Source organism: Musa acuminata, chromosome BXJ1-8, assembly GCF_036884655.1.
Source record: "Musa acuminata AAA Group cultivar baxijiao chromosome BXJ1-8, Cavendish_Baxijiao_AAA, whole genome shotgun sequence".
Classification (NCBI taxonomy): domain Eukaryota; kingdom Viridiplantae; phylum Streptophyta; class Magnoliopsida; order Zingiberales; family Musaceae; genus Musa; species Musa acuminata.
In genome coordinates, this window is record NC_088334.1 from 24,060,082 (window position 1) to 24,132,170 (window position 72,089).

The 72,089-nt window shown below is 40.3% G+C and overlaps 2 protein-coding genes across 2 annotated transcripts; both read left to right on the forward strand.

Annotated features, from left to right (window-relative positions):
- The first annotated feature begins 12,376 nt into the window (after nucleotides 1-12,376).
- LOC135587686 (glycosyltransferase BC10-like) lies at nucleotides 12,377-44,718 on the forward strand. Its single transcript, XM_065079351.1, has 2 exons — nucleotides 12,377-13,026; nucleotides 43,278-44,718. The coding sequence occupies exons 1-2, from the start codon at nucleotides 12,487-12,489 to the stop codon at nucleotides 43,944-43,946; spliced, it is 1,209 nt and encodes a 402-aa protein (XP_064935423.1). The 5' UTR covers nucleotides 12,377-12,486; the 3' UTR covers nucleotides 43,947-44,718.
- Nucleotides 44,719-44,795: 77 nt separating this feature from the next.
- On the forward strand, nucleotides 44,796-47,154 carry LOC135587685 (probable leucine-rich repeat receptor-like protein kinase At1g68400). Its single transcript, XM_065079350.1, has 2 exons — nucleotides 44,796-46,293; nucleotides 46,400-47,154. The coding sequence occupies exons 1-2, from the start codon at nucleotides 44,892-44,894 to the stop codon at nucleotides 47,047-47,049; spliced, it is 2,052 nt and encodes a 683-aa protein (XP_064935422.1). The 5' UTR covers nucleotides 44,796-44,891; the 3' UTR covers nucleotides 47,050-47,154.
- The last annotated feature ends 24,935 nt before the right edge of the window (nucleotides 47,155-72,089 follow it).

The window sequence follows — 72,089 nt, forward strand, 5'->3', positions numbered from 1 at the left end:
TGCATGGAGATGCATCAAGATGTCGACGGAACCGACGAGGACGAGATGGACGATCACAGGGCATGGAGATGCACCGTTGCACACATAGATCTTGATGTGAGTGATTAGGGCTACTGGCTCGGGCCTAATCATATTAGGTTGTGGTCCATGATCATCTGGTGTGATTGCTTTTACACATACTAGATATGTATATATATTTGCATGCGATGTAGATATATATTAAATATATATATGTGTGACATGTCATATTAGGAGACCAAATCATAGAAACATCTCTCGATAATATTAAGTCGGTAAACGTGAGGCAATTAGATTGACCCACGTGGCCTTCCATCGTTATGAGTAGGAACCGAATCCCGGTGTAGGTTGAGTTGGTCTAGTCTCTCGAGACTCACCTATATCGCGATTCGCTATCTTGCTTACGACATAGAGATGTCACCGGTGACCTGAGGGCATGGTATGCTTGGTCGAGTCCCTCGAGGGTATATCATCAAATCAGACTCATCTTGTAACGAAGGTGTTGACTTAACCGAGCATCATGGTTGGTCGAGTCCCTCGAGGCCATGGTGATTCGGAGGCCGAACAGGACGGGAATCACAAGGAGTTGTGATCGGCAAGAGTTGCCTACCTTTTAGGCTTAGTGTGATTGATCGAGTCCCTCGAGGTTACACTAAGACGCTGATTGGATCCTGATCCCAATTAGAAGTCTGCCGGAGACTTCCGTTTCATGTGCTGAGGGTGTCGCGTGACTCGATAGTAAAATAGTGGGAGCATATTAAGATAGAAGTCCATATCTTGATAGTTTATTTCTTGCAAAATCTGCATGTTATACATTTCTGCTACATCTTTATTTTCAGAAAATGTCGCTTTCAAATCCCTTACGTGGCATACTTGATGTCAACCGCCTCACTGGTCCAAATTATACGGATTGGCTCTGTAACTTGAGAATTGTTCTCACAGCGGAGAAAATCGTGTACGTCCTTGATACAGTGATGCCTACGCCCGAAGAAGGGGCAAGCGAGGATGAGATCACTCGCTACGTGAAGTACATTGATGACTCCACTCTTGCTCAGTGCTATATGTTGGGCTCTATGACTCCAGAGTTACAGAGACAACATGAAAAGATGGATGCCAGATCCATTCTTCTACATGTCCGCAAATTGTTTGAGGAACAGGGAAGGACTCAACGATATGAGATATCCAAGAGCCTTTTCTGCGCTAGGATGACTGAGGGGACACCGGTTCAGAACCATGTCCTAAAGATGATTGAGTGGATAGAGAAACTCACAGGTCTAGGAATGGTCCTAGAGGATAACTTGTGTGTGGACATTGTGCTTCAGTCCCTACCAGATTCCTTTTCACAGTTCATAATGAATTTTAATATGAACAAGCTTGAGGTGACTCTCCCAGAGCTCCTCATTATGTTGAGGGAGGCAGAGAGTACTATTAAGAAAGAGAAGCCAGTTCTCTACACTGGTGAGACCAGAAAGAAAAGGAAAGCAGAAAGGTCCCTTAAGAAGGGAAAGGGCAAGGGCAAACAAGGTAAAGCAAAGGTTGCTAAGAAAGACCCAACAAAGGACAAAGGCCAGTGCTTCCACTGTGGTAAAGATGGGCACTGGAAGAGAAACTGCAAAGAGTACCTTGCAGAAAGGGCGAAACAAAAGCTTGATGAAGCTTCAGGTACATTCATGATCAGTCTCCATTTGTCAGACTTTTATGATAACACATGGGTATTGGATATCGGTAGTGCTTATCATATATGCAATTCGTTGTAGGTTCTGGCAAGGCCTAGGAGACTAGAGAGAGGCAAGATGGACCTCAAGATGGGTAATGGAGCAAAAGTTGCTGTATTAGCTATTGGCGAGGTCGCCCTACATCTGCCTAGTGGAGCTTTTATTGCATTAGATGCATGTTATTTTGTTCCTTCTATTATCAAAAACATTATCTCCATTTCATGTTTAACAGTTAGTGGATATAAATTTGTTTTTTAGAACAATGGTTGTTCGATATTATTAGATGATAAGATCATCACGAAAGGAACATTGCATAATGGTTTATTTATGTTAGACACCACTCCGCATATCATGAATGTAAATGTGTCCAAGAGGAAACGAGAGGAGGTGAACAATGCATACCTATGGCATTGTAGGCTAGGTCACATCCATGAAAGAAGGATTCAAAAGTTACTAAATAATGGATAACTAGATCCATTCGACTACGTGTCATATGCAACTTGTGAACCTTGCATTCGTGGAAAATTGACCAACTCTCCATTTAGTGGAACTGGAGAGAGAGCCACTGAGTTGTTGGAACTCATACATAGTGATGTATGTGGACCCATATCAACTCATGCCATTGGAGGTTACTCCTACTTCATTACATTTACTGATGATTTCTCAAGGTATGGATATGTGTACTTAATGAAGTACAAGTCCGAGGCCTTTGAGAAATTCGGAGAGTATAAGAATGAGGTGGAGAACCAGACTGGAAAGAGTATCAAAACTCTTCGATCAGATCGAGGAGGTGAGTACTTAAGTACAGAGTTTACTCAGTTCCTCAAGGACCATGGGATATTATCCCAATGGACACCTCCTTACACACCTCAGCTCAATGGTGTCTCTGAAAGGAGAAATCGTACTTTATTAGATATGGTACGGTCCATGATAAGTTTCGCTGACCTACCCATCTAATTCTGGGGATATGCCCTAGAAACCGCGGCTTACCTTCTGAACAGAGTTCCAACTAAGTCGGTAGTATCTACACCATATGAGATATGGAAAGAGAAGAAGCCTGATCTTAAGGTTGTTAAGATTTGGGGCTGCCCAGCCCACGTTAAAAGACACAACCCCGATAAGTTAGAATCAAGGACAGAGCGATGCATATTTGTGAGATACCCCAAGGAAACTTGTGGGTATTACTTCTATCATCTCGAGGACCAAAAGGTCTTTGTAGCTAAGAGATCAGTGTTCCTTGAGAAGGAACATATTCTTGGCGGAGACAGTGGGAGAATGATAGAGTTGAGCGAAGTTAGAGAACCAAGCTCAAGCACCACTCTACAGCCCGAGTCTGTTCAGGTACCTAATACACAAGTTTCAACTTTACGTAGGTCTGATAGAGTATCCCATCCTCTTGAGAGATATGTGGGACATATTAGAGGAGAAGATGCTGAGGATATTGATCCTCAGACCTACGAGGAGGCTATTATGAGTATAGACTCCGGGAAGTGGCAAGAAGCCATGAATTCTGAGATGGATTCTATGTACTCCAATAAGGTTTGGAACCTAGTTGATGCGCTCGAAGGTATTGTACCCATCGGTTGCAAATGGATCTTTAAGAAAAAGATCGGAGTAGATGGAAAGGTAGAGACCTATAAAGCAAGGCTAGTGGCTAAAGGGTATCGTCAAAGGCAAGGTGTTGACTACGACGAAACCTTCTCACCCGTAGCAATGCTAAAATCCATCAGAATTCTATTGGCTATTGCAGTACACTATGATTATGAGATCTGGCAGATGGATGTGAAAATCGCATTCCTCAATGGGAACCTCGAGGAGGAAGTGTATATGATGCAACCTGAGGGATTCATGTCCAAGAACTGCCCAGATAAGGTGTGTAGGTTGCTTAGATCCATTTATGGACTAAAGCAAGCTTCCCGAAGTTGGAACATAAGATTTGATGAGTCAATCAGATCTTATGACTTCGTTAAGAACGAAGATGAGCCTTGTGTGTACAGGAAGGTAAGTGGGAGCCCTATCACCTTTTTTGGTGTTATATGTGGATGATATCCTCATCATTGGGAATGACGTAGGAATGCTATCCACTGTAAAGACTTGGTTATCTAAACACTTCTTCATAAAGGACTTAGGGGAAGCATCCTATATCTTGGGGATTAGAATCTATAGAGATAGATCCAAGAGGATGCTTGGCTTGTCCTAGTCCAGGTACATAGAAACCATTGTCAAAAGGTTTGACATGGAAAACTACCAGAAGAAAGAGCAAACATGAATATAATACCTTATGCCTCAGCAATAGGGTCTATCATGTATGCCATGCTATGTACTAGGCCTGATATAGCGCATGCTCTGAGTGTCACGAGCAGGTATCAGGCGGATCCAGGCTTGAAGCACTGGAAAGCAGTAAAGTGCATCCTTAAGTACTTGAGAAGGACTAAGGATCTTTTACTAGTATATGGAGGTAATAGCCTTAAGGTTGAAGGCTTCACTGACTCAAGTTTTCAGTCTGATGTCGATGATAGCAAGTCAAATTCAGGGTATATGTACACCTTGAATGGAGGAGCAATGTGCTGGAAGAGTTCCAAACAAAATACCACTGCTGACTCGACCATAGAGGCGGAGTACATTACTGCATTAGATGCAGCAAAGGAGGGAGTTTGGGTGAAGAAGTTCATCAGAGATTTGGGAGTCGATACAGATAGCGACAAGTCGACTTCCTTATATTGCGACAACTATGGGGTGATTACTCAAATAAGGGAACCCGGGTCTCATCAGAAGTGTTCTGAGGAGGTTCCAGCTTATAAGAGAGATCGTAACCCGAGGAGATGTAGTAGTGGAAAGAGTTCCATCCGAAGATAACATTGCAGATCCACTGACAAAGCCGTTGTCTCAGATTGTCTTTGAGCATCACAGGAGTCTGATGGGGATCAGACACATAGGTGATTGGTTTTAGGTCAAGTGGGAGATTGCTAGTCATAGGTGCCCAGCAAGCTAATCACGTGAGTGATGGCACGTGTGACTTGACACAGAATCTTTTTACTTATTATATTTTGGTGTATATCACTTTATAACTATTGCATAAATGTATATATATATTGTGATGTCCTTGGATTTGTGCAATGGGAATCGGATCGTGATGAGATCACGATAATGAGATCGATTCACCTTTAAACACATATCCTAAATAATCCCGGTCATAGGTTACTCGAGAAGGACATCGTGATAACCGGATAGACTGGTGTGCTGTATACCCTTCCATATGATGGATGCAGCTGGTCTCATAGCTGCTCGTGTAGGGACACTAGGGATATAGTACAGGTGCTCATTGGAGAATGAGTTCATTGATTGATCCGCTTACGGAATGCTGGATGGTTGATGATGCCTTATTGTCAGACAGCAATTCCGTAGTCCTAGTGGTGTATCTGGTCCTTAGACTTGAGACACCAAGGATGTTCTGTATGAGTGCTCCACTCTTTGATACCAGACTTATAGGTTTGGCTGTCCCCAGATCTAGTACAGTTGGTCATTGGGAGTGGTAGTCGACCTTACGAGGGCTATTGAGTGTCAATAGAGGATCATCCACTCTCGGCGTCATGAGAGGAATATCCTATGTGTTCTTGCTCAGACAAATCCCTGGCTAGGGTCATTCGGGTTGAGAGAGAAAGAATTCTCCGGGAGAATCCGATTAGAGCGAGACTCAAGTAGAAACCATATGGGTCTGACAGCACCATGCTCGATATACGGTCTCTGGGATATTAGATGGATGAGGGACTATAGGTACATGGTAACTGAGGACAGATAGGTCCAATGGATTGGATTCCCCTGTATCGTCTGGGGACTACGGCGTAGTGGCCTAGTACGTCCGTAGTCGATGAGTCGAGTGAATTATTACAGAGATAATAATTCACTGAGTTAGAAGGAGTTCTGACAGGTATGACTCACGGCCAGCTCGATATTGGGCCTAGAGGGTCACACACATATGGTAGGCATTGCGATGAGTAGAGGTTCGGATATGAGATATCCGACGGAGCCCTTGTCTTATTGGATGCAGATCCAATACCCACTAGGGAAGGACCCATTAGGGTTTGACACGGGATCTCTATAAATAGGAGGGATTCACAGCCTCATAGGCTAGAGTCTTTGCTTGCCTTTCCTATTCTCCTCTCCCTCTCCACCTTAGAGTAGGCCTGGAGATTTGAGGAGCGTCATCGCAACCCTGCTGTGTGGATCACCACTAGAGAGGAGGACGCTTGACCTCCTTCACCCTCTCCTAAGGATCTGCAAGGAAATAAGGATATACGATCTCCCTAGGTAACACAATCTTTATACGCAGTTTTGTGTTTTGCGGATTTTTGCGCACCAATCTTCGCACAACGACGAACATCTTTTTGGGAATCGGGGATTTTGTTTTCTTGTTCTTTCGCTGCGTATATGATGTCGCCCCCCAATGATTTCCCAACAAGTGTGTCAGGCGGTGGTACCACTAGACTAGTCAGTGGTACCGCTCGTACCAGGAAGACCCAAAAATTTAAATTTTTGGCTCCATTTTTTAAACCATTTTGGACCTATAAATACTCCACTTAGGCAATAAGAAAAGAGCAAGAATTCTTGAGGAAAATACTAAGTAATCTTAGCCAAAACTTTGAGTTCTCTCCTCCTAGTGCTTAGAGTTAGTCCTAAGAGAGGTGTGTGAGGGAATACTTGTAAAAGAGTGACTTATAAGGGTTATCTCCTAAACCTATGAAAATAAGAAAGTATTGTGAAGAGGTGATTAGTCTTCGCCTATTGAAGGAAGACCTTTAGTGGACATCGATGACCTCAATGGAGGAGGAATCGAAAGTGGATATAAGTCACTACGACCGAACCATTATAAATTCTGGTGTATTGTTTCCTTACTGCTTATTATCTTTACTATATTTTACTTTACTTCATTGCAAACTATCCAATCCCTTTTTCTCTATTCACTTGCAAACTTATATGAGTCAAATAAATAGTTTTCGTTGAAATCGATTTTTATCGCACGAAGATTTTCAAACCGACGTAATTTTTTCGCAGCACTAATTCACACAACCTGCCCCACCCACCCTCCCCTCTTGATCCTAACACTACCCTTTTACACCCCTCTTCTTCTTTTCATAGGTTTAGGAGACAACCTTTTATAAGCACTCACTCCTCCCTAAACTTAATTCTAAACTTAGAGCTAGAGGAGGGCATCTCTCAAGTGATTTCTGTAACGTTTTCCCACTTTTAAGTTCTTTATGCTTGTATATTTTAACCAGGGATGAGAGAGATATTTATAGGCCTCAAGTGGATTCAAACTTGGAGACTAAAAGTGTCTCATCCTCGGTTTTCAAGGTACTGGCAGTACCACTACCTGTGATGAGTGGTACCATCGCCTACAGCACTGATAATGGGTGGTACCACCACCCAGCCTGGTCGTACTACCGCCTAACACCCTGCCACTAGATGGTACCACTACCTAATAGTCTCTCGGAGACTGTGTTTGGGCGGTACCATTGCTTGACACAATCTCGGAGACTGTGCCACCAAAGATTCCACCTGTTTGGGTCATTGTTTGGGCCTTTCACTTGGCCCAATACAGCCCAAACTTGGGCCTAATTGGCCCCTAATTGAGTTGGCCTAATTACATTCTAAATTGACTCAATTAAACTCTAAACTAACTCGATCTAGACATAATCGATTACAAGCGAGTCCTATGTTGTCCGACATATCATTGGTTCTTCTAGCGCTTCATCCAAATCTTCGGCGCATCGTCCTCTCTTGCGGCCTATTGCCCAATCGGCCAGTTGACCTCCACAACTCCGATTTCCTTGGCATAATTTCTGCTCTTCTTAGCCTAATGTGTGAACCCATGGCTCGAAGCCTTCTACCAACACGATGACCGATCCTTCGGCCCGACGTCTAATCTTCTGACATGTTTACTCCAGCCCAACGTCTGATTCCTCTTGCTTTAATCGATTTGCCTTTTCTGATCGAAGCTAGTCCTACGTCACTTAAATGCACATTAGATGACAAATACATCAATTGATTTCATCATCAAAATACGAGATTCAACAACCGCAACTAGACCAGACATCATGTTTAGCGTAGGACTTTGTACTAGATTTCAATCTAATCCTAAGCTATCTCATCTTAAAGTAGTTAAAAAATTCTTAGATATCTAAAAGGAACCCCTAATTTAGGATTATGGTATCCAAAATCCGAAAACTTTGAATTAATTGCTTATGTTGATGCAGATTTTACTAGATGTAGAGAAGATAGAAAAAGCACATCCGAAACATGTTAATTCCTAGGTCATGCACTTGTTTCTTGGTCTTCCAAGAAACAAAACTCAACTGCATTATCTACAACCGAAATAGAGTATATAGTAGCTGGTGCATATTATGCACAAGTTGTATGAATGAAAAATACATTAGAAGATTATAAGATTCACCTTAAGAATATTTCGATAAAATATGATAACACAAGTGCAATATGTTTAACAAAAAATCTTATTCAATACTCTAGAACTAAACATATTGATATTAGGCATCATTTCATAAGAGATCATGTTAATAACCATGACATATCTTTAAATTTTATTGATACGAAATATCAATTAGCTGATATCTTTACAAAACCTTTAAATAAAGAATAATTTGATTTTATGATAAGAGAGTTAGGGATGTTAAATTATTCGAATGTATGAGTTTGTTATATATCTTTTCTGGAATTTCTTGATTTTTTAAAGCTTTAATGAAATCTGAAATATCAATTTACTTGGTATCAAATTTAATTTTATACCCTTGCTCCATCACTTAATGATTTTTGATACACTTAGTTCCTTCACTCATGAAATTCATTGACAAATACATCTTTCACATATTTCACTCTTGTGAATTTTTAATGAGAAATAAATTTGATTTATGAAGTTTTATTCATGGATTTTTTATCCTTCATATGATGCTCCTTTCCCTTGAATTCTTCTTTACTCTTCTCATGAAAAAAGAATTTTATGAATTTTTAATATGTGATTATCACTTGCAAGAATGGGGATTTAATTTTGTATGGATATCCTTTTCACGAATTCCTTCTCCTTGTTGAACTAAAAGCTTGATTCAATGAAACTCATTTATTTTCATTTGACTTGGTTCAAATCCTTTCATGAATTTGGTTCTTGATGAATTCCTTACCCTTTTTCCTCTTCTTCTTATTTTTATGACAAAGGAAGAAAGAAACTTGCACATCTCAAGAAGATCCAAAAAGCTTTTGCATCCAAAATAAAAATGTTAGCTTATCCAAAAATAGTTATCATGCAAAGTTTCTGGTTGACTTTTCATTTTTGCTAACTTGGATAAATTGGTGTTGAACTTACTTGAATAGTTTTTTTTTTTTTAACACTAGCCTTGTTGAATGATTTCCTTTTTGTTGATGACAAAGGAGGAGAAATGTGGCAAATTGATGACAATGTGAAAAATGAATTGTATCGTAAATGCTTGAATGTATTGCGAATGCTTGATATATGACTAGTTTTGTCAAATACATGAAAAATATCAAAATATATGATTGATTTCTATCGTAATGTGGCATGGATACTTGAAATTATTTATTCTTAAAATCATGCTTGATTTCATGATAAATGTCTATCATTATGACGAGGTATCCAATTTATCATGCTATTTACAATTGATATCATGCCTCGGAATGATAAATTGTCATCTTTTATCATGAATTATAATTTTGCTAAATTTCATATTCATATCATACTTGAAAATGATGATTATCTATCATCATTGGTTTTAAAAATGGATGTTATGCCTTGACATCATTTTTATTGATAAATATGTGATATCGTATTTTGAATTGGTAAATCATGATAAGTATCATGATATGCATGTTGATAATTTTAAATGAATATAACTTATCGATGTGATGCTTGAATTCAAAAGCCTTGAATTTAAGAATGTCTTTTCTCAAGTATGGAATATAGATAGGAGGAGTTAAGGTTAACTCCGTCATCAATTGATTGTTATCATCAAAAAGGGGGAGATTGTTGAATCTCGGATTTTGATAATGAAATTAATTGGTAAATTATTTGATCAAATCTATATATTGAGAAAAGTGTGTAGGATTAACTACGATAGTAATCAAAGCATAAAGTAAAACAAAGTGCCAAAGTCAAAATCGAGATTTCGTTGGGAGTTCGAGAGTTCGTCGGAAGTCTGGACGTTCATTGGAAGTTCTACCGGAATTCACCGAGAAGTCCAAGGGCTTGCCAAAGAAGCTCATCGGAACTCGCCAAGAAGATCATCGTGAAGTCTAGGAGCTTGTCGTGAGTCCATTAGAACATTACCGAGAGATCATCGGAATTTCGTCAAAAGATCGCTAGAAGCTCACAGGAACAAACTGGACTAACCGGACTTGATTTGCTTAGTGTATGTCTTAAGAATCATAGTTAGCATATAATTAGGATTAGATTTGAGAGGTAATCCCACTAACTTTGTTAAAGTCCAACTGGGCCTGTAATTGGACTGGTTTGGGTTGGACTCAAGGCCTAACTACGTTGCTGGACCCTGTCTGACGGTGGCACCGCCAAATTGGGGTGATGGAACCGCTTAAACTAGGTGGTGGTACTGTCGGCAGTTAATGCTCTCAAATGGTGATATTATCCTGTTAAGTAGTGATACTGTCAAAGCTCGATCTCCGAGCTCTATCAAGCAGTGGTACCGCCCAAACTAAGCGGTGGTACCACCTAGAGTCAGTCTACAAGCGGTGGTATAGCCCAATAATGGCAATGGTATCGTCAGTATCCCGGAAACCAGGGATGCGAAACTTTTTTGCTCAAATTTCTGAAGTCATTGGAGCCTATAAATATCCCACCCTTTTCTGCATGAAAAGACACGAAAGTATAAACAATATCTTAAAGTCTTAGGGTGTTAAAAGGGTTGTAAAAGTGCTAAGAGTCCTCCTCCTCCCTTTCTAAGTCTTGCGATCATTCAAGAGAGGTATGAGCCTTGTAAGGGTTGTCTCCTAAACTCATGAAAAGGAGAAAGTGCTATAAAGAGGGTAATTGGTCTTCGCCCATTGAATGAAGACTATTAGTGGACGCTGGTGGCCTCAACAAGGAGGAACGAGAGTGGATGTAGATCATGATGACTAAAACACTATAAATCCGATGTGCTCATTTTCATTCTACGTTTTTACTACTATTACTTTCTATATTAATTGCTAGTTCATTTACTCTAAAGTCAAGCAATTACTTTCCGAGATTGGTTTTCAACGAAGGAATATATTACAAAACCGATGATTTTGTCCGCTGCATTAATTCACCCCCCTTCTTAGTGCCGTTCTTGATCCTAGCATTATGAGCTAAGTAAAATATTTTACAATATATTCTTATACTAATAGTAATTAGGATGATTGTACAAAAATACTTCAGAGCTCAATCTTAACTCAAAAGTGATTTCATAGATAACAAAAAAAAAAAAGAGAAGAATGTATTGCTTTCTCAAATTTTGAGATGAAATATATAGCAGCCATAAACTGTCATGTCAAATAATTTAATTTTGAGGAATTCTAATACATTTCTAAGGAAAAATAATGTGGATCAACTAAAATATATCGTGACAATAAATTTACTATTATAGTGACAAAAATCATATCTTTGGCCGCACAAAAATATTAAAGTTCGATATTATTTCATGCCTAAATTGATAGATAAAGAAGAATTTCAAATGGATTATTGTGACATTGAAGACCAATGTGTTGACATGTTTACTATTGCTTTGATGAAAGAAAAATTTTATTTTTTTAATAATAATTTAATATTATAATTATTTTAAATTTAGAAGGTATAAAAAAACTAATTCAAAATTTATTGATTTCTCGAAACAGTTGTAAGATGTTTGTTTATGCAGCGAGGCTGTTTTATACTTTTATAATTTTTAAAAACTTATAATTGTCAAACTGTAGATCGAAGTACTTGAACTCTACTTTAATATATTCTAACCACCGTCTTCTTCTCGTTGGTTATTGAAGTTATGCAGAAATCCCCAGATTACACGTCGCTTAGAATCCACTCAATATAATTAATTAATTACCTTCTGTAGATGCAGACGTCTCTTTCCACCTCGTCGTAGGTCAAATATTCTTCCAATCGATGTCTTGTCTGAGATCGAAAAGACTTGTGGACCAATTCCGTCGTGTATCTTAGAACTAACATTCAAGGATGACACATGCATACCAAATGAACCTCGATAAAAACTCAATGGATGCATGCATGGTCAAATAAGAACTGCTCTTGATTACTGACTAGTATTTCTTGAATAGCAGTTTAGTCTCATCAACTAAACATCGATTGCACAGAAGACCAAGATCAAGATCATTATGCTAATTAATTCCTCGTTAATTGTGCCAATAACTCTTTCTTTTAGACGGCAGTCCCAATGGCTTATTTCTTCATTCCACATTCCATGTGCCGACGGACAGGTCGTTAATGCCGGTCAAGGAAGCTTCGTACACGGTAGACAACCGAAGACTTCATCCCTTTGGTGCTCCTGCACTATTCCATGTGACCTTCATGATGTCTAGTTGATGACCTCTCTCTATTTCAGCAAACATACAGACTTCATAGAATCCACAAACCCCACCCACATTGCACCCTCCCCAGTATCGTATTTAGACTTTACTGCAGAGAGAGCGACTTCTATCCCTTAATTTCTATTGTTCTTCAGATGCAATAGAAACCAAAGCGGAAATGAACAAGCACCAAGAACAGCTCCTGCCATCTTCCATGTTACTCTTCCCTCCTCGTTCCAAACATCTCAGCCTTCTCTTAGCTTTGCTTCTCTTTGGCTTTGGCTTTGCTGTCGGTATCTTTTCGAGCTTCTACCTCCAGACGACTCCGTTTTCTCTTTCGATGGCACAACTTCTCCTGCAACCTTCAGCTCCATCTCAATCAGCGGTATCAGCATCCTCGCCACCTCGAAGCGTTTCTGCTAAGCCACGCATCGGGCTGAAGGAATTCGTTGAGCCAGATGTGATCCTGCATGACATGACCGACGAGGAGTTGCTATGGAGGGCATCCATGATTCCAAAGATCCAAAAGCGCCCATTTAGTCGTCCACCGAAGGTGGCGTTCCTGTTTCTTACCAAGGGTCATCTCCCCCTTGCTCCTCTGTGGGAGAAGTTCTTCGAGGGGAATGAAGGGTTCTACTCCATCTACGTGCACGCGAGTCCACTTAATGGGTCAGCACCCAAGGGATCGGTCTTCCATGGGAGAAGAGTTCCCAGTAAGGTCAGTCGCTTGTTAACATCGTTTTAATTTACAAGTATGATCAAGCCCTTCTTTCTGCTTCTGTTGTTGTTGATGAAGATCAAACCTTTTCGTCATTCTGACGTATCTAGTCTGTTATATGCATACAGTATAGTGAATTCTTAGAGCCAATTAAGAACAAGATTTATAGAGTTAAATAAATTTGGGACTCGATCTTTGCTCAGGTGATGTGCAGCAGAGGATTCGAGGTTAGAGATAAATGAATGGGACCAGGAACTTGGCCATATCCTTCACCCTAACTCTGGACCAGTTATTTCTAAGCCCACCACACCAGTGGTAGTTGTCAGCATTTGGTTGCCTTGGGTGCAAGGACATTGTGCTAACTTGATTGGATCAAGGATATTTAAACTCATGATATTAAGAAAATTTCTTAATATTAGAAGAAATTTTTTTTGGAAAATTAGAAGAAACTTTTATTACATTTAACCACTACAAGATGCTTTAGACATGGAATCGAAACTGAGACCCATTACACTAACCACTAGAATGTCTAAAATTATTCTAAACAATTAGTCTATGCGCTCATGGTTTTCTAACATCTTAACCTCTATAGTCATACCTCTATTCTTTCTGGCTTCCTTCAGATTCAGAATCTGGGTTATCAAGTCAGTTTCTTGCGCAGATATGTTTGTGCTATAGCTGAGTCAATTATTTGACCGTCATTATGGTCTGTTGCTTCTGTCATCTTCTCCATCCTAATCACAAATTTACGGTACTGGTGCAGGATGCATCTGCTCACTAATAATAATACACAAAGTTGGGTAAATGCATGAAGCAAATTTAGCTGAATGCAATTATGTCTTAGGCACCACCCTATTTACCTGATTTAATCTTTTGACTGTAATCTTTGAAGGGATAGGTGGTGAGATGGAGTTTAAACTAATGACAAGAGTGTGGATAAGGAAAATATCTATCTTCACTATTACTTAAACTCCGTACAATGCAAGTGTTTAACTTAAATTTATTTCACTATAGCTTAAACTCCATACAATTAATTATCTATTTCATTCTATATTCGCAAATACAATGCTTCTAACAATTCTCAAACGATCAAATCTCTTCCGTGAGTTCCATACTTATTATGGTTTAGTATTGCCCATTTGCTTTGTTAGAAACCTAAAATTCTTTAGAAAATTTCTTTCCTAGAACGTACATAAAACCATATTAAGAATTGTTCTATTTTTTTTGTTAGAAAATTCATTTTGTTTTGGTTTATAATTGATGCATGATTCAATGATTTTTTTTAGAAATTTTTAGATTCATATGATATATATTCATCACTTCTGGATGTTCTTAAAACATTTGATTTTACAAGCATCGATAGGACCATAAACATTTAAGTTGTTGTGCTGCTCTTTTTGTTCCTTTTAATTTACAATGTTTTATTTTATTTTATTATGCTTCTCCAATAGTTTTAATGTCTCATAATTGAAGTGACCATATTTAAGATGTTATAATACAGAATTATCCTTAACAGGAACTTCAAAATAATTTGACTGATCAATGCATAATTATAGAGGCAACATGTTCGATTCTTAGTCATTTTCACATGTAAAATTAGTTTTCTATTTTTTTCATGAATTGAAAGTGTCATATCTTTCATTTTTACCTCATTTTAAAGCAATTGATTCAAAATCAAAAGCATAATAACCATATGTAATAAGCATAATTTGACTGTTCAATGCATAATTATGGGGGAAACATGTTCAAATCTTAGTCATTTTCACATGTAAACTTAGTTTTCTATTTTTTCATGAATTAAAAGTGTCACATCTTTCATTTTTTACCTCATTTTAGAGCAATTGATTCAAAACCATATGAAATATACAGTTTCTTAGCATTATTAAGTTCAGAAAAATCAAAATAATTTTTGAGAAATAACCTAGAAAGACTCGAGTATACCATATTGTAATATTTCAAAATTTTCTTATAAAACTTGTAAATGAATCATTTTTACCTTGTTAATGCTATTCAGTGCCTTTGGAAGTATTTGCAAAGCCTTTTTATGTTTTAACTGAAACAATAATTCTGAACATTGCATCGTTGGATCCTTGATAAATTGTGAACAGAGTGTTCTCTCTTTCTTCCTTTGATTCTTTTAGTTATTCTCTTGCTTCTCTACTTCTAGACATTCATGTATCTGAAGAAACTAGAAGAAGCTTCATTTAAATGCTATATATATTATAATAACTCTTTTGTTAATTTAGGGAGTTGTAAACGGATGATGGTTTTTTTTAATGGTAAACAGAAGATGTTCAGGGATGCCATAGTTTAAGATAACTCTTATACCATTTTTTAAGGGATAATTAGAGAGATGGGGTTATAAAACTAAAATTAAAGTGTGGACAAAAGATCTTTATTTAACTCAAATAGTTTATTATCTCAATCAATTTATCTTTTATTATCTTATTTCCTATTATCATTTCTCCTGTGCCACAATACATGCCTTTATACAAGGCATCTTATATCTCAATAATAAAAATTTCAATTTGAGTCTACCTATTGTGAGACCTCATTTTCCTTTAAATTCAATGTAGGTGTTTATGGTGTATTGGAAATGAGATAAGTTAAATTTTTTTGACAAACTTTCAAGCTTTGAATGTATTCCTAAACCTCACCCAGCAAACCCAACAAGCAATGCCACCATCTCAATCGTAATCAGCAACTCAATCAATATCGACACTAGCACCTATAGGGGTTCCCCCACCTGATGTAATATTAATATCTCAAGAGTGCCCGAAGCCCATCAAGCTATCAGTTAAGCAAGCAACTTTTTTCCCAATTGAGGAATTTAATGGACTACCACACTACCATTCTATTCTACGTAAATCCCAAACCTTGTTAGTAGATTTGATAAATGATTCTTTAAGGATCTAACTAACATAAATGGACTAACGTTGGAAGAAATGCAATGAGAATTTCAATAATCCAAAAAGGAGCTAATCTCGACTAATTTTTGTCTCTTATCATTGGAGGTCTTTGATGGTAATACCAACTCATTGGAGGTCTTATATGGTACTTTGAATATCCTAATGTGTCATGCCTTCCCATCTATATTAAGTAACCCGACATGAGAATGGTACACTAGTCTGAAGTTGCTCTCTATTAGTTCTTTCATTCAGCTCGCTAAGGAATTTGTGCTTCACTTCCTCAAGAATATATGCTCGAAGTCATCGATGGTAATGCTTCTCGAGCTTAGGCGAAGGGAGGAGGAGACGCTCTCGAACTTCATCATTCGATTCACTAATTAGATCCATAGCATGTAAGATGTACACCCGTCACTTGTCATACAGACATTCATAATGGGACTCAAGTTCTCTTGTCTTCTTTTCTAGTTATTAACAAAGAGGCCATCGGTGACGGTACCCGAAGTACTCCAACGAGCTAATCAATATATCATGGCTGAGGTAATGGTCTCAAGTAAATGTGAAGAGATATGCAAAAGACTAAAATAGGATCACCTACAATCCTCATCAACTCCAAGGTCACCATGGTAAAGAAGAAGTGACTAACCTAAATTGTCTCACTCGAAGCCTAAGTCAACCCCCTTGAATATGACTAGAACTGAAATCTTTTTGTACATTAAAGAGAAGGGACTCTTAAAAGACCCATAACTGATGAAGACTCTATTAGAAAAGAGAGATAGATCCAAGTAATGTCACTTCCATCAAGATTACGATCATGACACAAAAAATTATCATAACTTAAAAGAATAGATTGAATAACTCATTCGTCGGAGACTCCTTAGGCAGTTCATCCGAAGGTATCAAGAACTTTCACCTTGAACTTAGGGGTTAGTGAAAAGATAGATTAATATCATCATTGGTGGACCCGCCTCAGGAGGAGACAACTTCTCGGGTTGTAAAGCTTACACCCAACCTATAATTTAAAAAATACCCACAGACGGGAGATGACCTAGAAATAATCTTTAAGGAGGAAGAAATGAAGTACTTCGACCCAAACCATGATGATGACTTGATTGTCTCCATGAGGATGATCAATGTTCAAGTGAAGAGGATCATGATTGATATAGGTAGCTCTATTGATATCCTCTACTTTGACACTTTTCAAAAGCTTGAGATCTCAACTAATGACCTCACTCCTATGGCTCCTTTGTTGATGGGGTTCACTAGCAACTCAATATCCTCTCTAGGGATTGTGAATCTATATGTCATGTTTGGAGATGAGCTGTGCTCCAAAATGGTGATGACCAGATTCCTAGTGGTCGATATCCTCTCGACAACAATGTAATCATAGGCCAACCCATGTTGAATATGTTGAGAGCCATGGTATCGACCTACCATATGGTGATAAAATTTCCAACAAGGGTTGTCATTAGAGAGCTGAGAAGCAACACGAGGGAGTCACGCTAGTGCTACCTTACGGTGGTCTCCCTACCGAATAAAGCATGATCTAAGGCACCTCGAAGTCTCTCTAAATCCCTCCTACACCCGAGCACCCTTGAACAAAGCTTGCCCCGATCATGTTGTTAAAGTCGGGGTGATACTTCATAAGGAGAAACGAATGCAACTTATCAATTTCCTTAAGAAGAATACTAAAGCATTCACATGGTTGCTAAAAGATATGCCAGGAATCAACCTAGATGTAGCCCAGCATTGCCTAAACATTTTTCCTAAGGCACGACTAGTGAAACAAAAGCCTCACAAGTTTGCTCTTGAACGCCAACAAACAATCAACAAGGAGGTAGACAAGATGTTAGAAGCATGGTTTATCATCAAAGTGTAGTATCCCTAGTGGCTCACTAATATTGTACTCGTTAAAAAGTCTAATAGAAGTTAGATAATGTGTATTGATTATACTAACATCAATAAAACATACCCGAAGGACAGCTACCCTCTTTCTTATATTGATTAGTTGGTTGAAACTACCTCGGGTCATATGCTCCTCACCTTTATTGATGCATTCTCAGAATATAACTAAATAAGGATGACACCAGATAATCGAGAATACACTTCCTTTATCACCTATCGAGGTATATATTGTTACCGAATCATGTCATTCATGTTAAAAAATATAAGAGCAACATACCATAAAATGGTGAACAAGATATTTAAGCACCAAATCAGAAAGAATACCTAACTATATATAGATGACATGATAGTCAAAAGCAAAATGGCTAACTCACATTGAACATATTTAGCCAAGATATTTTGAGTTCTAAAATAGTTCGACATGGACCTCAATCCAGCCAAGTATGCTTTCAAAACCAACTTAAGAAAATTCCTCAGATTCATTATTCATTGAAGTGGAATAGCAAACCCCAAGAAAATTCGAGCTATCCTAGAAATGCAACCATATCGACCGATAAGGGAGTTCAACAATTAACATGACGAATAGCAATGCTCAACCAATTCTTATCTCAATCATGTGATAAATGCCTAAATTTCTTTCTAGTATCGAAGAAACTAAAAGGCTTCCTATGGATCGAGGAGTGTTAGAAGGCTTTCGGTAAGCTGAAGTACCATCTCGCCCAATTACCGCAACTCTCTTCCCCTACCTTCCTGACATCGACTCAACTATCAACTTGGTATTGGTTTAGGATGACTTAGGAGCTCAGAAGTCTATCTACTATATTAGTCATATTCTAAGTATGCCTAAGGAACGATACCCCCTATTGAGAGGCTTGCATTTGCACTGATACTGGCAATAAGGAAGCTTTGCCCCTAGTTTCAATTGTGCGTCGTATAGGTGATCACCAACCAACCATTAAAATAGGTCCTTTCATGGTTTGATGTCTAAGGACGACTACTAAGATGGTTAGTAGAGCTAGGTGAGTTTGACATTCGATATATACCGAGGACTGCCATAAAAGGCCTAGGTGTTGGTCGACTTTATCTTAGAGTTAACTTGCTCACCGGAGGCTAACAATCACACCCCCTTAATGTGGACATTGTTTGTAGATGGCTTTGTTACCTCGAAAAGAGGTGGCATCAGACTCGTCCTAAAGGGCCCAAACAAATAAGTGTACAAATGAGCCCTCTGGTTTGAATTCAAGATCTCCAACAATGATGCAGAATATAAAGCACTCCTCTCAGGGCTTCGACTTGCCCAAGAGTTTCAAGTCTAAGACTTGATAGTGCTCAACGACTCACAACTAGTCGTGAGCTAGATAGAAGGGAGCTTTGAGGCCCGAGATATGACCATGGCAAAATACCTCATCAAGGTACAAAAATTGGCACTTAGTTTCTCTTGACTCAATGCATTATGGATCTCCCATGAAAACAATGCCTAGGCTGACACACTTACCAAGCTGGCATCCGCTTAGGCTCTGAAGGAAGGCTGGTCTTTGGTCGAGACATTACTGACCCGAACCATTAAGAAGTACAACATATCCATGATTGGGGAGGAGTCAAGCTGGATGGTTAAGATCCTATGTTATAAAAGAGATGAGACACTCCCAATTGACCCCGTAGTAGCCCGAAGAGTTAAGCATCATCAAGCTTGTTATTATATAATTAACGACCACTTATATCATAGATGCTTTAGCTAATCACTCCTCAAATGCTTAACACCCCAAGAAGCTGAAAGGGTGCTCACCAAGGTGCCTGAATGTATCTGTGAGAAACATATTTGTAGATGAACCCTCGCTTTCAAAGTGCTTCGATAAAGGTTCTACTAGTTGACATTTCATAAGAATGTAATAACTTATACCCAAAGATACTATAGATGCTAAAAGTTTGCCTAGTTACTACAGGAAAATATAGGGTGACATCACATGCACAACGGAAGAACAAAAATAAAAATATCAAATTTTCATAAAAACCCACAAAACCGAAATTATGCGTATTAGAAAGTCGTGTTACTTAGGGGGATCGTATATCCCTGAATTCTTATAGATCTATAGGAGAGAATGAAGGAGGCCAATTATCCTCCTCTCTAGTAGTGATCCACATAGTAGGGGCTATAAAAATGTTCCTCAAATTACTATTCAAATCTCTTCATAGCGCACACCATGCAATCAAGAAGGGGTCAGCCCTTCTTACTATCCACATGCCCCAAATAGGGACTATATATAGGTTGAGGAGGAGAGGGAGAGAGGAGAATAGGAGGTGGTAGCCAAAAGGGGTCTTGTCTATGGCTCTTTGGTTCCCTCTTATTTATAGAGGCCCCTTATCAACTTAACCCTAATAAATCCTACCCTATTGGGTACTGGATCTTTATCCAACTATCCAAACCTCTTAGATTAGTTGATCTCTACCCAATAATCTCTCATTAGCTCTTATTAGATATCATCTATAGGATCCAATAATTCAGGGGCTTATTGGATATCCAATAAGATAAGGGCTTCAACGGATATCTCATATCTGAATCTATACTCGTCGCAACACCTACCATATGTATGTGACCCTCTATACCCAATATTAAGCTGGCTATAAGCCATATCTATCAGAACTCCTTCTGGCTCAGTGAATTAATATCTCCATATTAATTCACTCGACTCAACGACTACGGGCGTACTAGGCCACTGTGCCTCAATTCCTAGATGATATAAGGGAATCTAATCCATTAGACCTATCTATCCTTAATTACTATATATCTATAATCTCTCATCCATCTAATATCCCAAAGATCATATACCAGATATGGTATTATTAGGCCCATACGGTTTCTACTCAAGTCTCTCTCTAATCGAATTCTCTTGGAGAACTCTTTCTCTCTCAATCCGAATGACTCTAGCTAGAGATTTACCTAAGTAAGAACATATAGGATATTTCTCTCATGATACTGAGAGAGGATGATCCTCTATTGATACCTAATTACCCTTGTAAGGTTGACTGTCACTCCCGATGACTAGTTGTGCTAGATCTGAAACTTTCAGGTCTATAAGTTCTGCATCAAAGAGTGAAGTACTCATATAGGACATCCTTGGTGTCTCAAGTCTGAGGACCAAATGCACCATTGGGATGACGAAATCATTATTTGATAATGAAGGATCATCAACCATCCAACATTCCGTGAGCGGATCAATCAATGAACTCATTCTCTAATGAGCACATGCACAATATTCGTAGTATCCCCACATGAGTAGCTATGAGACTAGCTACCTCTATTATATGGACGGGTATACAGCAAGTCTATAAGTTCGGAATCAGAGAGTGGAATACTCATATAGGACATCCTTGGTGTCATAAGTCTGAGGACCAGATACACTATTGGGATGACGGAATCATTGTCTGATAATGAGATATCATCAACCATCCAACATTCCGTGAGCGGATCAATCAGTGAACTCATTCTCCAATGAGTACATGCGCGATATCCCTAGTGTCCCCACATAAGTAACTATTAGACCAACTACCTTAATTATATGGACGAGTATATAGTATACCAATATATCGGTCATCTTGATATCCCTCTCGAGTGACCTATGATTGAGATTATTTAAGGTATGTATTTAAAGGTGAATCAGTCTCATTATCATAATCTCATCACGATCCAATTCTCATTGTATAGATCTATGGATATCACAATACATGCAATATATAATATAAAGTGGGAAAAATATAAAATAAATAATAAGCAAGAAAAGTGCATGTCATGTCACATATCTCATCACTCACATGATTGGCTTGTAGGGCACTACACCTATGACTAGTAGTTACAACATCAACCAACAATCTCTCTAAGCTATATCGATTGCGGATGACCCTTTGCTTAGTAGAGGATACATCTCCTTGGACCATTTCCATTAGCCTCAGACCAATAGAGGTTCCTCATCATGAGAGTAGACTATTTCATAAATTTGGTATAGGTTGAACCACTACTATCGATCATCAAGAATTAAGTCGAGAGATTCATATGGAAAAGTATCATCACCCACTTTGGAATACTAAGGGTCTTTATCATTGACAATAGGACACACAATTCAATAATACAAAGTTTGAGGAGTTCTATCAAGGAGTTAACTAAGGTTTAGCTCGGTGGCTCCTCCTCAAACCAATGGTCTTACTGAGGTCACTAATTGAGTCATTCTCGAGGGGCTAAAGAAATGACTTACGAGGGCTAAGGGTACTTGGGTGGACAAGCTATTGAGCATCATATGGGCCTTCCTAATGACACCTAAGATTGAGTTGAGAGAATCACCATTCAACTTAGTCTTTGGCACTAAAGCTATCTTGCCACTTGAGATGGTCTCTCTGTGACCTCGAATCAAGAACCTTAATAAAAAAACTTTCGAAAAAGGACTTCGAGCCGAACTTGACCTAATCAATAAAATCAAAGTCGAGGCACATCTACATATATTGAGATATAAAAAGGCAGTGGCCAAGCTATATAACCAAAGTATTTACCCTTGAGTAGTTGAATTAGGAGACCAAGTGCTCCATAAAGCTATAGTCAGCGACCCGATCGGCTCTCAAGGAAAGCTAGCACCAAGCTGCGAAGGGCTGTATCAAATTATCGAGGTCATATGAGATGAAATATATCATCTTGGGATAAGAGATGGTGTGATGCTACTGAGAACATGACACATTATGAACTTAAAAAAGTTTTATCTCTAAGACTTATCTTAGGATTGTTAGGATCGAAATCGGTACTAAGAGAGGGGGTGAATTAGTACTTATGTAAAAATGTCAAGTATTTAGGAAAATTATTTCGATAAAATCATATCAAAAATGTATTTGAACTTAGAGAAAGTGTAAAGTGGAGTGAGCAGCCAAATCAGTAAGCAATATAAAGGAAAAAGGCAAAGAAGAGAAGGCACACCAATTTTATAATGGTTCGATCATCATAACCTATGTCCGCTCTTGATTCCTCCTCTGTCGAGGCCATCGGCATTTACTAATAGTCTTCCTTTAATGGGCGAAGACTAACTACCCTCTTACAACTCTTTTTCCTTTTCACAAGTTTAGGAGACAACCTTTATAAGCCTCACACCTCTCTTAGAATGATCACAAAACTAAAGAAGGAGGAGGACACTTAACACTTTTTTAACACTTTTACAAGTCAAAATCTCAAGACTTGTGTTCATACTTTCATACTCTTTCATGCAGGAAAGAGTAGGGTATTTATAGGCCCTAAATAGCTTCAAAAATAGAGCCAAAAAATGCCTCATCCCAGGTTTCTAGGGTATTGGTTATACTATTGCCAGTACTGGGTGTTACCACCTCCTACAAACTGACATTGGACGGTACCATTGCCAAATCTATGTAGTACCACCGCCCAGTCTGGGTGGCACGACCACCTGACAGAGCCTTAGAGACTATGCTTTAGTGGTACCATCGCTTGATAGGGTGATACCACTACCTAGCAGTATTAACTACCAACGATACCATCGCCCAGACTACCTAGGAAGTCGAGCCTCAGGCAGTGCCACCGCTAACCCTGGCAATGCCACAACCTAACGTGCCTCCGGGTCACTGAATGGGCCATCCATCCGGCCCAATTCAGCCTTAGTTTGGGCCCAGTTGGCCCCTATTTGAGTTAGTAGGATTTCTCCTAATACTAACTCAAATTGAAACCCTAACTATAATAATTAAGGCTAAACAATTACAATGCAAGCAATCATAGTTATCTGGCATGTTAATTGTTCATCCGAACTCCCGGCAAAACTTTCGTTGTACTCCTAGTGATCTTCCAATGAGCTTTCGGTGAACTCTCGATGAGCTTTCGATGCATCGTCCGAACCTTCGGTATATCCCCCGATTCTTCTGGCCCGATGCCCGATCTTTGACTTTGGCCTAACATTCGATTCTTGTTTAATTGTTTTACCTTTTCACGATCGTAGTTAGTCCTGCATCACTTTTCTCAACACATGGATTAGATTATTAATTCATCAATTGATTTCATCATCAAAATCCGAGATTCAACAAGGATCAGGTCAGGAAAAACTATATCATAAGCAATGGACATTGATTTACAAAGCCCAAGACACCAATAATTGAGTTGAGTGCATCTTCAAGATACCATCATTGTAAAATCGAGAAAAAAACTTCATTGCTTAAGAAAAATTATATTAGTTTGATAGGACCTCTACATTCAAAATGAGACCCTAACCCATTAAAATAAAGGATTAATGGAGCAGACATGCTCGAGATAAGAAACAAGTTGGGTAAGCTGACTCGGCAACCTTAAAATAAAAGACCAACATTGTTAGGATCAAGAGCACTAAGAGGGGGGGGGGGGGGGGGGTGAATTAGTGCAGCGGAAAACTTTCTGCGATTAAAACGAAACTGCGTTCGAACGATAAAAATGATTTCTGTGTGAAAGCCAATTCTAAGCAAGATGATGTTAAAGTCAATCTATGAAGGCAGTTTGCAGCTATGATGAAAACCAGAATATAGGCGCAAACTGAAATACGACGTTCGTACGAAGAAACTGATTTACGTCTAAATGCTGATTCGCAAATCACTTGATTAGGCAAGATGTAGTTTAAGCAAGAGTATAAAGGCAGTTTGCAGTTAAGATAGAAATCAAAACGTAAATGCAAACTGAAATATGATGATCGTATGAGAAAATAGATTTACGTCTAAACGCTGATTCGGAAAGTGCAACGCTTAAAACCCGATCGTATATGCGCAGAAGGCAGTAAGCTTTAGAGGAGGTTTGCAGTAAAGATAATATGCTCAAAGTAAATGCAAACCGAGATTTAGAGTGGTTCGGTCAATATTGACCTACTCCACTTTTGGCTTCCTCCACCGACGAGGTCACCGACGTCAACTAGAGGCCTTCCTTCAATAGGCGAAGGCCAACCACCCTTTTACAGTTTCATTCCTTTTGACGGGCATAGGAGGCAACCCTTACAGAAATTTTCTCTCCTCTCTTTACAACTCAGAACTTGGAAGAACAGAGGGAGAAGAACTTTTGGCCTTTACAACAATTTTGAGCTCTAAGAATCACAGAAAGGATCAAGATTTCGGTGTAAGTTCATGTTCTTTCGGTGCTGAATGGGTGGGGTATTTATAGGCCCCAACCCAGTTCAAATTTGGAGCTCAAAACTGTCAATTCCCGAAATTCCAAGATCAGGCGGTTGCACCTCCTGACTGGGGCGGTTGCACCACCTGGCAGAGCTCGAAGACTGAGCCTCTAGGCGGTGCCACCTCTGTTAGGGGCGGTTGCACCTCTCTGTCAGAGCTCGAAGACCGAGCTCAGGCGGTTGCACCTCCTGACTAGGGCGGTTGCACCGCCTGCCAGAGCTCGAAGACCGAGCTCAGGCGGTGCTACCTCCTGTCAGGGGAGGTTGCACCACCCAGTCTCGCTCGGAGACTGAGCCCAGGCGGTGCTACCTCCTGGCTTGGGCGGTTGCACCTCCCACAGTAATCAGGGTCCGAATGGGTAGATCCATTCGGCCCAATTTGGGTTTTTTAGGGGCCCAATTGCCCCAAGATTAAGCTAATGGGATCACCTCCCATTTCCAACTTAATCATTGTGCTAACTACGATAAATCCTAAGACAATTTCTGCAGCTTGCTCCGGTGCGTCAATCGCTTCTTCCGACGAGTTTCCGGCGAACTTCCGTCGATCATCCGATGAACCCTCTGTGATGCTACTGCGGACTTCCAGCAAACTCCTGGACTTGCGACGATCCACTTGGCGAGTTCCGACGAGCTTCTTTGGCAAGCTCAGGGACTTCTCGGATTTGTTCCCGCAGAACCTCCGACGATTGTCCGAACTTCCGTCGAACTCTCGAACTCCCAACATGATAATTGTCTTGACACCGGCGCAACTCCTACTGCATTTCTTACTTTCATCGTAGTTAATCCTGCACATGTAAACAAAACTTCAATCGAGACAATTAATCCTAAGCAATTAACCAAGTTGTCCGGCATGTCATTGGTCCCTCGACGCTTCGTTCGATTCTTCAACGCATCGTCCTTTCCTGCGGCCTATTGCCCAATCGGTCAGTTGGCTCCGTAACTCCGATATCCTTGGCACAATACCCGCTCTTCTTGGCCCGATGCCCGAGTCCACGGCCCGAAGCCTTCTATCGATACGTCGACCGATCCACCGGCCCGACGTCCAATGTTCTGACATGTTCCTCCGGCACAACATGATTTTCCTGCTTTAATTGTCTCATCCTGATCGAGGCACCCTGCATCACTCAAAATGCAGATTAAATCATAAACATATATCAAGTAGTTTCATCATCAAAATACGAGATTCAACAATCTCCCCCTTTTTTATGATGACAACCACTTGATGACGGAGTTAAACTTAACTCCCGGAGTTTAAACAAACTCCCCCTATCAATATGCCATATTGATAGAATCTTGAATTCAAACTGAATTCAAGTCATTGCAATATTCATCATGAATACTTGCAACACGTCATCATGAACTTATGCATAAACTTATGCATAACATGTCATGTCATCAACATACTTCTCCCCCTTTGTCATCAACAAAAAGGAGAAGTACCACAATCAAGTGTTCGTGATATTGGTTTAACTCATTGCATGAAAAACATAATATCAAGTTTTATCATCATGCAAGTTTGCTATTATCAAATATCAACATGTAAAATTGCGATGTAAGCTTTTGATATCATAACGCAAACATTTCAAGTGTTTATCAATTGTAGCATTTCATCACATGGTAAGATATCAATGCGTAAAATTACGATACAAGTTCTTGACATCTTAACACATGATGCAGACATGGCATAATGCAAATTTGGCAATCATAGCATCAGTGTTCATAGCATCAATTCATATATTTCTCCCCCTTTGTCGTCAACAAAAAGGAGAACGATATAAGCAAATTTTAAATATAAGTGTGATGCCATAAGCAGGTTCATGTCATTTTTTAACAAAAAGTGATAAGATACCAAATATTCAAACATTTCAAGGAAAACATGACATGGAGATAGCTTTGAAAACTTCTTCCATTTTATTTGTTATTTTCTTTTTGCATGACGGAAGAAAGCTATTTCTGAGCTTACTCGAATGAAGTTAAAATCGATAAGATATTAAAGCACGCTTCATTTTTACAAGTATCAAGATATGTATCAAATCCTTGTACGTAAAAATGACTTCCTTTTTCAAGAAGGAATTTATAAGCAGGAATCATTTCATCAAATCCATTTCTCAAAACAAAATATTGTTCACATGATAAGTGTATAAGAGATGTATTTGCTGATTGATTTCATATGTCAAAAATTAATGATATGAATTAAACTTGATATGACATATGCTTATTAAGTCTGGAAGAGGATAATTCAAAAATCCAATTGTTAGGATGCCAATAGTTAAGAGAATCCGAAAATGAAATTAACACTTTCATACATTCGGACAAGGCTGTGCTATTGATTTTCAAATACAATCATGAGGACAAAACATGCTTATTATCATGGAAATTTTTGTATCCAAAGCACATAATTTCTAACCTGTTATTAGGGCATGTAATTGTGTAAAATCATCATGGCAGTCGAGTGATTTGATCATTCAATCAAGAAAGTCCGAAAATTAATTTTAACAAGTTCAATAATTCGGACATATTTTTGCCATAGTTTTTCAAATACAATTATGAAGATAAGACATGCTCATCATCATGATAGTACGATAGCAAGTTTACAATATACAAGCTAGCAAAAAATTTTTAACATTTTAAGACACGGAAGCTAGCAATTTTCTCTTTGAGATATGCACATTAGCAACTCTTTCTCCCCCTATGTCATTGGGAAAGAGAAGGGAAGACCCTTTACATTAATTTCTAAATCATGACAAGGGAAGGTTTCAATCTTATTTGTGCATCATTATATTTTCAAATTCGAACATGCACAATTTCAAAAACCTTATATTTCATTCATGCATGATACTGAATAAATCAATCAATATTATGAGCATATAATACATGATACTTAAATTTTTAACTATTTATCAACATTTTGATCATGATACCAAACATTCATCATTTAGAGTATTCATGACATTAAATCAACATACATCATTTTAGTAACAACTCATAGCATTTTAAATCATGATTTACATCATATGCAATACATCACATCATAATTAAAAAGCTCAAGTATTGCATGCATCATTGCAAATCATAAATGCTTCATATCATGATGGTATCAATTTTGTCAAATTATATCTTACTATGCATGATCATAACTTTTCATTTGTATACATCAAAATAAATTAATGAATATTTCATATATTCATATCATCACATAAGGAATATCAAAAAGAGTTGGTAATGAGATTTATGAATCATGTAGACAAATTATGAATATTAAGAGACATATTATGATTCTTTTTAGATAACTCAAATAGCAAAAAGAAAGAATCACAGTAAATTATTTTGATTTATAAAAAGAATTCTTAAGTTATAATTCCAAGAAATCACGATTCATTTCAATAAATTTCAATAAGAACACATCATCAAAATCTCAACATTACTTTCAAGAGATTCAAAATGGCATAGATAATTTTTTTGATCTCTTAGTGAAAAAGTCAATACGGTAGAGAAAAATAAATTTTCAAGAAAAATAATTTTCTCTTTTTAGTTGTTTTAGTTCATATGATTTTATTTCATCTATGCCAAACATGTAGCATGTTTTAAAATTGAAAGTGCAAGTTTTATTATGACAAAGATCAATAAGGCACTTTCATTACCGTGAAAATCGAAAATCGCAAGATTCATCATCCATAATTATAAAACCAATAAACATGATTTTTAAAATCTCATGCATAGAATAAAATCATGGTATCAAAACATCATTATATCATCAAGCATGATTTCATATTTTCAATCAAAATCATTTTGTTTGTTTATCATAAAATATGTATTTTTCATGATTATTTTCAAAACTACTAGCATGATCATAAATTTTGCATTTTCATCATTTTTTTTTTTAACATGTAATTTTCAAGAAAATTAATTCTATATTAAAAAGAAAATGTATTATGAAGGGCATCATGTAATTTCGAAATAATTCAAGAGAGTTGAGTTACTTACCTTATAGTCGAAGCCCGTCAAAGCCCAATTCGCCGTTTCACCTTTGGAAGTTCTTGATTCATCCTTGGTTGTCTTCCTCTTCTTTGGCCTCTTCCTTCGTTCAAGTTCATTGTCTATTTTAGATTTTTGTTTAATAAACTTATTAAGATTTAGTGTTCGAAGTTCAAGTTCATCATTGTCCTCATCACTTGAGTCATCGCTCAAGTGGCATTCATTTGTCCGGAGTTCCAAATCCTTCCTGTTCTTTGGAAGGTGATTGTGTTCAACATGTTCATCATGTGCATTGTGCACCATTTCATATGTCATCAACGAACCAATTAGTTCTTCAAGTGGTAAGTTGTTTAGGTTTTTAGCTTCTTGTATTGCAGTTACTTTTGAATCCCACTTCTTAGAAAGAGAACGCAAAATCTTGTTTACGAGTTCAAAATTCGAAAAACATTTTCCAAGAGCTTTTAAACTATTGACGACATCCGTGAAACGGGTGTACATGTCGCCTATAGTCTCGCTTGGTTGCATTCGAAAAAGCTCAAAATCATACAATAAAAAGTTAACTTTCGAGTCTTTGACTCTACTAGTTCCCTCGTGCGTGATTTCAAGTGTTCGCCAAATGTAAAAAGCCGTTTCGCACGTAGAAATCCGATTGAACTCATTTTTGTCCAAAGCGCAAAATAAGGCATTCATAGCCTTTGCGTTTAAAGAAAAATACTTCTTCTCCAAATCCGACCATTCGTTCATCGGTTTAGAGGGAAGTTGAAAACCATTTTCAATGATATTCCATAAATCCAAATTCATAGAAATCAAGAAAACCCTCATTCGAGTTTTCCAATAAGTGTAGTCCAATCCGTTAAACAACGGTGGACGAAAGACCGATAAGCCCTCTTGAAAGCCATGAAGAGCCATTTCTCTCGGGTGTAAATCCAAAATGAGAAATACCGGGCTCTGATACCAATTGTTAGGATCAAGAGCACTAAGAGGGGGGGGGTGAATTAGTGCAGCGGAAAACTTTCTGCGATTAAAACGAAACTGTGTTCGAACAATAAAAACGATTTCTATGTGAATGCCGATTCTAAGCAAGATGATGTTAAAGTCAATCTATGAAGGCAGTTTGTAGCTATGATGAAAACCATAATATAGGTGCAAACTGAAATACGACGTTCGTACGAAGAAACTGATTTACGTCTAAATGGTGATTCGTAAATCACTTGATTAGGCAAGATGCAGTTTAAGCAAGAGTATAAAGGCAGTTTGCAGTTAAGATAGAAATTAAAACGTAAACACAAACTGAAATATGATGATCGTACGAGAAAATAGATTTACGTCTAAATGCTGATTCGGAAAGTGCAACGCTTAAAACCCGATCGTATATGCGCAGAAGGCAGTAAGCTTTAGAGGAGGTTTGCAGTAAAGATAATATGCTCAAAGTAAATGCAAACTGAGATTTAGAATGGTTCGGTCAATCTTGACCTACTCCACTTTTGGCTTCCTCCACCGACGAGGTCACCGACGTCAACTAGAGGCCTTCCTTCAATAGGCGAAGGCCAACCACCCTTTTACAGTTTCACTCCTTTTGACGGGCTAAGGAGACAACCCTTACAGAAATTTTCTCTCCTCTCTTTACAACTCAGAACTTGGAAGAATAGAGGGAGAAGAACTTTTGGCCTTTACAACAATTTTGAGCTCTAAGAATCACAGAAAGGATCAAGATTTCAGTGTAAGTTCATGTTCTTTCAGTGCTGAATGGGTGGGGTATTTATAGGCCCCAACCCAGTTCAAATTTGGAGCTCAAAACTGTCAATTCCCGGAATTCCGGGATTAGGCGGTTGCACCTCCTGACTGGGGCGGTTGCACCGCCTGGCAGAGCTCGAAGACTGAGCCTCTAGGCGGTGCCACCTCTATCAGGGGTGGTTGCACCTCTCTGCCAAAGCTCGAAGACCAAGCTCAGGCGGTTGCACCTCCTGACTGGGGCGGTTGCACTGCTTGCCAGAGCTCGAAGACCGAGCCCAAGCGGTGCTACCTCCTGTCAGGGGAGGTTGCACCGCCTAGTCTCGCTCGAAGACTGAGCCCAGGTGGTGCTACCTCCTGGCTGGGGCAGTTGCACCACCCAGTCTCCCTGGGAGACTTAGCCTAGGCGGTGCTACCTCCTGGCTTGGGCGGTTGCACCTCCCACAGCAATCAGGGTCCGAATGGGTAGATCCATTCGGCCCAATTTGGGTTTTTCAGGGGCCCAATTGCCCCAAGATTAAGCTAATGGGATCACCTCCCATTTTCAACTTAATCATTGTGTTAACTACGATAAATCCTAAGACAATTTTTGCAGCTTGCTCCGATGCATCAATCGCTTCTTCCGGCGAGTTTCCAGTGAACTTCCGTCGATCATCCGATGAACCCTCGGTGATGCTACTGCGGACTTCCGACAAACTCCTGGACTTGGGACGATCCACTTGGCGAGTTTCGATGAGCTTCTTTGGCAAGCTCATGGACTTCTCGGATTTGTTCCCGCAGAACCTCCGACGACTATCCGAACTTCCGTCAAACTCTCGAACTCCCAACGTGATCATTGTCTTGACTCCGGCGCAACTCCTACTGCATGTCTTACTTTCATCGTAGTTAATCCTGCACATGTAAACAAAACTTTGATCGAGACAATTAATCCTAAGCAATTAACCAAGTTGTCCGGCATGTCATTGGTCCCTCGACGCTTCGTCCGATTCTTCGGCGCATCGTTCTTTCCTACGGCCTATTGCCCAATCGGCCAGTTGGCTCCGCAACTCCGATATCCTTGGCACAATACCCGCTCTTCTTGGCCCGATGCCCGAGTCCACGGCCCGAAGCCTTCTGTCGATACGTCGACCGATCCACCGGCCCGACGTCCAATCTTCTGACATGTTCCTCCGGCACAACATGATTTTCCTGCTTTAATTGTCTCATCCTGATCGAGGCACCCTATGTCACTCAAAACACAGATTAAATCATAAACATATATCAAGTAGTTTCATCATCAAAATACGAGATTCAACAAACATAATGAAGGATGATAGCTTAGGTGTCGAGATATGGTGACGAATCGAGGCTATCATTAAAGGGCAACTCGGTCACCATCATGACATTTTGATCCACGGGGTAATTAGTGAATGGGTCCTCCTCGAGCTCCAACTTAGAATACCTTACCTTGAAACAGGCTAAGGTGATTTGATACTCGAACTGCTATGAGATGACCCCCGTCCTCTCTTGACCCTTTTTAAACCCGACCGTTGCCTTGTAACTAGTGATCGCCTCCTCCTAATATTTTGGTATCATGCACTGCTTGGCCTCAAGTGCATCCTTCAGTTCCCGAGCCTACTTATTGGTTATCGCAACCTGCTCTCCAAGCTCTAAGTTATGCACCCTCATCGAATCCGGCTCCCGAGTGAGCTATAGTAGATCGTCCTCCATGGCTCAGTTATTGCTTCATACTTCTTTCAATTACTTAGTGAGTTTGACAAGGTACAGCTTGATCTCCTCAAGTTGCCACTCCAGCTCGATCCTCCGAGCCTCCACCTTAGTAACAGTAGTAGGAGCATCATCCTTCTTTAGCCCCTCGATCTCTTCCAAAAGATCATTAATTATGAGGCCCCACTAGTGGATAACCGAGCTAACATCATGTACACAGTCAATGAGGGCCATTACGTAGTGTGATAGTGTTGTAAATACAAAAAAAGTAGATGAGTGAAGTGAATTCGAAGGAGTTAGCCATGATCTAACTATAAGAAAATCTAGGAGCGACATCACATATGCAGTGGAAGAATAGAAAATAAAAATCTCTAAATTCTTATAAATTGTGTTCGTCGTCATGCGAAGATTGGTGCTCAAAATCTGCAAAATCAAAAACTACATATATGAAAGATTATATTTTACTAAAGGAAATCGTATATCCCTAAATCCTTGTAAATCTATAAGAGAGGATGAAGGAGGTCAAACATCCTCCTTTTAGTGGTAATCCACACAGCAAGGATGTGATGACGCTCTTTAAATCTCTAGGTCTGCTATCTGAAGAGGAGAATGGGAGAGGAGAATAGGAGGTGGCAACCAAGAAACCTATAACCTATGAACCTTTGGTTCCCTCCTATTTATAGAGGCCCATTGTCAACTTAATCCTAATGGATCCTACCCTATTAGGTAGTGGATCTTCATTCAACTACCCAACCTTCTTAGATTAGTGGATCTTTATTCAATAATCTCTAATTGGATTATATTAGATCTTATCCATATAATCTAATTATTTAGGGGCTTATTGGATATCCAATAAGATAGAGGTTTGGCGGATATCTCATATCCAAACCTCTACTCATCGCAATGCCTATCATATGTGTGTGACCCTCTAGGCCCAATATCGACTGGCCATGAGTCATACTTATCAGAACTCCTTCTAGCTCAGTGAATTATTATCTCCATAATAATTCACTCAACTCATCGACTGCGAATGTACTAGGTCACTACGTTGCAGTCCCTAGACGATACAAGGGAATCCAATCCATTGGACATGTTTATCCTTAGTTACCATGTATCTATAGTCTCTCATCCATCTAATACCCTAAAGACCATTTACCGGGCATGGTACATTCAAGCCTATACAATTTCTACTCGAGTCTCGCTCTAATCGGATTCTCCCGGAGAACTCTTTCTCTCTCAATCTGAATGACCCTAGCCAGGGATTTGTTTGAGCAAGAACACATGGGATATTCTTCTCATGACACCGAGAGTAGATGATCCTCTATTGACACTCAATAGTCCTCGTAAGATTGACTATCACTCTTGATGACCAACTGTGCTAGATTTGGAACTTCCAGACCTATAAGTCCGGTATCAAAAAGTGGAGTATTCATACAAGACATCCTTAGTGTCTCAAATCTAAGGACTAGATACACCACTAGGACAATGAAATCGATATCTGACAATGAGGTATTATCAATCTTCCAGTATTCCATAAGCGAATTAATCAGTGAACTCATTCTCTAATGAGCACCTGTATTGTATCCCTAGTATCCCCACATGAGCAAATATAAGACCAGTCGCCTCTATCATATAGACGGGTATACAGCACACTAGTCTATCTAGTTATCTCGATGTCTCTCTCGAGTAACCTATGGTCGAGATTATTTAGGGTTTATATTTAAAAGCGAATCGGTCTCATTATCATGATCTCATCATGATCCGATTCTCATTGCATAAATCTATGAACATTAGAATATAGTCTATCTAGTTATCTCGATGTCTCTCTCGAGTAATCTATGGTCAGGATTATTTAGGGTTTATGTTTAAAGGCGAATCGGTCTCATTATCGTGATCTCATCATGATTCGATTCTCATTGCATAAATCCATGAACATCAGAATATATACAACGGGCAATATAAAGTGAAAAAAATACCATATATATAATAAGCAAAAAGAGTGTTATCATGTATATAATAAGCAAAAAGAGTGTCATCACTTACGTGATTGGCTTGCAGGGCACCTATGACTAGCACTAAAGACTTCGATGCTAAGGAGGTAGGAGGCTCCTTATCAAGAACTGGCTTCTCAGGTTTCATGCCTCTTCGAGGGTAAGGCACTTTTATCATAATAATCTACTAATTCTTTCTTGGCTTATCGATGCTAGTGTGGTGGCAAAACAAAGTCGAACCTAATGCCTCAAGCGATGGCTCGCGAATAGTGGTTGAAGACGAAGAGACCACCACCATGCCCGAAGAGGAGCCAAGTACCTTCCTCTTCAAAGAATGGAGATATAAAGGTCACAATCACAAGGCTATAGAAGATTTAAAAAAAGGATGAGGTGAAGTGATAGGAGATTTGGGTCGTATCCCAAGGAGCCGAGCTGAGACCTACATCGATCAACTAGTCCTCGTTCATCTTTTGGATGGCCTTGGAGTAAGAGAGCATATCCCTCAACTAAAGCACTTAATTATCTCCTTATCTGACAAGAAAGGGAAGGTGTTATTTGTGCAATGCACCAACTAGGTGAGATTAAACCCCTAAACTTAACCCAGACCTATGAAAAAGAAGCACTCCTTCCAACTCTTATGGTTGGAAGGGGCTCCACTAATTTTAAAGCTGCCCTAAACAACTATGTAGTAGTCACTTTTTCCCCTACATAGTCAAAAATAAGCTGCAAAAAGCTTGCAAGTCGGAGTAATGTCAGCATGCCAATATTCTCCGATAAACACTATTAGGTAGCACCATGAGTTGGGCACCATATGAGAAGATAATATCTTTCACTATTGTAGACAAGAAACTATCACCAGATAGAGAGAAAGACAAAGTCCCACCTCTAGGGCATCATGGAACAAGTAACGAGGCCCCGATGCGGGATTGAACAAACGTTGACCGAGTCAAAGAACTTGCAAGTTGAACTCAGTAAGAATGGAATACTTAACTCGCAGGTGATCCAGAAGTGATGCACTCACCACTAAATCACAGTCATGCAAGCTTTTTATGGACTCTAAGTCTCGAAGAACTTTCGAGTTCACGTGAACTATCTCTTCTAATGAAAGGAAGGTCAAGATTTCCTCTATCCTTAGGCTGCCTAAAGTTGAAGCATAAACCTCGGCCATCTTGTCATGGATAAAACTATAAATAAGATGTTTGATGTAATGCTCATATATATCTGTGTCTTTCGGTTTTACTCATGCTTTGCATAGCATGTAAAGGGCTGATAGTAAGCTTAGCAGCTCCATTTTCTTTAGTTTTAGTAATCATCTTAGGCTTACAAATAAAGGTTATATTATATAGGCACTTGTTAAGATTTTGGTCTACAGTGAATCATTTTGGACCCTTTATTGTGTAACTATTTAGAGCTTGTGAAGTCTGCTTGTAATTTGCATTGGCTATAAAATGTTTGTTGAAATGATTGCTTATGGATCTCAAGTGAAATACTTTTTCTAACTCGTTTTCTCTTATATATGTCCTAAGGAACCATATGAGGTTTTTGGGAGGCTAACTTTTGTGGATAAACATGCAAGAATATCGCACGACTTAGGAAAAATCAACCAAGTGTGTGACAATCTAATAGCTAGTAGATTAAGAGGAACTTGTATAAGAATAAAGAGACATCGTAACCTAAGGAGATAGAGTAGAAGACCAATATGTTGCTGAATCGATGTTGAGACTACGAGAGACTCAATAACTAATTCACCCTACTGGGAACTAGAATGAAGCAAAGAAGATTTCTAAAGAGGCTCTAGAGGCTCAAATGGAAGAATGAGCCTCACCCATAAAGTGAAAGAGGATTTATAAGGAGGAAGCCAATCTCTCTCCTTCCACAATTGAGACAAGTGTCCCTTTGGGACACTTCCAAAGGGATGCTAGTGAATTAAGAATTCAAAAAGTGTTGTATAAAAGATTAAAAAAATACTAGATAAAATATTCAAAACATATCGAACGAAAGATTCAGAATATACTAGATGAAAGACTTGAAAATTATAGGAGACACAAAATAAAATGTGCACGAGGCATATGAGTCAAGAAAACTTAACTCACATAATAGAAATCTACTACGATGAAGGTACAAGATAAAATGTGCTTAAGGTATGTGAGTTAGAAAAATCTAACTCACATAAAGAGAAATCTACCATGATGAAGGCACGTGTAAAAATATGCTTGAGACATGTGAATCGAGAAAACTCGATCGGCATAAAAAAAAAATTTACCACAATAGATGCATAAGATAAAATATGCTCAGGGCATAAGAGTTAGGAAAACTCGATCCATGTAAAGAGAAATCTACTATGATGAAAGCACAAGATAAAATATGCTGAAGGCACACGAGTCAAGAAAACCCAACCTGCGTAAAGAGAAATTTGTCATGATAGAGCATAAGATAAAATATGCCCGAGATGCATGTGTCAGAAAAACCCGACCTATGTAAAGAGAAATCCACCATGGCAGAGGCACAAGATAAGATATGCCCGAGATGTGTGAGTCGAAAAAACTCAACTCACATAAAGAGAAATCTATCATAACGAAGGCACATGATAAAAATATACTCGAGGCACATGAGTCAAAAAAATCTGACCTATATAAAAGAAATCCACCATAATAGAGGCATAAGATAAAATGTACTTGAGATATATGAGTTAGAAAAATCTGACCTATATAAAGATAAATTCATCATGACAAAGGCGCAAGATAAAATGTGCCCAAGGCGCATAAGTTGAGAAAATCTAACCCATATAAAGAGAGATCAGCCATGATGGATATACAAAATAAAATGTGCCCGAGGCACATGAGTTGAGAAAACCTAACCTACATAAAGAGAAATCCACCATGATAGAGGTACAAGATAAAATATGCTTGAGGCGCATGGGTTGAGAAAACTCAACTTGCATAAAGAGAAATCCATCATGATAGAAGCACAAAATAAAATATGCCTGAGACACGTTAGTTAGGAAAACCTAACTAGTATGAGGAGAAATCCACTATGGGGGAGGCTTAAGGCAAAATATACTTGAGACATGTGAGTTAAGAAAACCCGACTCACATAAAGAGAAATTTGTTATAGTAGAAGCAAAAAGTAAAAATATGTCTAAGGTGCATACGTTAAGAAGACCCAACTCGCAAGAAAAAAACCATAATGCTCACATGTCAAATGAATTAAACATTACACTTTGAGCCCTTTTCGAAAGAGCCCCGAAGCATGCCATCGGGGGTTGACAAAAGATTGGGGATACATTGTCGGCTAATCATTTGACATGTCACCATCACATGATGCCCAATGAGGAAGGAGAAGATGAAGCTTTCTTTTTATCATTTATAATTAGAAAGATAATCGTAAGCTTTCTTCTCACCATTTATAATGAGAAAGGAAATTGTAAGCTTCCTTCTCACCATTTATGACATGAAAGACAATCACAAGTTTCCTTCGTGCTCTTTACAATCAGGTATAAAAGCTTACTTTAATACAAAGAAAGGGAGAATTCTTTTAACTATTCATGTTCGCACTTATATACCTTGGATTACTAACTTGAGTATCAAATGGAGTTGGTTGGGAAACCTCTCCCAATCTTAGCCTTCGTTTTAGTGGACACCTAAGGAGTTCAATATTTCTATCTGAAGACATCTCGAACAACCCTACGCAGGTCCAGACTATGCCAAGCTGACCAAAACCTCAATGATATTTTTCACTAACAAAATGATTAGGATTTGATGATGTATTATTATAAACTTGGACCTAAATATTTTGGGCTAATGATTTGAATTTAACAAAGTTAAATCTTATCGAATTATATAATGACATATTGCTCAAGTACAACTAAATTGTTGAACTTGTACAACATCTCACAACCTCTACACCATAATTGAACTTAGAGGCAATGAACCCATATGTAATTGAATATCTAATTTCTCTTTTATCTTTCTTTTCTAGCTTACACAATTTGGAAACATTCGACCACTTTACGTTGAGAATATTAAAATTAAATTTAATTTAATTAAAAATGATTCTACTTGATTACCTTAGATGAAAAACGATTTTAGATATCTTGAAAAGTACCTAGATCCCTTAGAAAGATGAAGAATATTTTAGATATTTTAGAAGAATGTTAGATCCTCTTAGAAGATATTATAATCCCTTAAAAATTGATATGTGTAAGAAGTTATCAAGATATCTTAGAAAGGATATCATCTAGAAAATTGAGGAAATCCTTAGTTTTTATATTTTATAAATCTAGTCTTGTACTCTCATCTCTTATATATAGATGAGAGAATGTCATTGTGAGTGTATGTTTGAACATTTGAACCCAATGAAGTTAACATTTTATATTTTTCTTCAACTATTCTTTGTTCATAACTCCATCACATTTCTAACAATGTGGTATCATAGTAATATTATCTAAGACAACAATCAACATATCATTCCCTATATCTCATCTAATCAATAATTATAAAAATTAGAGCATCCAAATGAAGGCCATGCTTGAATCACAAGATGTGTGGAAGAGAGTAGAGAAGGGGTAGAATGAGCCCCAAGATGAAGCTATACTTGTAACGAACCAAAAGGACTCCTTGAGAGATATGAAAAAGAGAGAAGAAAACTCTCTTCTTAATCTATCAATGACTTGATGAAGGAGGAAAGGTCGCCATCATCACCAACTCCAAGCAAGCATGGGAGATCCTTCAAAATTCCTATAAAGAAATGGAGAAGGTGAAGAAGGTATGATTTCAAACTCTGAGTGAGTTTGAAGCATTGAAGATGAAGAAGATGGAGTCTATCTCAGAGTATTTCACAAAAGTATTAGTCATTATCAACTAACTAAGAAGAAATAGAGAAATATTATAAGATAATCAAGTGGTGAAGAAAATCTTAAGATCCTTAGATATACAGTTTGACTATATTGTGGTGGCAATTGAAGAATCAAAGAATCCTGAAGCCATGACCATTGATAAACTTATAAGCTCATTACAAGCTCATAAATAAAGAATATAAAAGAAGAAGCAAGAACAAATGAAGCAAGCTCTTCAAAACAAGTTTTCTCTCAAAGACAAGAATTAAGAAGCTAAAGAAGAAAGAATCTAGAGAGGTCATGGTCATGGCTATAACAAAGGCACTGGATAAATATAACACAATAATGATGACAAACAATACCTCAAGAAAGGAGGAGGAAGAGATAGCTATTCAAGAGGAAGAATGTATAACAAATCTAAAGTTCATTATGATACTTGCAACAAAATTGGTCATTATTTATTAGAATGTTGGTATAATGATTCTAACCAGGTTAATGAGAAAGCTAACTATATGAAAAAGGATGAAAAAAGGATACTTCCATATTATTGTTAGTACAAAAAGAGGAAGACTTTCACAATGAAGACCTTTGGTATTTGGATAGTAGAGCAAGCAATCACAAAATCTGAACACAAATATATGTTCATGGAGATAAATGAAGAAGTTAACTGACAAATTCTTTTTGGAGACTTATTAGAAGTAGAAGTGAAGAGGAAAGATAGAATCCTTATGCCAGCTTAAAATAAAAATTATTATTTTATTTCTAACATTTATTATGTGCTCAATATAAAGATAAATATTTTAAGTTTGAGATAACTTTTAGAAAAAGGATATAATGTGCATATGGAAAAAAAAACTCTCACACTAAGAAATCAAAGTATGAAGATTTGCTCTCTAATTGACTAAAAATAAATTAATCTTATTGAACATAAAGCATGTTAATGAGAAATGCTTGAATGCTAGCTTGAAAGATAGCTTTTAGATATGACACTTGAAGTTTTGACATCTCAACTTTGGGGCACACAATTTATTATCAAACAAAAGGATCATAGAAGGACTATTACATGCAACTCTCTAAGTCAATTTTATAATGTATGTATTCTTGATAAGCAATCAAAGAAGAGCTTTCCAAATAAGTTGACCTGTCATGCAAAGAGACCTCTTGAGCTAATCTATACTGATTTATATGGACCAATATCTCTAATATCTTATGGTGAGCATCGTTATTTTCTAACATTAATTGGTGATTTTAGTAGAAAAATATGGGTTTATTTCCAAAAGGAGAAATTAGATTGAATCATTTAAGAAGCTCAAAGCATAAGTAGAGAACTAAAGTGGTTACACCATCAAAACCTTAAGATAAGACCACGGAGGATAATTCACATCACAAAGGAGTTTAAAAGCTTTTGTGAAGCAAGTGGCATTCAAAGACTATTGATAGCACTTTATTTTCCTTAACAAATGGTATGATGGAGAGGAAGAATCAAACTATTCTCAATATGGTTAGAAGCATGCTAGCAAGAATATGCCAAAGGAGTGCTAGCAAGAAGATACCAAAAGAGTTTTAAGGTAAAGTCTTTGAATGTGTGGTCTACCTCAATAGATATCAAACAAGTAGTATGGAAGACATGACACCACAAAAGGCTTGCAATAGTAAAAATCTTAACACCTCTCACTTAAGAATTTTTGGATATATTGCTTATGCTCATGTTTAAGATCAAAGAAGAACAAAATTGTATGACAAAAGTTTCAAATATAATTTCACTGGCTATAATACCCGATCTAAGGCTTATAAGTTACTTGATTCAAAATAACACAAAGTGCATATGAGTAGAGATGTAGAGTTTCATAAAGATGGAGTATGAAATTAGAGCATAAATATAGAGGAGGTGTAAGATGAAGACCAAGACAAAGTAAATATGAGATATCATAACTTTACATAAGCAAAAATGATATAATACTCAAAGAGAAATTAAAAGATATAAAATGATATAAGCAAAATGATAATATAGAGGAGTCAGATGGGTTTTCAAAGTGGCAAAATGATATAAGCAAAAATGATATAATACTCAAAGAGAAATTAAAAGATATAAAACAAGATTAGTGGCAAAATAATATGAGCAAAAAATGGGTATAAACTATGATAAGATATTTGCTCCTATTTCTTGAAAGAAAATTATTATATTAATTATCTTTTTAGTCGCTCAAAATAAATGATAAATTTATCAATTAGATGTCTATATTTTTAAATGGTTTTCTTGAAAATAAGTTTATATTAAACAACCAATGAAATATATTGAGAAAAGATAATTTTATATTGCTTCAAACAAGTTCCAAGGGTTTGCAATGCTAGAATTGATGTTTACTTTAAAGCTAATGGTTTCACGTAATATCCGTATGAATACTCCTTATACATTAAATAAAGTAAATGATGGAAGTATGCTACATATTTGTTTGTATATAGATGATCTAATCTTTACCAAGAATAATCCTCATATATTCTAAGACTTCGAGCATGCTATCATAAAGAAGTTTGATATAAGTGATATGGGATTGATGTCCTATTTTCTTAGCATAGAAATGAAACCAAACAAAGATCATATCTTTATTTCACAAGAGGTATATCCAAGATAAGTTCTCAAAGCATTCAAGATGGACAATTACAATCCAATTAGCACACCGATAAATTATGGTATGAAGCTATTAAAGAATTATGATGGAAAAGCAATAGATGCAATTCTTTATAAGAGTTTGGTTAAAAGCTTAAGATATTTGATATGTATAAGATTAGATACTCTATATGGCGCTCAATTGATGAACCAATTCATGAAGGAGCCTAAATCAACCCATTAGAAGGCTACTAAAAGGATTTTGCATTATATTAAATGCACTCTCTCTAATGGTTTAATCTATTCAACTTCTAACAATTTTAAACTTCTTAGATATTCTGATAGTAATTGAGGAGAAGATATTAATGGTAGAAGGAGAATATATGGATTTATATTTTATATGGGAGATACTATAATCATTTAGATATCCAAAAAGCAACCAATTATGACACTCTCAACTTGTGAAGTCGAATATATTACGACATCTTTATATTGTGTCATGCTATAGAATTAAGAAGCTTACTAAAGATGATACATATCAAATAAAAAATAACACAAATTTACATAGATAAACAAATCAGCACTAGCAAAGAACCTAATGCATCATAAAAGGCGGTAACATATTAACTTGAAATTTTACTTCATTCAGGAGCATATGAAGGTAAATAAAGTTGAACTCATTCATATCAAGACTTAAGACTTAGTCGATATGTTCACTAAATCATTTACGATTAATCTATTTACCAAGTTCAAGTTATTTACATGTATGATGGATGGAAGGAATATTAAATTTAAGAGGGAGTGTTGAAATTAAGTTTAATTTAATCAAAGATTGACCTACTTGGATGAAGAAAGATGTGAGGCATTTTGAAAAGTGGAAAGATCCTTTGTAAGGATAAAGAATATCTTTGATATTTTGAAAGAAGCAAAATCTTTTTGGAAAATTTTATAATCTCTCATAAGTTAATGTCTAGAAAATTATCCAGATATTATCTATAAAATTGAGAGAATCTTTAGTTTTTATCTTTTGTAAATATAGTTTTGTACTCTCCTCTTCTATAAATATATGAGAGGATATTATTTTAAATATAAGCTTGAATATTTGAATCCAACAAAATTAGTATTTTTGTCATCTTCCTTAAATTTTTTTTCTTTCATAACTCCACCCCATTTGATTAGGAGAGAATTTGCATCCAACCTCAGGAAAACAATCTAAACAGTGAACAATATAGGTGGAAATTTTTTGATCAAATGAATCAATAAAGGTGGAAATACAGGTTGGTGTACACGATTTTATTCAAGAATGAAGATTTTAGAGAACAAGAGATGACATAATTAAGGTAGATACACTGTTTTCATATCAGAATATATGCTGAATATACTTGCTATTAATTGTGCCATTTAGCTTGTTCGTTTGATTGGCTAACGCAGGCCGTACAATGGGGAGGGATGAACATGATGGAAGCTGAGCGTCGTCTCTTAGCCAATGCACTGCTTGACGTCTCAAACCAGCGTTTCGTTCTTCTTTCTGAAGCCTGCATTCCTCTCTTCAACTTCCCCACCATTTACTCCTACCTAATCAACTCCACCAAGATCTACGTTCAGGCATATGATTTACCAGGTCCTACCGGCCGCGGTAGGTACATGAAGAAGATGAAACCACTGCTGAAGCTGGAGCAATGGCGCAAGGGATCCCAGTGGTTCGAGGTGGACCGCGGCCTAGCCATCGAGGTTATCTCGGATGACGAGTACTTCCCACTCTTCCAGAGACACTGTACATCCTCATGCTTTGCTGATGAACACTACTTGGCAACTCACGTGAGTGTGAGATTTCCGGGGAGGACTGCAAACAGGAGCTTGACATGGGTTGACTGGTCGAAGGGTGGGCCACACCCAGCTAGATTTTTGAGAAGGGATGTCACGGTCGAATTATTGGAGAGGATGAGGAATGGGAGTTCCTGCAGGTACAATGGCCGGAGCACGAGGATTTGCTTCTTATTCGCCAGGAAGTTCTTGCCAAATTCTTTGGTTCGGTTGATGAGATTTGCTCCAAAACTCATGGATTTCAAGCAGAGATATGAAGGAAGAAGAAGGGGTTGATCCATTAAATGCCCAGAAGAATGTTATTGTGCAAGTAGGTGATTCTTTCGGTACTGGATAATGTTAAAAAAAGGATATTGATTAAATGATGACACAAAGATGCATTACCGTTCCATTTAGATCTCGACGACGTAAATAAGTAGGGTGTACGTAATTGGACCAGATTGGATTCTGTGGAGACACCATGGCGCTCGTGGCATGCGTACATAGTCGTCGATTGGGGTCACGGGCGTCATAATCGCAGAGATGGATGGATCGTCACATTATGGGATGCTTATTGTTGGTGGAAAGCATACGGAGTTCACCTACGATGACGGCTTCGGCTTTCCAACAGGCCACTCCTCGAATCTGTTTTGTCGGTATCTGATCTCTCCTCTCACGAGCACTCATTCTAAGAATCTTACTGTTGTTACTCGCAAGTAGACAGACTACTCTTTTATGTGCAGTGCAGTCTATTTACGTTCAGCAAAAGAAACAATTTGATGGCCCCTCACTGTTGTTCTTCAACTCAATGGCCTTTGAGGTGCACAAAGACCCTAAAGTTTGCAACGAAGACAAGTGTTTTTTACTGAACGTATCGGCCTTTGAGGAACAAATCTATCTACCCATTTCTTCGTTATCCACAATTCTTTGACCACAATGACAGCTAAAGGGCGAAATAAATAAACATGGCCGAGGCAACGGCTTCACCTCTGCAGGCTGTGCCTCTGCTTAGACTGTAACACAGCTCCCGAAGTGTCCGTAGGTCCCTTTTCCCTCGGCTTATTCAATCGAAGAAAGGAAAGAAAAGAAAGCAAAGGAAAAAAAAAAGCTGAAGGAGACACTCCAAACCCTCAACACTAAAAGAAGCATTGCTTGTGCTGGTACCAAAACCTCCCTTTGTCTTCTCTCCCAGCTCTTGGTGTCTGTGTCTCTCCTTCCCCATCCTCATCTAAGAAGTAGGAAATGGGGGGTAATAAGATGTTTTCTTCCCCACATTCAGCTCAAGCTACTCTGATGCTGCTGCTCTTCCTTGTGCTCGTCAACTTCTCTTCTATGGTGGTGTCTTCTTCTTCTTTGGGCACTTTGGAAGGGGACTTGAGTGCTTTGCAGGAGTTCAAGGCCGCTTGTGACTCGGGCGGGAGACTGGCGAGTTGGAACCGGTCTGACCCGTCGCCGTGCGCGTCCTGGCACGGCGTCACCTGTGCTGGGGGTCGTGTCACCCGGTTGGTCCTCGAAGGCCTCGAATTGGCAGGCCCGGCCTGCCTCCCGGCCGTGATGCGGCTCGACCAGCTCCGGGTTCTCAGCCTCAAGTCGAACCGCCTCTCCGGGCCGATCCCCGACCTCTCTCCGTTCTCCACGTTGAAGCTCCTCTTCCTCGCCCACAACGAACTCTCCGGCCCGATACCGCCGTCCGTCGCCTCGCTCTCCCGCCTCTACCGTCTCGACTTCGGCTCGAACAACCTCACTGGCCCGGTACCAGCTTCGCTGAACCGTCTGTCCCGCCTGCTCACGCTCCGGCTCGATTCAAACCGGCTGTCCGGCGCAATCTCCGGACTCGTCCTCCCTCGCCTCCAAGACCTCAACCTGTCGTCGAACCTACTCTCCGGCGCTGTGCCGCCCTCGCTCGCCGCCTTCCCCGCAGCCGCATTCACCGGGAACCCGACCCTTTGCGGCGGGCCTCTCCCCACCTGCCGCGACGTCGTCAGCGACCCCAGCCGCCCCTCGGCCAGTGCAGCAGCCCCCGTTTCTCCAGCCGCCGTGGTAGTAGCCTCTTCCCCATCTGCCAGGCCCGAGATTGCCCCTCCCCACCATGCTGCCGCTGGTGACGGCCGCGGGGGAATGAACAGGGTGGCGGTGGTGGCCATCGTCGTCGGCGACTTCGCCGTGCTCGTCCTCGTCTCCGGCCTCCTCTTCTGCTATTTCTGGCGCAAGTTCGCCGGGAGGAGCCCGTCCCGCCTGCACGAGGGGGAAAAGATAGTCTATTCCTCCAGCCCCTACGCCGTACAGGGAAACGAGGCGGGCTCCGCTGCCGGAAGCGGATTCGAAAGGGGCAAGATGATCTTCTTCGAAGAAACGAAGCGGTTCGAACTGGAGGACCTCCTCCGGGCCTCGGCAGAGATGTTGGGAAAGGGTGGCTATGGGACGGCTTACAGGGCCGTGCTCGACGACAGCACCGTCGTCGCTGTCAAGCGCCTCCGCGAAGTGCACGTCGCGGGCAAGCGCGAGTTCGAGAACCAGATGGAAACCCTGGGGCGATTGCGGCACCCCAATCTCGTCCCCCTCAAAGCCTACTACTACGCCCGCGACGAGAAACTTCTCGTCTACGATTACATGCCCAACGGCAGCCTCTTCTTCCTCCTCCACGGTCTGTAACTTCACTCTATGGGATCGGTGTCACCTCTCCGAGTGCTATGTTCTCTTAAAAGTCTCTTATTTTCTTTGATAAACCGTTCAAAATTCAATCTTCTTAGGGAATCGAGGACCCGGGAGGACGCCGCTAGATTGGACGACGAGGATGCGAATGGCAGTTGGTGCAGCGAGGGGCTTGGCGTTCATCCACCAGGCGAGCCGTTCGCCGAAGCTGACGCACGGGAACATCAAGTCCACCAACATCCTCCTCGACAAGGATGGCAACGCGCGGCTCGCCGACGCCGGGCTGGCCCTTCTGGGCCCCGGGGCCGCGGCCGTCGGTAGGGCCGGGGGCTACCGTGCACCCGAGGCGCCGAGCGACGGGCGGCGGCCGTGGGCGTCGCAGCGGGCGGACGTGTACGCGTTCGGGGTAGTGCTGCTAGAGCTGCTGACGGGAAAACCGGCTGCGGACGGCGGGGCGTCGGCGGTTGACCTCCCGCGGTGGGTGCAGTCGGTGGTGCGGGAGGAGTGGACGGCGGAGGTGTTCGACCTCGAGCTGATGCGGTACAAGGGGATCGAGGAGGAGATAGTGACGATGCTCCAGATCGCAATGAGCTGCACCGCTGTCGTACCGGACCAGCGGCCCACGATGAGCAACGTGGTGAAGATGATCGAGAACATCCACGGCGGCGGCGCAGGCGGAGACCTCTCGCCTTCTCACGACTCTTTCGACTCGGTTTCGGACTCGCCCTCTGGTTCTGACGTCGCGTAATAGCCGTCGGATCGAACCATCGCTGCGGTCTCATTTCCTTTGGGTTTCTGTACATGTAAAAAAGAAGGCTTAGGTTCCAAGCTCTCTAACTAGCATTGTTATTGACATTCCCTTTGACGCTGCGTAGAACTTGATCAAAATCCATGTGATTTGATAGACGACGCAGTTAAACAACATTGGATACTGAGGAAGCCGTGGGAAGACGGGGGATCATTTGGGATTCAGTTGTTTTGTCTCATAGTTTGGAGTGAGTGGTCTCCATCGTCAAAGCAAAGCAGAGAAAAGACGAAAGAGAGATGCCATTGGAGAGCGTGTGTGGCAGTGCAGGCGTAGTTTATCTGGTAGCGAGTCTGGCCAGGCATGCTAGATTTTCTTACCAGTTGCCATTAAAATAAGCTATCTGTGTGGGTTATGTAACTGAGAGAGAGCCTAAAGTTGTGGGTTGGTGGATTTCCAGGGCAAATGGTACCGGTAACAGAAGAGCTATTGTGCCGGACGGATGGAACAGTGGCCGGTGATTCAATAATGGTTGTCCATACATTGACTTCCGGTCTCTTTTTCATCCTCTTATAAATTGGATTTTACCTTATTGTTATTTGGGTTACTCCTTTGTAGCTGAAAATATTTGTCTTATGTTAGGGGGCTTTTTGCATCACTACAACCAATGACATCAGTAGCAGATAAAACTTTTTTCAAAAAATCTGATTCAGCAGTTAAAGAAAATTCTCTCTGCTAATATATATAAATAGTAATTAAGTATATATACTATCTGAAGCATATCTTGACTCCTTACCAAGCCCTACCACTTTCTTCATAGAGTAAGACCTCTTCTTCCACTGAGTCCGATGCCGAGAACCCTCTTTCCTCGACGCACCTCTAGTGATATTGATCTGAAGCGACGACGATTGTCCTATTAGTGTCGCTTTCTTCTCTATGGAGATTGCGGGATTTCCTCAATGAACAACACATATCTTCTCCCATTGCCACTTTATGTTGGTGTCTTAGCGCTGCCCTCACCGGCACTACTCTCTTTCCTCACTATTGCTTCTCCTCTAGCGGCATAACAGATCTGGTCAGTTCGATGATGTTGATCTATTACCTCCAACGATACTGACATGATCTATCTAATAGAGTTCCATGTTGTGCCTCTTCTCAATTCTTCATCGAGTAGATTTCCCCTGTTTCAAATTGCTGCAAGCCAATGATCTGCTTTGATGAAGGTCAAGAACGTGGCGTGCGATGACGTCTCCCTATCAACCGATGGACTTCAACTATCTTCTCATAGGTCGCTTGCCGCTAGCCTTCTACTGCTCCTTCAATGGCCTCCTCTCGTGGGCCGACCTATTGCTATTGTTGTCGCCCTCCTATTATGAATGTCATCGATCGGTCGTAGACTGGCCTTGAGTTTGTAGGCTGAGCTGTCACGGAGAAATTCTAAATAGGATGTTTGATGTAATGCTTATATATGTCCGTATCTTTTGGTTTGTTCATGCTTTGCACAGTATATAGAGGGACGGCCGAAGGCTTAACAGCCTCATTTTAGTTGGGTTTGGTGGCTGTTTTAGGCTTGTAAATAAAGGTTATGTCATGTGGATACTTGTGAGAGATATTCGATCTGTAGTGGACCATTTTGACTCTTTGTTGTGCAACCGTTCAGAGCTTGTAAAATATGTTTATAATTTATATTAGCTATGAAGTATTTTCTGAAATGTTTGCTTGTGGATCCTGAGTGAGGCGCTTTCTCTAACCTGTTTTCTCTTTTGTAGGTCTTAAGGGACCATGGGAGGTTTCGGGAAGGTTGACCTTTGCGAACCGACATACAAGGGTGTTGCATGACTTAGGCAAAACCAACTAAGTCCGTGACATATGGTATCAAAGCGGGACAAGAACTCATAGAAACACTTGATATGCAAACGTATGGAACCTAGCGGGGCTGTGTTGAGGGCAACTAACACACGTGACTGTTTGGGGGAAAACAAGCATAGAGATGTAGGGAAAATGAATCACTCAAAGGAGCGGACATATGAGATTGACATTCAGAGGAATGGCCAACCCTTCGTGCAAGAGGCACCACGAGAATAAGCAAGCTTGGAAGAATGCATAGCGCACAAAGGTTGGGATGGCTAAGTTCGAGCTACGGCTCGACGTTGACAACCATACTTGATGGTGCTCAAGGCAAGCGAGGCGCTTGGTAATGGATGAGACCATGCAAGGTGGAATGGGTTGCTTAGCGATCGAAAGAGTTATACGAAGCTCACAAAGGTGAGGGGAATTGCTAACTTAAAGAATTCGGTACTCATGCAAGGGCTTATATGCGGACGATGGAATGTTCGTGGTCATCCCAAGGTGATCGAAACTCCGTACTATAGAGCATTAGAACTTTTTCTTCGATATAAGAATGATACATCCAGAGAAGGCTAAAGTGTGCAGTGAGTTCAACATATTGTTAGGCCTTGAGTGGTGCAGTGGGGGCTGTATTGATGTGGAGTCGCAATCTAGCAAGTGCGTTTACAAGAGGCAGAACGATGCACAGTTTGTTCAGCAAGTCAGAGTAGTCCAAGGGGATGGTGGTCTCTGAAACTTTCAGAGAAAAGGAAACAAAGAGAGATGTTGCTCCAATAGGATAGATATCCAGGAAGGATAAGTCTCGGCTCTCTAGAAGGAGAATCAGGTGCAATGGACCACACATGTTGAGGAGTATCTTAAAAACAACAACTCCACGAAGTTCAATGGACTGAGTGAGCGATGAGGAGTTGTCACATGATCTCACTTGAGAGAATGCATTGGTGGATGCATTGCAAGATCAAGTGGGGGAGCAATCCAAAGCAACACAAAGGTAGGCACACTTGGAGTCGATATGGAGATCAAACTCAATGGAGGGCTAACTCGTGGAATGGTGGGTGCGAGAGCCACCATCAACTCAATACAAAATGAGGAGCCGAGCAACTTGGGTGTAACATAGCGAAGTACCTAAGCCACATGAAAGGAGCCAGCATAGAAGATGGAACATGGAGCAGAGGTGTAAAGCTTTCCTTGGACAGAGGTCAAGAACATAAACTCTTGTAGAGGCAAGAGCAGGATCATATCGTTCTATGGGTCCTTCATTCTGATGGAGCAGGCTCATCTTGCATAGTGCCAAAGACAAAGGGAGCTTTTGGACACATGCATCTTATCTCGGAGAAGCATTTGATGGAATAACCAAGGAGACTCAACTTGCGGAGGCAAATTTAGGTTCAGAAGGCCTTGGCACGGGGCAATAGGATGCAAAGGCGAGTACTCTTGAAGAATATGGCATAGTGTTACCATTCAAGTTGCCATGAAGGAAGCGATGCGCAGCGGAGATTATGTTGGTAGAGGTAGAGGCCTAGGATCCAAACAATGGTACACTAATTTCAGTGAAGTCGGTAGACTTTGAGAGCTACTATGTGATGGACTATCCTATTGCGGTGCTTTGTCCAAGTGTGACCCGAGAGCGGGGGACGAAGGACGATTGCCAAAAGAGCAGACATAATTGAAGGTGGAAGAGGCCTTGTGATATGTTGGCAGAGGCCACACATAGAGGGAGCACAAATTGAGTTCATCCCACAAGAGTCAAAATGCAATAGAGATGTCATCAAGAGGCGATATGGTATAGCGGATTGTGGTGGAACAGTTCATGGCAATGCGATACACACGAATATAGCCCCGTGAGGGACTATATCATACGGAGGTATGATCGAGAGCTATTGGGAGCTCCACTTTGGTGAACAATATGATGGAAAGAAGGGCTATGGATTCAAGGAGTGAAGGCTATGGTACCGTAGAGGTGGGTCTTCCATGTATGCATCGAATTTTGCATCAGATGAAAGCCTTGGTCATCAATATATGGGGACTGTGTACCACCGAGGGAAAAGTTTGAATGCAAGTGCTAATGAATTCTATTGGAGGGACTTGATCATGTAAAGGTATGATTGAAGCAATTGGAGAGTTAGACTGCTCTTGAGCCTATATTCGCTTAAGGGACCTAGCAAGTCAGAGGAAAAGGTCAAGTAAGCGAATGTTGCTACCAAGAAAGCTAAGGAGAATAGAATCGGTGCAAACTCTACAACATGATGGCAGAGGCAATGCATGAGAGTTGTAGTCTGTCTTTCTATCGACCAAGACGAACTACTTGGAGAATACAAAGGTATTGAAGCAGGGGGTCGAAAGGGGCGAGGAAGCGACGACGAGTCTAAAGGGACTTAGCTACAAAAAACAAAGCATCAGTTAGAATGGAGGTGGACTCAAAGGAGTGCCACAGAGGTAGATCTACTGATCGTGAAGAAAAGATATGCAGATGTGAGACGATGGATAATAGGGTCATGGGCATGGTAGCGCGATGATACCGTAGAGGCGGGACTTCCGTGAAGTCATCGATCCCTGCTCTCATGGAGGGAGAGCACTTGGTCATACAAGGGGCTAAAGAGGTGGAGCATGCAGACGCAAACTCCAAGTACCGAGACAAGGCTGAAGGGCAGAGGCCAAGGAACTTTGTAAGACTGGTGTCAACGAGCTTCTCATCAATATAGCCGAAAGTGAAGGACTTTGGGTCATGCAAGAGTGCACGACCAAGTGATGAAATAGGTAGTATGCGGTGTTGTACCTTTGCTACTAAGTGGAGTAGGCAACAAGGTTGATGGAGAAGATGATACAATCCCAAAGGCGACCAAAACTATTAGAGACTTACTCCAAGTTTGGATAAAAACTTCCTGCATTCCAGAAGTTTGATAGCATCGAGAAGGTGAATCATAGTAGCTAACTCAATGTAAGGAGTGCAAACACTTCGAGTTCTTCAGAAGTGTGAGTAAAGAGCAGGCGAAGGTCAGTAACCAGCTCGATACATGGAGTACAACCCTCAAGGAGGTGGGCAAAGTCAAGTAACCATTGCCTTCTCAACTCTTAAAAGAATGGGCAAAATTGAATACCCCAATTCTTTTATCTATCCAGCAGAGGAGCTTTGCATAGGTGCAAAGACCCTTTGAAGATAATGGAAGACAATAGTTATTAAATCCTCACCAATGGTGATCAGTGCTACTAAGAGTAGATTATCCGCTTCATTTCCCAATAGAATGTCAATCGAAAATGGAAGTGATGCAAATCTACTTGGAAGTGACAACTAAGTGAAAGAAGAGTCGATGGACATATTTTATGGAGGAAGGACCCAAAACTTTAGAAGTTTGTGAGGCGATACTCGTTAAAGCTCCAACAAGCATCCACCCAGTCTAAGCAGCATGAGGCATTTGAGAGACTGGCGCATAGTAAGGATGATCTTTTCCTTCATCTGAAGGATCCATAGGAACCAACAGGGATCAACACAACTCAGCCAACCTCATGCTAGAGTCAGAGTCATTGGCGAGTTGAAGCAGCATGGTGGATCAAAAGTTGAACTACTCAACAAAAGTAGCGGAGAGCAGTTAAGAGCCAAGAGACGCATTGTAGCTGGAGCAGAAGATTGAAGACTAAGCAAAAGTGAGGAGTTGTAGTGTCGGCAAAGGCTTCGACGAGAACATCGAAGGAATAAATTGGGGAGAATATTACAGGTAAAATTCTAAACAGGATATTTGATGTAATGCTTATGTATGTTTGTATCTTTTGGTTTGTTTATGCTTTGCACAGTATGTAGGGGACGATCGAAGGCTTTATAACCCCATTTTAGTTGGGTTTGGTGGCTGTTTTAAGTTTATAAATGAAGGTCATGTCATGTGGACACTTGTGAGAGATATTCAGTCTGTAGTGGACCATTTTGACCCTTTGTTGTGCAACCGTTCAGAGATTATAAATTTTGTTTGTAATTTACATTGGCTATGAAGTGTTTTCTGAAATGTTTGCTTGTAGATCCCGAGTAAAGCACTTTCTCTAACCCATTTTCTCTTTTGTAGATCCTAAGAGACTATGGGAGGTTTTGGAGAGGCTGAACTTTACGGATGGACACGCAAGGATGCCGCACGATTTAGGCAAAACTAGTTAAGTCCGTGACAGAGCGCCCATTATCTTCTCTCTCATCATTGGAGCTTCACCAACTCTTATGACCCTTGACCCCTTCCTTCTGCTTGGCTTGTTCTCTCGACCAACCTGGTGATCACCTATACTCTGTTCTTCACCGTGAGGATAACACTACTGCTCTCCAAGAGACCATCCTCGCTAAGTGGTCGCAACCCTTGGTTCACTAGTGGTCTTTCTCAGCGTAGAGAGCTGCTATAGATCATTGCAAACAACTTCTTCTTAGGAGGAGACCTGATCATTGCAAAAAGTGCCAAACTACTGTAGATCTCTCCAGCACTAAAAATAGTGCTACAGATCTCTCCAACATTGCTACAACTCTCTCCAGGACTATAAACACTGCTGCAGCTCTCTCTAGCACTACAACTAGTGTTGTGTTAGAACCGTTGCACATTCTAAACTTAGGGTTGATCTCTTTAGGGGATCGGCCTCCTTGGAACTCTATAGGGGTTCCTCCCTCCAAGTTGCTGCTCAAAGGCTGCAGAAAAGATTCATCTATTGCTTTATGAAAAGAGAAGGAATACATGGCTATTTATAGGGCTTCTAAACCCTAACTCCTAATAGAACTCCTACTTAAGACTCTTACTTCTAACCAACTCCTAATAGGACTCCTAGTCAAGACTCCTATTCCCTTATAACTCATAATTCTTCTCTAACAAAACACCTCCTACATGAATGCCCCTCTCAATTAGTACTCTCCTAGCTAGAGTCCTAACAATTTTACATGGATGTCCCTCTCAATTAGGACTCTCCTAGCTAGAGTCCTAACAGTTTTACATGAATGTCTCTCTCAATTAGGACTCTCCAAGCTAGAGTCCTAACAGACTCGCCCTCTTCAAATCAGCCTTGTCCTCGAGGCTGATGATTCATGAATTCTGGGAATTTGATCTTCAAGTCGTCATAGTTCTCCCAAGTGGCATCTTCTATTGGTGTTGAATCTCGGATTTTGATGATGAAGTCAATTGTCATTTGTTGTCTAATCTATGTGTTGAGATAAGTGTGCAGGATTAACTACGATGAAAGATAGACAAGCAGCAGGAGTTGCGCCGGAGTCAAGTTCATGATCACGTTGGGAGTTCGAGAGTTCGACGGAAGTACGGACGGTCGTCGGAGGTTCTGCGGGAACAGATCCGAGAAGTCCAGAAGCTTGCCAAGCGAAGCTCGTCGGAACTCGCCAAGTGGATCATCGCAAAGTCCAGGAGTTTGCCGGAAGTCCGCAGAAGCATCACCGAGGGTTCATCGGATGATCGATGGAAGTTCGCCGGAAACTCGTCGGAAAAAGCAATTGACGTACCGAAGCAAAGCTGCAGAAATTGTCTTAGATTTAATCGTAGTTAGCACGGTGATTAAGTTAGAAATGGGAGGTGATCCCATTAGCTTAATCCTGGGGCAATTGGGCCCCTGAAGAACTCAAGTTGGGTCGAATGGTTCAACCCATTCGAACCCAAGAAGCTGTGGGAGGTGCAACCGCCCAGGCAGGGAGGTGCCACCGCCCAGGCTAAGTCTCCCAGCGAGACTGGGAGGTGCAACCGCTCCAGCCAGGCGGTGCAACCGCCCAGGGCTCAGTCTCCAAGCGAGACTGGGCGGTGCAACCTCCTCTGTCAAGCGGTAGCACCGCCTGAGCTCAAGTTTCGAGCTCTGCCTGGTGATGCAATCACCGAGCTCAGTCTTTGAGCTCTGGAAGAGAAGTACGACCTCTCTGGCCAGGAGATGCACAGCCTAAGCTCAGTCTTCGAGCTCTGGCAGAGAGGTGCAACCACCTCTGGCAGAGAGGTGCAACCACCTCTGGCAGAAAGGGGCAATCACCTCTGGCAGAGAAGAGAAACTTCTCTGGTCAGGAGATGCACCGCCTGAGCTCGGTCTTCGAGCTCTGGCAGGAAGGTGCAACCACCCCTGACAGAGAAGGTACAACTGTCTGAGCTCAGTCTTCGAGCTCTGCCAGGCGGTGCCACCTCTCCAGTCGAGAGGTGCAACCGCCTGAGCTCAGACTTCGAGCTCTGCCAGGCGGTGCCACCTCTCCAGTCAAGAGGTGCAACCGCCTGATCCCGGAATTTCGGGATTTGATCGTTTTGAGCTCGAAATTTGAATTGGGTTGGGGCCTATAAATACCCCACCCATTCAGCATTGAAAAAAAACAGACCCACACCGAAATCTTGATCTTTTCTGTGATTCTAAGAGCTCAAAAGTGTTGTAAAGCCTTTAAGTCTCCTCCTTCTGTTCTTCAAGTTTTCAGTTGTAAAGTGAGGAGAGAAAGGTCTGTAAAGGTTGTCTCCTGAGCCTGTTAAAAGGAGAGAAACTGTAAAAGGGCAGTTTGGCCTTCGCCCATTGAAGGAAGGCCCCTAGTTGACGTCGGCAACCTCGTCGGTGGAGGAAGCCAAAAGTGGAGTAGGTCAAGGCTGACCGAACCACTCTAAATCTCTGGTTTGCGTTTATTTTTGAGCACTTTATCATTACTGCAAACCTCCTCCATTACTACTGCTCTCTGCGCTTTCACGAACAAGTTCTAAGTGCTGTTCTTCCGAATCTGCATTCAGACGTAAATTCGTATTTTCGTACATTACAGTTTACGTTTACGTTTGATTCTGCAGAACTGTCTTCGGTGCTTTTACGAAAGAGTTTCTTTGCAGTTTACACTTACATTTTGATCCTATTGATAACTGCAAACTGTCCTCTACAATTTTACGAACGAGTTTCAACATTTAGACGTAAAACTGCATTTAGACGTAAATCGGCTTTCCTCTCACAATCATCAGTTCTCAGTTCACGTTTACGTCTTGATTTCAACTGCATACTGCTTTCTGTGAGTATACAAACGAGTTTCAAAGTTTAGACGTAAATCTGCGTCTAGACGTAAAACAGCGTTTAGACGTAAATCTGAGTTTAGACGTAAAACTGCGTTTAGACGTAAATCTGAGTTTAGACGTAAACTGCGCTTAGACGTAAAACTGCGCTTAGACGCAAACTGTGTTTAGACGCAAACTGCGCTTAGACGCAAACTGTGTTTAGACGCAAACTGCGCTTAGACGCAATCTGCGCTTAGACGCAAACTGCACTTAGATACAAACTGAGAATTAGCTTTTGCATCATAATAGTTTTTTTTTTATTGAACGAACGCAGCTTTTGGTTTTTAATCGCTGTAAGATTTCCGCTGCACTAATTCACCCCCCCCCCCCTCTTAGTGCTCTCAATCCTAACAATTGGTATCAGAGCCCGGTTAACTCTCAAAAGGATTAAAACCCAAGAGAGATGGCTTACGCCGGAAACCAAGAGGGCCATTCTATTACACGTCCACCCATGTTTAATGGGACGGACTACACCTACTGGAAAACCCGAATGAGGATCTTTCTTATTTCTATGGATTTTGAATTATGGAATCTTGTCGAGAATGGTTTTTCAAAGTCTTCTCTTCCAATGATCGATTGGAATGATTTGGAGAAGAAGGCTTTCGCTCTAAATGCAAAGGCTATGAATGCCTTATTTTGTGCACTCGATAAAAACGAGTTTAACCGTGTTTCAACTTGTGAAACTGCATTTGATATTTGGCACACACTCGAAGTGACCCATGAGGGCACAAGTAGAGTAAAAGAGTCAAAAATCAATTTGCTGTTACACTCTTTCGAACTCTTTCGGATGAAACCGAGTGAAACCATTGGCGACATGTTTACCCGTTTCACGGATGTCGTCAACGGTCTAAAAGGACTCGGAAAGAGCTTTTCGGATTTTGAGCTTGTTAATAAGATACTAAGATCCCTTCCTAAGAGTTGGGATCCTAAAGTCACCGCTATTCAAGAGGCAAAAGATCTGCGAAATTTCCCTCTTGAAGAACTAATCGGGTCACTAATGACCTATGAAATGACTTGTAAAGCTCATGAAGAGCAAGAAGACATCCTTCCAAAGAACAGGAAGGATATGGCACTCAAAACGTCAGAATGCCACTTGAGAGAAAACTCAAGTGATGAGGACTGTGATGATGACTTGGCACTTCTAACAAGAAAGTTTAAAAAGTTCTTTAAAAGAAACAAGTTTAAGAATGATGCAAAAAATAAACTTGAACCCAAAAAGGACCAAGTGATCTGCTATGAATTCAAAAAGCCGGGACACTACAAAAGTGATTGTCCCCAAGTCAAGAAAAGAACAACAAAGAAGAAGGCGCTCCAAGCAACATGGGATGATTCGAGCGCATCTGAGGAAGAGGAGTCCAACACCGAGCAAGTTGCTCATTACGCCTTAATGGCCATCGAAGACGAGGTAACAAATTCAATAGATGCTGATTTATCTTTCGATGAATTATTAAATGCTTTCAATGACTTATTTGACGAATGCAAGAGTATAAGTAGAAAATATAAATTGCTGAAAAAGATGCATGATAGTCTTACTTGTGAGTTTGATAAGTTAAAAGTCGAACATCATGATAGTTTAAATTCATGTATCAAATGTCATGATTTAGAAACTATGCAAAAAGAAAACCTGCTACTCAAGGACACCTTGAAGAAATTCGAGGTTGGTAGCAAGTCATTAAACATGATCCTTGCAAACAAGGGTCACATTCCAAAAAGGAGCGGGATTGGATTTGTGAGAAATCCTCACCAAAATCCAACCACCTTCATAAAAGGCTCCATCTTACATGTTCAACACCAAACCAAGTGCAACTTTTGTTGCAAATCTGGACACAAGACACATTGTTGTCCATTCAAGAAAATAAGTCCAAACAAATTAATTTGGGTTCCTAAAGGAACCATGATAAACTCTATGCAATATGATAGAAAATGTAGATCTATTTATGAGGCACCCAAAAGCAAATGGGTTCCTAAAGATCATCCCTTCCTATAAAAACATTAAAAGTCTAGGCCGGAGCAAGAAATGATATTCTGCTCCTTGACTCTCAATGGTCATAAACCAAGAATCAAAAAGGAACTCGCAACGCTTAAGTAACAAGTGGAAGTTGTGAAATCACAAATTCGATACAACCTTATTAGAAACGTATGATATCCAAATTCACATACCCCCCTGATCTTCAAAACCCGTTCATCTACGAATTAATTCTTGTAGAAACTAAATATGTCATGATCTTAAAAGGGATACCAAACAAACATACGTATGCACGTTAAAAGATCTATCTTGATCGTACAAGAGCTTCTTCCTTAAATAAAAAACTCATACGAAATCATGTAACAAACATTAATTGCTCTGAAACTCTCCTCATATTAGGTGCTCACTGGCTGCAGGCGGTGGCACCTCTCCAGCTGGCGGTGGCACCTCCAGCTATCACGGGTTGCCAGAGGTTGCACCGCTCCAGCCAGAGGTGCAACCGCCAGCAGCTCTGCCCTTTAAACCCACACTAGGGCCGACTGTGAAACCGACCCCAGCTCACTTCCCTTCCCTTCTCTACTCCCCCAAACCTCCTCCATCTCCACTTCACCCCGTTGAGCTTCCCAAATACCTCCCATTTCGGAGCAAAACATCAAGAATCCTTCTCTCTTTTGAAGAATCAACCAAGTTATGGGATCTAGAAGATCCTCAAGGGACAAGGGAAAGAGGAGATTAGTAGAAGAGTTTGATTTCACCCTCTTTGATTCGAAAAACCATGCTGAAAAATTTCCCTCTTTCGAACTTAGAAGCATCCATAAGGGAAAATACGTAGACATACATGAACTTAGAAACTTAGAAACTATCCAATGGTTTGCAAACCTAGATCTACTTCCAATCTTGCAGATTAATGAACCCATCTATCCTAGACTAGTTCGATTGTTTTACAATAACATAAAAATAGATGAGGAAGAAAGGATGTCCACCTATCTTTTAGGACAACACATCTCAATCACTAATAGATTCATTTGTGATATGATAGGCATTCCCATGAAAAGCATAGGACTTTACTTTAGAGGATCATGGGTTGATGAAACTATTGGAACATCCTATGCTGAAGCCTTAGGAACAATCTTGGACAATCCCGACATAACATTAGTTCCTAAAAGTTGTGAACATCTACTACCTATGAACACTAAATTACTTCATCATATCATGACTAGTATAATCCTTCCTAAACAATACCATCATGATGAAGTGAGTCAATTAGAATTAGGAACTATGTACTTAATCATGAAGGGACATGACATCTGTCTTGGCTATCTTATCCAACAAAGCATGTTAGAATTATCTAAGAAAGATATGATGCTCCCATATGGTGGTATAATCACTAGAATAATAAAAGCTTACGACATTCTAATATCACCAGAAGAAGAAGTAATGAAAGTAGATCGATACAGCATAATAAACAAAAATCTACTTCACCGACTAAGATGTTACTATAGAAACGGTAACTGGGTTAGACTCCCTAAAAGGACAGATCACCCTCAATCTGAACCAGAACCGGAAACACCAGTATTTAGGGGTACTCAATCTCCTCCAATCCTTCCCCTTGAGGAAACACATCCAGTTGAGCAAACTCATACATCCGTCGAAGAAATTGGGATTCGAATGGACCGATTCGAACAGAGACAAGAACGGATTGAACAACGACAAGATCAAATTCTATCAGAGCTACAGCAGATTCATAGTCAATTCGACTCCTTGTTTAGGCACTTTAATTTTCCACCTCATGAATGAACTTGTATGAACATTTGTTGTTGTAAACTTCTTATGTTACTTCTGACATGCTGGTTGTAAACATCTATTGTGGTAAACATTTGACATGTGCTTTGTGGTAAAGGTTATCTCGAACTTTAATCATATCGTTTTTTTTTTTATATGTGATAAGAATATTGTGTTCTGAAACTAAAAGTTTTGAAAACCTTGTGCATTGATTAGGAATGTTGATGTGTCCGAATAAATAAACTTGTTAAAATTATTTTTCGGACTATATTGAATGATCAGATCACATGAATGCCATTTTCTATGATTATATGTGAAAATCTGTAACAAAATCTTGTCCAAATGCATCTTAGTTGTTCGAATGCTATAAAACAGATTTATTCGTACACTTTCATGAAAAATGAGTTTTTTGAAATAAATCTGATAAAGTGATTCCTGAATATGTATGTCATTCTGTAATATCTTTACGGGTAAAATGAATTATAACAAAAGGGGGAAGAAGTTTTCAAAGCAATCTATGTAAAATCCCTCTATAAGCTTTCGTCTAAATTGGTCTTCCTTGTATAACAATGCGTTTTGTTGATGACAAAGGGGGAGAAATATATGAATTGATAAACACTGTGATTAGAAATACCTTGAGTGATGCTATAAATAATGTTTGCACAATGCCATCCTTGCATCACCAAGAGATATATGAAACATGTGCTATAGTTTGCATTATGTCTTGAGCTGATATCCTATTTTGTGAAGTAAATGCAAACTTGCTAGAATGATAATATGTGTGCATCATGTAATAGTCCTTCGAGCTTTAAATGATAATGTTCAATTACATGATGAATAGTCACAAACACTATCATACAAACTTGATGATGAATGTCAAGCTTTGACATCATCCTTGAAGAAATACATCATGATAGGTATCATGATGGGAGTATTGATAAGTTTAACTGATCTAACTTATCAATACGTCACTTGAATTCTTAGGTCTTGAATTCAAGGTTGACTTATCTCAACTATGGCATATAGACAGGGGGAGTTAAGGATAACTCCATTATCAATTGATTGTCATCATCAAAAAGGGGGAGATTGTTGAATCTCGGATTTTGATGATGAAGTCAATTGTCATTTGTTGTCTAATCTATGTGTTGAGATAAGTGTGCAGGATTAACTACGATGAAAGATAGACAAGCAGCAGGAGTTGCGCCGGAGTCAAGTTCATGATCACGTTGGGAGTTCGAGAGTTCGACGGAAGTACGGACGGTCGTCGGAGGTTCTGCGGGAACAGATCCGAGAAGTCCAAAAGCTTGCCAAGCGAAGCTCGTCGGAACTCGCCAAGTGGATCGTCGCAAAGTCCAGGAGTTTGCCGGAAGTCCGCAGAAGCATCACCGAGGGTTCATCGGATGATCGACGGAAGTTCGCCGGAAACTCGCCGGAAAAAGCAATTGACGTACCGAAGCAAAGCTGCAGAAATTGTCTTAGATTTAATCGTAGTTAGCACGGTGATTAAGTTAGAAATGGGAGGTGATCCCATTAGCTTAATCCTGGGGCAATTGGGCCCCTGAAGAACTCAAGTTGGGTCGAATGGTTCAACCCATTCGAACCCAAGAAGCTGTGGGAGGTGCAACCGCCCAGGCAGGGAGGTGCCACCGCCCAGGCTAAGTCTCCCAGCGAGACTGGGAGGTGCAACCGCTCCAGCCAGGCGGTGCAACCGCCCAGGGCTCAGTCTCCAAGCGAGACTGGGCGGTGCAACCTCCTCTGTCAAGCGGTAGCACCGCCTGAGCTCAAGTTTCGAGCTCTGCCTGGTGATGCAATCACCGAGCTCAGTCTTCGAGCTCTGGAAGAGAAGTACGACCTCTCTGGCCAGGAGATGCACAGCCTAAGCTCAGTCTTCGAGCTCTGGCAGAGAGGTGCAACCACCTCTGGCAGAGAGGTGCAACCACCTCTGGCAGAAAGGGGCGATCACCTCTGGCAGAGAAGAGAAACTTCTCTGGTCAGGAGATGCACCGCCTGAGCTCGGTCTTCGAGCTCTGGCAGGAAGGTGCAACCACCCCTGACAGAGAAGGTGCAACCGTCTGAGCTCAGTCTTCGAGCTCTGCCAGGCGGTGCCACCTCTCCAGTCGAGAGGTGCAACCGCCTGAGCTCAGACTTCGAGCTCTGCCAGGCGGTGCCACCTCTCCAGTCAAGAGGTGCAACCGCCTGATCCCGGAATTTCGGGATTTGATCGTTTTGAGCTCGAAATTTGAATTGGGTTGGGGCCTATAAATACCCCACCCATTCAGCACTGAAAAAAAACAGACCCACACCGAAATCTTGATCTTTTCTGTGATTCTAAGAGCTCAAAAGTGTTGTAAAGCCTTTAAGTCTCCTCCTTCTGTTCTTCAAGTTTTCAGTTGTAAAGTGAGGAGAGAAAGGTCTATAAAGGTTGTCTCCTGAGCCTGTTAAAAGGAGAGAAACTGTAAAAGGGCAGTTTGACCTTCGCCCATTGAAGGAAGGCCCCTAGTTGACGTCGGCAACCTCGTCGGTGGAGGAAGCCAAAAGTGGAGTAGGTCAAGGCTGACCGAACCACTCTAAATCTCTGGTTTGCGTTTATTTTTGAGCACTTTATCATTACTGCAAACCTCCTCCATTACTACTGCTCTCTGCGCTTTCACGAACAAGTTCTAAGTGCTGTTCTTCCGAATCTGCATTCAGACGTAAATTCATATTTTCGTACATTACAGTTTACGTTTACGTTTGATTCTGCAGAACTGTCTTCGGTGCTTTTACGAAAGAGTTTCTTTGCAGTTTACACTTACATTTTGATCCTATTGATAACTGCAAACTGTCCTCTACAATTTTACGAACGAGTTTCAACATTTAGACGTAAAACTGCATTTAGACGTAAATCGGCTTTCCTCTCACAATCATCAGTTCTCAGTTCACGTTTACGTCTTGATTTCAACTGCATACTGCTTTCTGCGAGTATACAAACGAGTTTCAAAGTTTAGACGTAAATCTGCGTCTAGACGTAAAACAGCGTTTAGACGTAAATCTGAGTTTAGACGTAAAACTGCGTTTAGACGTAAATCTGAGTTTAGACGTAAACTGCGCTTAGACGTAAAACTGCGCTTAGACGCAAACTGTGTTTAGACGCAAACTGCGCTTAGACGCAAACTGTGTTTAGACGCAAACTGCGCTTAGACGCAATTTGCGCTTAGACGCAAACTGCACTTAGATACAAACTGAGAATTAGCTTTTGCATCATAATAGTTTTTTTTTATTGAACGAACGCAGCTTTTGGTTTTTAATCGCTGTAAGATTTCCGCTGCACTAATTCACCCCCCCCCTCTTAGTGCTCTCGATCCTAACAATTGGTAGGTTCGCCCACTGTATTAGAACTTCATTAGTGGGTCATTGTCGTCGAGTCACGATCCATCGATCAATAATGGCACTTCGCTGGGTCTGGAGTTCTCTTTGGGTAGTCATATTTGGTGGGTGGCTTTGGGCTGTCTCCAAGCACCTATTTACAACTGTCTCGCCGTCGATTTGTGGGTGATATGTCATACTCCTTTTCAATTTAGTACCCTGTATATAGAATAACTTGATCCAAAATCTACTCGTGAAGATGCAAGTAGAATTTATCATAAGCACAATGCGTCCCTTATAGTGTAATTCTTTTGAGTCCCAATTGTAATGAGCCACGGAGCTTGGTGCTTCCTCCAATTTTTTTATAATCTTACTAGTCTCTGAATCTTCTTGCCATTCCATCTTAATATCCTTAAGAAAGTTGCTGGTCGGAAGTGAAATAGCCGAAACTTCAGCTTGCTCGGGTAGCTGTGAAAGCGCATCTGCAAGAACATTCTCTTTCCCCTTTTTGTAAGTTATTTCATAATCAAATCTAAGAAGTTTTATTACCTATTTTTGCTGCTCAGAGGATGATATCTTTCGCTCCAAAAAGTACTCGAGGCTTTTATGGTCGGTTTTAATTTGAAATCGTCGACCAATCAAGTAGGGTCTCCACCTCGTTGCTGCGCGCACAATGGCAAGCATCTCCTTATCATATGTTGACTTATTTTGATGGGAGAGAGATAATGGCTTGCTAGTGTATGTGAGTGGTTGACCATCTTGCATGAGAATGGCTCCAATTCCGACTCCAGATGCGTCGGCCTCAATAATGAAGGGTCGGTTGAAATCTGGTTGTGTTAGCACCGGCGTCGTCGTCATGGCTATCTTAAGTTTGTTGAAGGCAGCGGAGGCTCTGTCCGACCATTGGAAGACATCTTTTTTCAGTAAGGAAGTAACTGGTGCACTAATCTCTCCATAGTTTTTCACGAACTTGCAATAGTAGCCTGTTAAACCCAGAAAGCCATGTAGCAATTTTATGTTCCTCAGGGTCAGCCAGTTTTGCATTGCTCCAATTTTGAAGGGGTCTACTGCCACACCTTCCTCTGATATGATATGCCCAAGATATTCCACCTTCTTTTGAAGAAAGCAAAAATTCATAGTGGTTGTTGTATGTTCAAAAGGTGGTTTTTGGTATGTCTTCTTCGTATACTCGTATTTGATGATACCCGGATCGAAGGTACAGCTTTGTGAAGATTTGTGCTCCCTTAGCAACTCATCTACTACTAGAATAGGGTATTTATCCTTGATGGTTATGCCATTGAGAGCTCGGTAATCAACACATAATCGTCATATTCCATCCTTCTTTCGTATGAGGAGCACCGGTGAAGAGTAGGGGCTGCAACATGGCCGAATAACTCCTGTTTTGAGTATCTCGTTTACAATCCTTTCTATTTCATCCTTCTGGAGATGTGAATACTGATATGGCTGAGCATTTGCTGGAGATTTGCCTGAAAGAATTGTTATACAATGATCATGCCGACGGGTAAGAGGTAGGTTGCGCGGTTCGTCAAATATATCTGAAAATTCAGCAAGCAAAGGAAGTAGATTTGGATCTTCAAATTTTGTTGGCTCTCCCTTAGTTTGCTGCTCAAGTTGTACCAAAAAGCCGCTGCATGCTTTATGCAAAACCTTCTCTATTTGTTGTGTGCAAATCGTCGTTACGTCGCCCTCACGTTTCCCGTGCAGTATCACCTGTTTCTCCTTACTGTAAAATTTTATAATTAGTTGCATAAAATTTCAAGAAATATCACCTAATGTCATCAACCATTTAATTCTGAGTATGGCCTCATGATCATTAAGAGGGAGGAGGAAGAAATATGCAATTATCTCTTGGTCCTGCAACAATAGTTTCACTTGCGGGCACCTATGATCACACTTCAAAATCCGTCCGTTGGCGACCTTAATGACAAACCTGCTGCAATTCTCAATAGGTAAGTTCATATGGACAGCAACCTTACTATTTAGGAAGTTATTAGTGTTGCCCGTGTCGATGAGAATAGTGATCAGTTGTTGTTTGAGAAGGCCTCCAACTTTCATCGTTTGCGGGTTTGAGTAGCCAGCTAGTGTATGTACCGTAACTTCGGTCGGTTGTGGCTCTTCTTCTGCATCTTCTTCTTCATGTTCAAGGCTCTCTTTTGGATGTTCAATGACCTCTTCTTCTATCGGTTCAATCATAAGAAGTCCCCCTTTACTACAACGATGCTCACGGCTCCACGGCTCATCACAATGCCAACATAACCCCTTCGCATATCGCTCCCGAAGCTCTTCTCTTGTTAAACTCTTTGGTGTAGGGACTTGGTCGATAGTAGGGGGAGCTGAGGGCTTCAATATTACTGGTTGAGGAGCGACCCTAGTCCTCCGAGCTTCATGGTTCAATTGCTCCTCTTGATGTTGTGCGAAAGAGATGGCTGCCATAAGCGTATACGGTTGTCGCGCTTTAACTTCTCCTCGGATCTCCGGCTTCAAGCCCTCAATGAAGGTCCTCAATAGTTATTTTTGAGACCAATCATGAGTTTGATTAGATAACCTTTCAAACCTGGTTTGGTACTCCTGAATGGTAGAGGTTTGTCGGATCTTTGCTAGTAGTTGTTCGTCAATATTCTCGTAATCGGTTGGTCTGAAGCGAATCAACAGTCCTTCTTTGAATTGTCGCCATGAAAGGACTCCATAAGTATGTTCAAACTAGTCAAACCACTGTATAGCATCCCCTTCAAGATGTATAGCTGCAATTTTCACCATAGATACATCCGTGGTTTTGTGGTACCGAAAATATCGCTCCGCGCACGAGATCTAACCAATCGGATCTCCTTCTTCCCATCTAGGGAAGTCCACTCTCATGCATGGATAGTTGGGGTTGGTCATAGAGCCTACCCTCCCTTGGAAGTCATCTCTTCGGGCTTGGTGTGATTGGGCAAAGCTCTCTCCTTGATATGATTTCTTCGGGCTTAGTGGTCGGCCCAATCTGAGTTCGGTAAAGAGCGTCCGAATCTTATCCTCCATTCGCGCCTCCAAGGCTTCAAATTTAGCATTGATTACCTCCTTAGATGCTATAGTATATGGCCCCAAATCAATGATGTTAAGATCTCTCTTTTGCTGTTGGGTTAAAGGCATGTATAGGTTGAGAGAAGTGATGGTTGAAAGTGTTGGTGGATTGATGGATATAGGCTGCGGTTTAGGCTTGTTTTGTGGCTGTTTTGGGTGCAGTTTGAGGGTGTGGTTTGGTAGAGTTTTAGGGCTGTGGATGAAAGTTTTGGATCTGTGGTAGATGGTAGCAAAGGTTTGACAAAAATCCGTGGAAGTTGCAGCAAGTATGTGCTGTCTTGTAAGAGTAGAATTGTCGTTGAAGAAACAACGGTTGCTCGACATAATTTCTACCAAAAACTTAAGAGAATTGAGGAGAGATTTGATAGCAAAATCACAGTTTATATGACAGCAAGGATATCTAATTTAAGCAAGGAAATTGGTGCAAGTTGCAATTGCAGAATTATCGTCGAAAAATTTCAGCGGGTTATGATGAAAATTTGCAGCAACATAAAATCATTTTTAGAGATGAATTTCTTAATAGATCAATCTTAGATAGAAGCCAAGATGATCTATGAAGTGTATAAGAAATTTCATCCAAAAAAGATTGCAAATAGATGGGTTAAGGCAACGATATGCAGCTGAAATTTTCTACAACATAGATTTTCAAGTGCAGCAGATTTGACATAAAAGATCAGTAGTTTATATTGAGAATTTTTCGATGAAACCAAAGGAAAATCTACTGTTAGGAAGTGTCAAAGATGTCATAAAAATTTCATAGAAATTTGGATAGAAAAAGCATAGTAGCAAGATCAAACAGATGGTGCTATACGGCTTGAATTCTGCAATTCAAGTGTAGCAGATTGGACATAAAAGATCAGTAGTTTATATTGAGAATTTTTTGATGAAACGAAAGGAAAATCCACTGTTAGGAAGTGTCAAAGATGTCATAAAAATTTCATAAAAATTTGGATAGAGAAAGCACAGTAGCAAGATCAAATAGATGATGCTATGCGGTTGGAATTCTGCAATGTATCTTTCGTCGTAGAGATGAAAACTTTGTGATGAAAAGTTTATGCAGCAATATAGGAACAATTTTTTTTTTTTTTTTTGGATTTTCGAATAAGGATAACTAAATTGCAGCAGCACTAAGGTAGGAAACCAGAACCTGTTGCAATTCACGGGGAGATCAAAGGATGATCTGCGGTGGTGGAGATGATGGCGGAATACGGTGACGATCTTTTAAGCAATTGTGGGAATTACTTTGGATGGTTGTAGAGGGTTGACGGATGGCTGTGAAAGGGCAGCGAGACGCCAAGAATGCTGCTCTGATACCAGGTGTTAGAACCCTTGCAGATTCTAAACTTAGGGTTGATCTCTTTAGGGGATCGGCCTCCTTGGAACTCTATAGGGGTTCCTCCCTCCAAGTTGCTACTCAAAGGCTGCAGAAAAGATTCATCTATTGCTTTATGAAAAGAGAAGGAATACATGGCTATTTATAGGGCTTCTAAACCCTAACTCCTAATAGGACTCCTACTTAAGACTCTTACTTCTAACCAACTCCTAATAGGACTCCTAGTCAAGACTCCTATTCCCTTACAACTCATAATTCTTCTCTAAGAAAACACCTCCTACATGAATGCCCCTCTCAATTAGTACTCTCCTAGCTAGAGTCCTAACAATTTTACATGGATGTCCCTCTCAATTAGGACTCTCATAGCTAGAGTCCTAACAGTTTTACATGAATGTCTCTCTCAATTAGGACTCTCCAAGCTAGAGTCCTAACATGTTGTAGCTCTCTCCAGCATTGCTGTAGCTCTCTCCACGGGTTCGGATATGAGATATCCACGTCCGTAGTCGATCTTATTTTCGTGATCTCATCATGATCCGATTCCCATTGCACAAATCAAAGGACATCATAATATATATATACATATATGCAATGGTTATAAAGTGATATATGCCAAAATATAATAAGCAAAAAGATTCTGTATCAAGTCATACGTGCCATCACTCACGTGATTGGCTTGTTGGGCACCTATGACTAGCAATCTCCTACTTGACCTAAAGCCAATCACCTATGTGTCTGATCCCCATCAGACCCCTATGACACTCAAAGACAATCTGAGACAACGACTTTGTTAGTGGATCTGCAATGTTATCTTCGGATGCAACTCTTTCCACTACTACATCTCCTCGGGTTACGATCTCTTTGATAAGCTGGAACCTCCTCAGAACACTTCTGATGAGACCCGGGTTCCCTTATTTGAGTAATCGCCCTATAGTTGTCGCAATATAAGGAAGTCGGCTTCTCCCTACCCGGCACGACTCCCAAATCTATGATGAACTTCTTCACCCAGACTCCCTCCTTTGTTGCATCTGATGCAGTAATGTACTCCATCTCTATGGTCGAGTCAGTAGTAGTATCTTGCTTGGAACTCTTCCAACACACTGCTCCTCCATTCAAGGTGTATACATACCCTGAATTCGACTTGCTATCATCGACATCAGACTGAAAACTTGAGTCCGCGTAGCCTTCAACCTTAAGGCTATTACCTCCATATACTAGTAAAAGATCCTTAGTCCTTCTTAAGTACTTAAGGATACACTTTACTGCTTCCCAATGCTCCAAGCCTGGATCCGCCTGATACTTGCTCGTGACACTCAAAGCATGCGTTATATCAGGCCTAGTACATAGCATGACATACATGATAGACCCTATTGCTAAGGCATAAGGTATCATATCCATGTTCGCCCTTTCTTCTGGAGTCTTTGGGGATATACTCGTAGAAAGCGATATCCCATGTCTCATCGGTATGAGACCTCTCTTGGAATTTTCCATGCCAAACCTTTTGACAATGGTTTCTATGTACCTGGACTGGGACAAGTCAAGCATCCTCTTGGATCTATCTCTATAGATTCTAATCCCCAAGATATAGAATGCTTCCCCTAAGTCCTTCATGGAGAAGTGTCTAGATAACCAAGCCTTTACTGTGGATAGCATTCCTACATCATTCCCAATGATCAGGATGTCATCCACATTTAACACCAAAAAGGTGATAGCGATCCCACTTACCTTCCTGTACACACAAGGCTCATCTTCGTTCTTAACGAAGTCATAAGATCTGATTGTCTCATCAAATCTTATGTTCAAACTTCGGGAAGCTTGCTTTAGTCCATAAATGAATCTAAGCAACCTACACACCTTATCTGGGCAGTTCTTGGACACGAATCCCTCAGGTTGCATCATATACACCTCCTCCTCGAGGTTCCTATTGAGGAATACGATTTTCACATCCATCTGCCAGATCTCATAATCATAGTGTGCTGCAATAGCCAATAGAATTCTGATGGATTTCAGCATTGCTACGGGTGAGAAGGTTTCGTCATAGTCAATACCTTGCCTTTGACGATACCCCTTAGCCACTAGCCTTGCTTTATAGGTCTCTACCTTTCCATCTACTCCGATCTTTTTCTTAAAGATCCACTTGCAACTGATGGGTACAATACCTTCGGGCGTATCAACTAGGTTCCAAACCTTGTTGGAGTACATAGAATCCATCTTAGAATTTATGGCTTCTTACCACTTCCCGGAGTCTATACTCATAATAGCCTCCTCGTAGGTCTGAGGATCAATATCCTCAACATCCTCTCCTCTAATATGTCTCACATATCTCTCCGGAGGATGGGATACTCTAACAAACCTACGTAAAATTGAAACTTGTATATTAAGTACCTGAACAGACTCGGGCTGTAGAGTAGTGCTTGAGCTTGGTTTTCCAACCTCGCTCAACTCTATCATTCTCCCACTATCTCCGCCAAGAATGTGTTCCTTCTCAAGGAACACTACTCTCTTAGCTACAAAAACCTTTTGGTCCTCGAGATAATAGAAATAATACCCACAAGTTTCCTTGGGGTATCCCACAAATTTGCATCGCTCTGTCCTTGATTCTAACTTATCGGGGTTGTGTCTTTTAACATGGGCAAGGCAGCCCCAATTCTTAACAACCTTAAGATCAAGCTTCTTCCCTTTTCATATCTCATATGGTATAGACACTACCGACTTAGCTAGAACTCTATTCAGAAGGTAAGCTGCGGTTTCTAGGGCATATCCCCAGAATGAGATGGGTAGGTCAGCGAAACTCATCATGGACTGTACCATGTCTAATAGCATACGATTTCTCCTTTCAGAGACACCATTGAGCTGAGGTGTATAAGGAGGTGTCCATTGGGATAATATCCCATGGTCCTTGAGGAACTGAGTAAACTCTGTACTTAAGTACTCACCTCCTCGATCTGATTGAAGAGTTTTGATACTCTTTCTAGTCTGGTTCTTCATCTCATTCTTATACTCTCTAAATTTCTGAAAGGCCTCGGACTTGTACTTCATTAAGTACACATATCCATACCTTGAGAAATCATCAATAAAGGTAATGAAGTAGGAGTAACCACTAATGGCATGAGTTGATATAGGTCCACATACATCACTATGTATGAGTTCCAACAGCTTAGTGGCTCTCTCTCCAGTTCCACTAAATGGAGAGTTGGTTAGTTTTCCACGAAGGCAAGACTCACAAGTTATATATGACACATAGTCGAATGGATCTAGATATCCATCATTTAGCAACTTTTGAATCCTTCTTTCATGGATGTAACTTAGCCTACAATGCCACAGGTATGCACTGTTCATTTCATCTCGTTTCCTCTTGGACACATTTACATTCATGATATGTGGAGTAGTGTCTAATATAAATAAACCATTATGTAATGTTCCTTTTGATGATCTTATCATATAATAATATCGAACAACCATTGTTTTCAAAAACTAATTTATATCCACTAACTATCAAACATGAAATGGAGATAATATTTTTGATAATAGAAAGAACAAAATAACATGCATCTAATGCAATAAAAGCTCCACCAAGCAGATGTAGGGCGACCTCGCCAATAGCTACTATAGCAACTTATGCTCTATTACCCATCTTGAGGTCTATCTCGTCTCTCTCTAGTCTCCTAGGCCTTGCCAGAACCTACAATGAATTACATATATGATAAGCACTATCGGTATCTAATACTCGTGTTATCATAAGAGTTTGACAAATGAAAACTGATTATGAATGTACCTGAAGCTTCATCAAGCTTTTGTTTCGCCCTTTCTGCAAGGTACTCTTTGCAGTTCCTCTTCCAGTGCCCATCTTTGCCATAGTGGAAGCACTAGCCTTTATCTTTTGCTGGGTCTTTCTTAGCAACATTTGCTTTCCCTGGTCTGCCCTTGCCCTTTCCCTTCTTAAGGGACCTTTCTGCTTTCCTTTTCTTTCTGGTCTCACTAGTGTAGAGAACTGGCTTCTCTTTCTTAATAGTACTCTCTACCTCCCTCAACATATTGAGGAGCTCTGGGAGAGTCACCTCAAGCTTATTCATATTAAAATTCATTATGAACTGTGAAAAGGAATCTGGTAGGGACTGAAGCACAATGTCCACACACAAGTTATCCTCTAGGACCATTCCTAGACTTGTGAGTTTCTCTATCCACTCAATCATCTTTAGGACATGGTTCTGAACTGGTGTTCCCTCAGTCATCCTAACGCGAAAGAGGCTCTTGGATATCTCATATCGCTGAGTCCTTCCTTGTTCCTCAAATAGTTTGCGAATATGTAGGAGAATAGATCTGTCATCCATCTTTTCATGTTGTCTCTGTAACTCAGGAGTCATAGAGCTCAACATATAGCACTGAGCAAGAGTGGAGTCATCAATGTACTTCACGTAGCGAGCGATCTCATCCTCGCTTGCCCCTTCTTCGAGTGTAGGCATCACTGTATCAAGGACGTACACGATTTTCTCCATCGTGAGAACAACTCTCAAGTTACGGAGCCAATCCATATAATTTAGACCAGTGAAGCGGTTTACATCAAGTATGCCACGTAAGGGATTTGAAAGCGACATTTTCTGAAAACAAAGATGCAGCAGAAATGAATAACATGCAGATTTTGCAAGAAATAAACTATCAAGATATGGACTTCTAT

Coding starts and splice junctions, on each gene's coding strand:
- LOC135587686 (XM_065079351.1), top strand. CDS start 12,487: ATGAACAAGCACCAAGAACAGCTCCTGCCATCTTCCATGTTACTCTTC. Junction 13,027..43,277: donor GGAGAAGAGTTCCCAGTAAG/GTCAGTCGCTTG, acceptor TGGCTAACGCAG/GCCGTACAATGGGGAGGGAT.
- LOC135587685 (XM_065079350.1), top strand. CDS start 44,892: ATGGGGGGTAATAAGATGTTTTCTTCCCCACATTCAGCTCAAGCTACT. Junction 46,294..46,399: donor CCTCTTCTTCCTCCTCCACG/GTCTGTAACTTC, acceptor CAATCTTCTTAG/GGAATCGAGGACCCGGGAGG.